Genomic DNA, 72089 nt, shown 5'->3' with positions numbered 1-72089 from the left:
GGCTACCCAAGCTTTTATGATGAAAAATTGTCTGGAGTGGTCCCCTGAATAATTCCTGAGAACTACCACCTCACAGACCCCCGGCTAATTTTTTTATGGGGGGGTTGAACCCCCCCCCCCAAATGGTTTTTTTGCAGTTTTATCCTCAGGGGTTGATTTCATGTCGAACGTAGCTTTAGTATTGTGTTCTACATCAAATTTCCGATCTAGTGATATATCAACTGTCCTTCTACCCCTAAGGGGGGTGGGCCTAGAACCATTCAAAAATGGGGGGTTTTCTAAAAAACACAAAAAATTATCAGCGCATATGAGGGTTGAAATGGCCCCCGAGAGCGTTCGGGCTGATACTAGCATGGAAGGTGGGTACTAGAGCTGAAAAAGGTACTCGCTGACAGCGGGTAACTACTGTACCCATATCATAAATTCTTGCTTCTGGCTAGTAGCGGGTAGCGGGTTGAAAGAATGTCGCACTGGTTCACAATATAACTAGTAGCACATTGAATGTGTAGCTGGTGTACTGGCATGACATCATCATTGTCATCAATCATGTCAAACGTCAATCACACATACGAACGACAGGTGTCAAAGCGTAACTCCTCCCACTTACGCATTATCAAATTTTGGGGTGCGTGCGCAGACCAAGTGCCAAAACATTTGGGTTGTACTTGCTATACACTACTAATACTATCTATATCCGAATCAACCCAATACAACCACTAGCGGGTTTAGCCGGTATTTTAACCAAATACTGGTTAGCGGGTAGCGTAACCGTTTTCAGCTTTAGTGGGTACCATCAAAAAACTACGGCGTGAGAAATTTCGGATCCACACCACCTACCTTTTTTGGGGGAACCCCCTTTTAGGAAATTTCAATAACACTTTTCACAGCCCATTTCAACCGATTTTGAAAATTTTCCAGTATGTTATGCATATCCTTAGTAGGTATCCCCACAAAAATTTTCAACCCTCTAGGCCTCTACCTTCATATTTACCACTCAAAACGGTGTAAAGATATGTCTTAGGGAGGGTTGGGGTAAAATGGGAATTTTGGGGAAAATAACCAAATATTAACGAGTAGGGTGTCGTTTTCTCATGATTCGATACCGCTGAGCACGAATATGTAGTCAGATTTTTTGCTACACTCATCTAGCCATCTCCAGAGCACTTAGCACCCTCAATTTTTAGTATTATTAAAAAGCATAAAATAAGTTGAAAAACGCTGCTTTGAGGGGTAAATATGAGGAGAGGGGGTTGAAAATTTTTGTGGGGATACCTACTAAGGATATACATAACATACTGAAAAATTTTCAAAATCTGTTGAAATGGGGCTGAGAAAAGTGTAATTGAAATTTCCCGAAAGGGGGTTCCCCCAAAAAAGGGAGGTGGTGTGGATCTGAAATTTCTCACGCGGTAGTTTTCGATAGTACCCACCTTCCATGCTAGTATCAACCTGAACGATCTCGGGGACCATTTCACCCCTCATACGCGCCGATAACTTTTTTGTGTTTTTTAGAAAACCCCTTATCTTTGAATGGTTCTAGGCCCACCCCCCTTAGGGGTAGAAGGACAGTTGATATATCACTAGATCGGAAATTTGACGTAGAACACAAAACTAAAGCTATTTTCGACGTAAAATCAACCCCTGAGGGTAAAACTGCAAAAAAAAAACATTTTGGGGGGGGGGTTGAACCCCCACAAAAAAATTAGCCGGGGGTCTGTGGGGTGGTAGTTCTCAGGAATTATTTAGGGGACCACCACTGACAATTTTTCATCATAAAAGCTTGGGTAGCCAAAAATGTTTTTTCTTTTTACACACTGGGAAAATACAGATTTTTCCAGTTCAGATAAAAGTAGCTAAGCGAAAAATATTCTTATGCTTCTGTTTCCTTTTGCGCACGTGTAACATCTCTGAGTACATTTTGTACAAAGATTCAAAAGAGACATTCTTCCTCTTCTTTGTCATTCAGTTTGTTACATTTGTAACTTATTTCTCAAATACTTGCTCCAAGTTTGGCCGAGTACGGCTCATATGAAAAATCTAAGAATTTATTCCTTAGGAAAGGAATAATTGCTCAGAACCTGACTAGCTCTGGGAACAGGCTCTTAGTCGATCTTTACCCATGTACATTATAAATTGAGAGTACAAGTACCAAATAAATACTTGAAAGAACAAGTAATGTATCTGAGTCACTGTTAGACCTATAAAATGTCAGATTTTATTGCTCTATTGGTAACGAATACCCGGCATTATTTGTAAACATTATTATTTCAGATCGAATGTTTCCGGTCCAGTTTGTGCAAGAAAAGACATTTTTTCGTCTACTCTTCCAAACTTGAGGACCAGATATAAGCACCAAATATTTAAGTAAGCAATTTTCATTTTAAAAATCTTTTCCATTTGGTGGATGTAAGGAGTGGATTTTGTGAATGTAAATCCAGCAAACGAGGTAAATTATGCAAGCATTTGACTAAGATTTTCAAATTTTTCAATGTTAAATTTGTGCTTTCGTGCTATCTAGGTCAAATTCTAGCTTTTTTCGTGCTGTTAGCCTATTTTTGGCTGAATTACTTTTTTTTTAATATTTTGGAAGTACTAAAATATTTTAAATTAGTCAAATCAAAACATCAAAATGTACATCATTTCTGGAATGAGGAGAATATTTTGGAGTGCAGTGGTGGCAATTCATAGAACATTATTGCGAATTTTAAAAAAACCTAAAAAGTTCGATAAGTTTTTCTCAATTTTTAATAATAGCCATAAAACCTCCACCGCTGGATTCAAAAACATTCTCCTTGTTCAGAAAAAGATGTTTCTCGACGTTTCGACTTCATTAATGTGAAATACTTACCTCAGAAAAAGAAATTTTCAAAATAAGATTTTACGCAAATATCAGCGATTAAATAATTTTCAACTGCCGAGTAGAACCCACAAAATGGTGTTCGTTGACGCATTTTCTCAACTTTCTTTTGAATATGGGCCATTTCCTCCAAAACAGGTGGAGCGAAAAAACAACAATTTTTTTTTAAATTCCCCCTGATTAGGGACCCATATCACCTTTCCAGGGTACACCTCTCTATCCTTTAAAGGTAGGTGTTCACAAAAAAAGTTTCAGCCAAATCAATGCAGATGAACTAGTGCCTCTCGGTCCCTCCATGTTCTCATCAATAAATCAACCATCACAATCACAAATTTAAAACATTTCCATGATCTTGACTACATTTCCATCCAAGTTGATTTCTTAAGGATAAACCTGATGCTGAAATTGGACCAAACGAATTTTGAGTATCAATAAGACGCACCCACACCAACTGTCATTGTTCAACATCGGCCAAACGAATATCTGACCGACTGGCCAATTCGAGTACCTAATTGGGAATTGCCCGCTTGGGAGCAATTTGCTATCTGTCAAGGTTTTGAAATTTTCTATAGGCTGGATGAAAATTTTTCTTAGGAGGGAGGTGATACATACGACATCGGATTGGCATATGCAATCAGAAATTTATATCTATGTATAACATACCTTTATTTGTTATAGACCTTGGAAAAATATGAGAAAAAATTTGGATAAGCAAAGCTTAGCCATTCGGGCGGCCAAAAAAGCCAAGCTTTAACGTCTTCCCCTCATCGCTTATAGCTAAGTGCGTAGGTACAAATACATTTTATGATACTCGTAACGTGAGCACGGCATGATCACACCAAGAGGCTTCGTGGAAAAAGGCTCCGATTTTTCGGGACAAAGTAAGGCAATTTTCATTTTAAATGATTTCATATTTGCGATTAAATTTCTACCATAATAGTGCTGTGTTCTTATTACTCTCTAACACCAGAATCAACAGCTCATCTTACACGTTCTTTCCAGAAAATGGAAAATGAAACGAAAAAAGATACAAACGAGAATAAATATGCTTACCTATGTACAAATTTTTAATGAACTTGACGCTAGGCACATTCATAACATCGCAATTCAACTGTGACGTATTAATTGCCAATGCAAACATTTCGCAATGTTGTAATGTCCCATCAAACATAATTTTATTGGTAGCTGGTAAAAGAAGATTCTATATTCCACCCTAGAAAAAAATTGGCATGTCCAGCTTTTATGATAATTGGAATAAAGGTTCGAATTTTCAAGACGGTGTTCTGATGAAAAGGGTGACATCTTAAACAACGTCATGGCCTTGATTGATTTCATACATACTTGGTTGGAAATTTGGTTCCAGGACCAAACGAGTGGGTTCGAAGTTTTCAGTAACCAAACCAATATTTGCCAGGCTGAAATTTCCCTTGAGTAAGTAAGCAATTTTTATTTAAAATGTTTTTCATATTCGCGATTAAATATGCGAATCCAGCAAGCGAGGTAAATTTTGCAAGCATTTGGCTCAGATTTTCGCATTTTTTCAATGATAAAACATTATTTCAGACTTGAGAATTGGTTTTTGGACCTACATCAATTTTTCAGGTTTGAAGGAAGTAGTTTCTTTAGAAAATTTAATGCAAAAAAAATGAGAGAGGTAGCCCGAGCAAATCGAAGGCTAAAACTTTTAAAAACTTGAAATTCAAGAAGAATGGATAATAAGAGGAAATTGGATAAAATTGAAAACGACAGTTTTGACGTTGACGTCAACGTTTTAGAAATTTTCTTGTTTTTTGAAGAAATCTTTGTACTACTGATCTGTGTTTTGGTGCTTTAGGCTATTTTCAGGTGAATTTATTTGTTTGTTTTTTTAATGTAAGTGGGTATAATTCTCAAAAAGTGGTAAATTTTGTATCCACAGCAAATTTCTCAATGGTTTTAGCAGGATTTTTTTTTTGGTCCATACAAGCATCACCCCCCTCACATTTCACACTTGATATTGAGCTGTTCAGCCCCCGCTTTCAATTGGGTGTACATTCGATTTTCTACCCCAAATGTCCTTCGACTTGCCTGTCTCACACCATGTTTTTGAAAATAAATGTCACAAAGTGTTATGAAAATATGCATTTTACCCAAAATATGCAAAATATGCGCTAACAAGTTGGGCTCATTTTACTCAGAATTGTGTGATTCACAAAAATCCATAGGATATTCGCGATCTTCTGCGATGAATGAAAATATGACAAATCATAAAAATCCGAGCTCTAGTCATGAGAGTTTATTTTGCTCAAAACAGACTTTTTAGAGATAACATAACTTTAAATTTTCAAATTTTACGGCGAGTTTGTATTTTATAAATTTTTTGAAAATTTGCAATCACAAATTTAAAACATGGCCTCGACAAAACGTGATGCTGAAATCGAACCAAATAACAAATAAAATTGCGGAGATGAACAAAAGACGACTTTAAAAATTGCTGCGATGAGGAGAATTCCGAAGAAGAAGTCACTAGCTGCAGTTGAAGTGGTCACCATTAGCGAGTAAGTAAGTAATTTTTATTTTAAACGTTTTCTTTATTCGCGATTAAGTTTCCATCATAATATTTTTCCAGCTGTTTTTACTCCTTCCAAACACCAGAATTCATCGAAATATTAGGTGGATGTAAGGAGTGGATTTTGTGAATGTGAATCCAGCAAAACGAGGTAAATTTTGCAAGCATTTGGCTCAAATTTTCGCATTTTTTTGTAGGTAAAATATAATTTGTGACTCAAGAATCGATTTTTGGACCTAAATTTTTCAGATTTGAAGGATGTAGCTTTCTAGTACAGAAGACGACTTTAAAAATTACTGCGAACAATTGACAAACGCTACACAAAAGACTAATAATATTATGAAAAGAAAGTATGAAATATCTTATGGCACTCTGCATTAATCGATGTAGAATGATAACTGGGTAAATTGCACAGTGATTCAGAAAATCGAAATTTACAGTTGAAAGTATTGTACCTATGCGGCAATGCCTTACAGACATCTTCCATTCCTCGTTATTGGAAGGTAGAAGGCTAGTTTCTCTTGAGAAAGTAAGCAAAATTGTATTTTAAATCTGAAAATTGAAATATGCAGCAGTGGGCTCTTAGTAGGGTCGTCCTTAAACACACGACACAAAAATTTGCTATTTCTTCTACTCCCAGTCTTCAAAGTGTTGACCTCTGGTGAGAAAGTAATTCCCTATTTTTCATTTTTTCCATTTTTGAAAAACTCGGCCTATGGTGGATCTCTCAATTTTAAAATTTTTTTAAAAATTCAACTTCTAATAGGTACTTTGAAAACGTCTCTTTTGAATAAAATGACCTCTCATGAGGATATTAATCCCCTCCCTAGAAAACCAAGTCGGCTCCCTAGAATAGCAATAAAATTAGAATTTCACATTAAATTTCAGCTATTTTATGGGGTCAGCTTGGTTTCAATAGAGGGGCCTAAAATCGTCATGAAAGTTTATTTTACTCAAAAGAGACTTTTTAGAGATAACAGAACTTGAAACTTTCAAATTTTACAGTGAATTTGTATTTTATAAAATTTTTGAGAATTCGCAATCACAAATTTAAAACATGACCTCGACTAAACGTGATGCTGAAATCAGACCAAATAACAAATAGGTATGTAAAATTGCGGAGATGAACAGAAGACGACTTTAAAAATTGCTGCGATGAGGAGAATTCCGAAGAAGAAGTCACTAGCTGCAGTTGAAGTTGTCGCCATTAGCGCAAGATACTGAGGCACTTGAATCGATCATAATTGTACCAGACGCGAATCTCCGTGAGGAAATAAAGCTTCGGCTAGAAGAGCTAAAAACGAACTTATGACGGAATCAAGCTAAAATGCGAATAGAGTCAACAAAATTGACCAACGCTGCACCTACACAAACAAAAGACTGATAATAAACCAGGCAAATCCAGTCCTCAAGCTAATCATCACAGAATTGTAACACAGGACAAACTTTCTACAAATCCTTCTTCCCAACATTATTCGCTGATTGCAAAAGGGTTTTTGCTTTTTGTTGTATGCTTTTTAGTTTGTTCTTTTTTCGTAAATTTGATTTACAGCCAAAAGCAAGAAATTTACAGAGTATGAGTAATGAATTTGCAAAAAAAACTGAATGAAAACTAAAAGAAAACTGTATGAACAACGCGTTTGGCGTAGGCTAGCTTTCAAGGTTTATCTTTCAAATCCCCCGAACTTCCTCAGCTTTCAGCTGGCATTTCCTTCAACTTTTAAGTTATTTATTACTCGTAATTAAAAAACTATGTTGAATGAATTGATGAAAAAAATCATTGGGTAAAATAAATAATAAATTAATAATTCGGTCAAGTGAAAATCTCATCACTCATCAGTCATCTGGCATTCTGGCAATGATAAAATAACTATCTTCCATTGCGTTATCGGAAAGAAAGCAAATATTCGATACCTATTAATTAGCGAAACAATAAAGAACATCACATTTCGTCAGTTCATTTATCATCATCAATATATATATATATAGGTTCACTACAACACACTTATGAACCCATGTGTGGGTTAATCTTGCATAAGAAGTGAACCAGTAGGTTTACAAGCCTGGCTCACTTTGTAAAGGGTAAAGTTACATAACAAGTGAGCCACGCGTTTCAAACCAGTTTTGTCAATGTTAGCTACACTCAGTAATTGTTTCTCAAAGATGTTAGCTTGATGTAGTACTAATGCGAGGCCTATAGAATAGGAAGCACTGGTCGGCATACACAAAGCCCTGTTAAAAATGGGTATGCATGATGATAAATTTGACTAATGATTTTTCTGAATTTTATTGCTCTATGGGAATACTGTTGATACCAAAAATTTTGATGCGGTTCAGACTTTTTTGCAATGAAACAATTTTCACAAAATGCAATTTAGTTCAAAAAATTTTTAAATTTGTTATAAGGGGGATTGGAATTATTGCTATATGGGAATAAGGTGGACATTCCCATATAAGGTGATTAAGTTAAGAATTATTCCTTAAGTGGGGAATAATTATATGGTCCAGACTAGCTCAAAATGCGGACACTAAGACACTGGGATAACTCCAACCCCTCTGTATACATCATACTAGAGAGTGTAAAACTAGAAATAAACCATACTCGTAAGGTGTACTGAATACATATGTTTAACCGTCGTAATACACAGTATTTATAAAGCAGAGTCTTTAGGCAATCACACAAATATGTGATCCCTAGGTTAAGCATAATTAAATTAGCACAAATACATTAAATGGGAAATATAACATATTCATGTTAATCACTGGGGTCAAAGCATTATTATTAAACCAACACAAATAGATTATATGTGAACATGTAAAATATTCATGCAGACTTACTGGGATTCGTTAATTGCAACGCATTGCAATTAACTAAAGTGATATGCAATATTTACTGACACTGTCACTGTCCAGCCATCTCTCCGTTGCACTCCTAATACTTGAGGTATTCGACGACAATTAAGAGTTGTTCGCGATATTTAATCAAAGTGATAATTCAGCATTGTTTAGCAGAGATATTTAAATTACGTTAATGCATTATTTGAATGAATTTCAGAGTTATTTATTTAGTTTTCACGAGTTATTTATGCGTTATTTTCAGGAATTCACGAGTTATTTATAGGTAGAGAGTTATTTAGATGGATTTACAATCAATACCGCGAATATCGAGAATAAAACCAATGGCACGAACCAATAATAGATATTTCAAATAGCTATTGTCATGGTTAAATTTCCACGCTAGAAGTGGTACAGACAGTAAAAAGAAAGACACAGGCAAGATTCCTGTGCGTTTATGCATCTGATATGCCAAAAGGATCGACACACCAATTGAAGGTGACTTAGCTCCAGAGAGCTCGAGATTCCGATGCTAAGTAAAGATCTTATTTTTCGTGATGTACCTGGTAGCTACCAGCGAGACATCGCATCTATAGAAACGCCCACTTTACCATACTTCTAGTATAAGGGTTGTTCTTTTAGAAGAAGGAGAAGAGATCGCATATTTCTCCTCATAGGGATGATTATCATCATTTCCCCTATCGCGATAAATATAAGAATAACTGCTAGGCAGTTGGGCCACACTTGTACCTTACAAATTTTTTTGACAAAATTTTCTCTAAAAAACTTTTATTCTTTTCCTTGATAGAGATAAATTATACATTTCAATGACTGTGCAATTAGAATTGCGATTAGTTAATTAGAACAAAAAATTGAAAATGATTTTCAAAATTTTGAAATTTTTAAAAATTGGCTCATAAGTCTGTCGCGATGACTATTTATATAAACCTATATGTAAGGAAAGGTGAATTTTCGGGAATGGTCATATCGTGATCCCCACCCCTCAAAACGTAAAAAAAAAACTCACTCCCCCGACCCAACTTCCACCAACGCAACAAGGACGGGTACTTAAAACATCAGACAACACTGTATTTGCCAAGGCTCAAGTTTCCGTTGAGTAAGCAATTTTTATTTCAAATGTTTTCCATACTTGCGATTAAATATGCGAATCCAGCAAACGAGGTAAATTTTGCAAGCATTCAGCTCATACGAGTATTTTCGCATTTTTTTCAATGATAAAACATTATTACCTATAGACTTGAGAATCGGTTTTTTGGACATAAATTTTTCAGATTTGAAGGAAGTAGTTTTTTTAGAAAATTTAATTTCAAAAAAAATGAGAGAAGCAGCCAGAGCAAATCGAAGGCTAAAGCTTTTAAAAACTTGAAATTCAAGAAGAATGCATAATAAGAGGAAATTGGATAAAAATTATTGAAAACGACAGTTTTGACGATGACCTCGACTTTTTAGAAATTTTCGTGTTTTCTGAAGAGATCTTTATACTACTGATCCGTATTTTGGTGCTTTAGGCTATTTTCTGGTGAATTTATTTGTTTGTTTGTTTTTTTAAATGTAAGTACTAAAATATTTTAAATTAGTCAAATCAAAACATCAAAATACATAATTTCTGGAATGAGTTCTAAGAGAATATTTTGGAATAGTAGTTGCAATCCTTAGGACATTTGCAAATTTAAAAAAATAAAAAAAAAAAACTTTGATAGGTTTTTTGATATTTTTTTTGATTTTTCAAAGTTTTTAATGATGGCCAAAAACTTTCCCACAATAGATTCAAAAATATTCCCCCAGTTTCGAAAATGAAATTTTTTGACGTTTCTACTTCATTAGTGTTGAATACCTCAGAAAAAGAAATTTTCAAAACACGACTTTACGCAAAAATCAGCGATTAGAAAATTTTCAAGTGCTGAGTTGACTCCCAAAAATAGCCTTGGTGAACGCAGTATCTCAAATACTCTCTTTTGAATACAGGTCATTTTCCCCAAAACAGATAGGTGCTGGCTGGAGCAAAAAAAAAGATTTTTTCGATAATGTTTCTTTCTGTGGGGACCAATATCACTCTTCCAGAGGCATCTCTAAAGCTACCCTTCAGATGTGGGCGTTCACAAAAAAAATTTAAGCCAAATCGAGGCAGATTAACCAGTGCCTCCCTGCCCCTTTATGTTCATATGAGATTTGATGAAGGATTTTACACATGAAAATAGTAACAATTCAATTCTGACCGAATATCTGCAAAATGGTGAGTTTCGACCATCTCAAGCAAACATATGAACAACATCGAGTAATTATTATTACGTACTTTAAATCTGAAAAGGGCCTGCTGTGGGTGCCAACAGGCCCCCAGAAACCGCAATTTTCACGATATTTGAGGGTTTGTGGCTCTTCAATAATGAAATTCAATCAAAACTGAAGTTCAACTTTTTCACAGGTAGAAATCCTATATTAAATTCCATAAGCACATAGAGGGACCGACAAGCATTGGTCAATCTGCACCGATTTGACTGATTTTTTTTTTGTGAACAACCTAAACTTGAAAAAAATGAGCTGGTGATACAGAATAAAAATTCAACTTTTTTTTTGCCATGTTAATATGGACAATCCTATTGCATATGCATACCCAAAATGCCTCATTTTACATTAGTCTTATGGGACGAACTTGAACGGAATTTTCCAGAGTTCAGGATGGATAGAATGGGCTGAAATTAGAAAATACATATGTTTTTCAAGACAATTACCTACAAGAATCTTACGCATGCATATTCGTCAATACATTGAATAGTATTTTGAAAAAGTGCAGTTCGAAGAAACGTTGGGTTTTTCATAAAAAGACCAACGTCCTTTCAGACTGTATTTTTTCGAAAACTATTCAACAATGCGTGCATAGGATTATTGCCTTTGTCTTGATCACATGAATTTCAAATTCGAGCTCATTCTATGCATCCGAGGAGGCAAAACGATATATACTAATATGTAGGTATATCTGATTAACTGAGTACACACATAGTTTACAATTATGTATAAGCAATTAAGTATGTACATATTAAGTGTTGTTGAAGAAGTAAGCAAGTTGTTTTTATTTAAATCTGAAAATGGCTCAAGACCCAAGTTGAAACGGGATGTTAGTTTAACTCAAATTTCATTTTGATTCCCAGAATTTTCAATTTTATTTTCAATTTTGTTTTTAAAATTCTCAATTTCATTCTCAGTTTTTTAATTTGGTTTCAACTTTTTAATTTGATTTTACGTTTCCGATGTTGATTTTTAGTTTTCAATTTTATTACCTATAGCCTACATATTTTTCTTTAGCAAAGTGTTTCGAGGACTTCTTCTGAAACCATTGAACAAACAATTTATGTCGAAGTCCAATTTATTTTTAAAAATTGAAAACAAAATCAAATAAGTAGTCTCAACTTTGTGCTTATTCGTTTTTTGGAAAGTTGATTCGGATAGATTTTGTGGCATTTTTTGAAAAAAACATAAGTTTCTAAAAATCTGCTGGAGACTCCAAAACGGATTGAAATTGCCTTGTGATCCACCTCAGAATAGTGTCAAAAATAGTCTCTGTTTGTTAAAATTTTATGGGAATTTCGAGCATTGAAAAATCTGCTGGAGGCTCCGGTAATATCCAAAAAGTCGCTGGAGGCTCTAAAACGACTTGAAATCTACTGGTAGTCGACTTCATAGCCTATTGAAATTAGTTCACAGAATAAATTTCAGCTTTTCAACTGCTTTTTATGAAATTTTAAGTTTCTAAAATCGGTTGGAAGCTCTAGAAATTTTCAAAAAGTCGCTGGAGACTCCAAAATGATTTTAACCAACCTGTAGTCGATTTGATAGCGTATTGAAATTGAAGTACACAGTGAATCTTGGATTTCCAACTCTGTTTGGTAAATTTTTATGGAAATTTCGAGCATTGAAATATCTAATGGATGCTCCAGTAATTTCCAAAAAGTCGCTGGAGGCTCCGAAATGACTTGAAATCCACTTGCAGTTGACTCCCTAGCGTAGTGAAATTAGTTCACAGAATGAATTTTAGCTTTCCAACTGCTTTTGATGAAATTTAGTGGAAATTTCAAGTTTCAAAAATCTACTGGAGGCTCCAAGAACTTTCAAAAAGTTGCTGGTGGCCACAAAATGACTCATACCCACCAGCAGTCGATTCAATAGCGTGTTAAAATCGGATTGCAGCGTGAATTTCCGCTTTCCAAATTCATTTGATGAAATTTTGTGGAAATTTGAAGTTTCAAAAATGTGCTGGAGGCTCCAGAACTGCTCAAAATGGATTGAAATCGTTTTCAGTCGATTTGACAGGTCGAAAATAGAGTATGTCCCAAATTTCAGCTTTCTTGGTCAATTTGGTGAAATTTTGATTTTTTTACCTCATTTTTGGGTTTTTAAAAATTCACCAAAAATCGAAAAACATATTTCAACTGAACTGGTCGTGCTTATAGGAAATTTGACGTAGAATAATTTCAGTTTAATCACTTTTTTCCCTCTGACCCTTCATTTCGGCGATATACCTATCCGAAAAACGTAGACTGACAAAGGTTAATGACCTCATGCGAGGGTAGCAGACAAGTTGGGGTGTGCAACTTTGGTCAAAATATTTTCGAGTCTATCGTGAATCCAGTTGATGTTTTAAATTGTCGATTTTCATTTTTTAAAACAATTTTCATAAAATTGACAACTTTCCCCCCTCCTTATTAAGGGTGAAATCGCCATTTTGGGAAAAGCTGAATTGGTCATGCTGATAGGAAATTTAGCGTAGAACAATTTTTGTTTGGACATTTCTCCTCTAGGACCCTTCATTTCGGCGATACAGCCGAAAAACCTGTATCGATAAAGGTTAACGACCTCTTGCGGGGGTAGCCGGCAAGTTTCGAGGTACTTTTGATAGGTTGTTTTAGAGACCTATCCGAACAAATAATGTGAAATTCAGCTTTCCCCCAATTTTTTCGAGGTTTGACTAAAAATTTTGCTAAAATGACTAAGCGAGGGATACGAGTAAAAAAATGTAGTTTGCAAATACCTATGTAACAATTTTGAAAAAATATAAAATGATTTTTACGCGCATTTCAATTTGAAAAAAGTTCATTCCTATGTGGATATTATTTATCAGTTTTCTAATCGATAATATTTCAATTAAGTTCTTATCAAAGTTGACTGTGCTTTAGCATTCTGGTGTAAGCATTGAATGGTAGGATTTTCTTACAATCCGAAATATTTACTTACAAATTAATCTTTTTGTGCAAGTTTTCCAAAAAAATTCGTGAATTTAATCACGATGAACAGTGAACAGCTGAACTCAAAGACATAAGTAGTGTAAAATGTTACGAGTTCATCTTTTAGTCTCCATTCTATGTTCATTTTTATGTTTGAATTTTTTAAAGAGGATTCCTTATATTTTAGTGAGTATTAATCAATTATAAATTAAGGGAAGTTTTGAGTTCTATCGAGTGCAATAAAAAATCAATCCTCTGAAAAACTCCTGAGAAAGCGTTTTCTCATCTAATCTTCGTGCGATATTTTTTCAATTTATCACAATAAATTTATATCTAATCTTATCAACTTACAGAGCGACTCAACAAACACACACGTCGGTCGATGGCGCGACAAACCATCAAAAGTGAATCCGGCAGAACAGCGAATATTTCTAGGACTAGAAATGACCGACTTCCTGGAGTTACGATACTACAACGACATAGTAATCGACAGAAGTCTACTGATTCTGGAATTTCTCGAAGAATACTCTCAAACGTTTCTCATCACCAGACCCAGACAATTCGGTAAATCGATAAACTTAGACATGCTGAGACGATTTTTCGAGCTCGAGCTGGACCCCAAAGGATTCCCATTCTCGCGCCAGAATAAAGTAAATTATCGGTTCTTTTGCGGCGGTTCTGTCATGAATTTGAAAAGAGAGAAGAAATCATTAGGCCCTATGAAGGTATGTTACCTGGAGAGTGTTATGATGGAGCAAGGATATTATCCGACCATTACCATCAATTTCCACAACGTATCAGGTTACGATTACGATCACGTTGTGAACACCTTATGGTACGAGGTGTTCAAGAGCCATTATTACTTGAGAGATTACTGCACGATGAATTTAACCGACGGAGTCGAGGATACCGATAAAGAACGCATATGGAGGTATTTTTACGACGAACAATTCCGCAAAGCTAATATCAAAATGAGTTTGTACTTCTTGACCAAAATATTATACCAGCGATTCAAACGAAAGGTGTTCGTATTCATCGACGAATACGATACCCCCCTACTCTTCACCCATCTAGATTTCAGGGAAAACAACAGGACTCAAGATTTACCCAGAGTTCACGAACTGATGCATGATTTGTTCGAGAATGCTTTCGTAAACAACCCTTTCCTACGCACTGCGGTGATCACTGGTACTCTTGTAGTCAGAAACGCATACATTTTCGACAACTTCACTAATTTTCACCATTATTCGATATTAGATGAGAGATTCGCCGGATATTTCGGTCTGACTCAAACAGAGATTCGGGAAATGCTGAATAAAATACCCCCCATTAAGACATCTCTAAAATTGATCCTCAGTTATTACGGTGCTTATAATTTCGCCGGTGTTGAGATATTCAATCCTTACTCGATCTTGAAATGTGTACATAAAGACAGAATTGGTCGTTACTGGATCAAAGAAGATCAACCGGTTGATATGAAACACGCTTTTTTGAACGATATCAAGCAATTGGCGGCTGGCGAAAGTATCGTCAGCAAGATTTACCAAGAAGTCGACTTCGATGATTTAGACAGGCCTGAGAATGTATTCAGTTTGTTGCTTTATACCGGATATTTAACTGTGGTGAAAAAAATCGCTCATATGACGTACGAGATTAAACCACCCAACGAAGAGGTTAAACAGATGTTTCAGATGGTCGAAAGGAAAATCCTCAAGAACGAGAAAATCAAACCTACTACCGGAGGTGCAATAACCTATGCGGTGAAAAGTTATACAGCGGGCATGTTTTGTGATCCACAGGGATAAGATTTGTTTTTGTATTTACCCATATTTATCGAGCTCAAAATTCTGCGACTTTTACGACTGCCAAAATCAAGGCCATTATTTTTGCCCTGCCAAATCGATTGGAAACTGTTTCAACCCGTTTTGAGCAGTTCTGGAGCCTCGAGCAGATTTTTCCAACTCAAAATTCCCACAAAATTTTATCAAATGGAGTTGGAAAGAAGGCGAAATTAATTCTGTAAACTAATTTCAATACGCTGTGAAGTCGACTACAGGTAAATTCCAAGTCGTTTTGGAGCCTCCATGGAGTTGGAAAACCGAAATTAATCCTGCAAACTAATTTCAATACGCTATGAACTCAATTGCAGGTGAATTTCAAGTCCTTTTTGGAGCCTCCGGCGATTTTTTGAAAATCACTGGAGCCTCCTGCAGATTTTTGAAACTCGAAATTCCCACAAAATTTCATCAAATGGAGTTGGAAAACCGAAATTTACTCTGCAAACTAATTTCAATACAATAATATGAAGTCGACTGCATGGTGGTTTCAAGTGGTTTTGAAGCTTCCGGATACTTTTTGGAAATTTCAATTCTCCTGAAAACGCCATGAAACCTTACAAAAAGTCACTGGGTGCTCTCCAAAATTACTTGAACCCACCTGAAGTCGTCTTCAGAGGGTGTTAAAATTGGATTGCATAGTTAATTCCAGCTTTCCATCTCCATTTCGATGAAATTTTATGGGAATTTTAGCAAAAGATCGGGCTTTTTGGCAACTTCTGACTAAAAAAATGAAACATTGGTCAATATAGGTACCTATTTTTGCAAAAAAAGTGGGCTTTTTGAAATTTTTTGCAAAAGCAAACATTTTTAGAAATTTTTTGCCAAGAAGACGATTTTTGGTAATTTTGATAGCAGGCGAGACTCTTTGCTGTTTTTGGCAGAAAGCAAGACAATTTTTTTTTTCAAGCTGTAGGTAATAAGGTCTAAATTGGGAAAAATCAACCGTTTGAAAATTTTCAAAAAAAGTAAATATGTAACTTCAGTAAGTAATCAAAATTTTGAAAAGAGTGGGCGAGTCCTGTATTTCAGGTACAATACATTACTAGAATTATGTTTGTTTACAGGAATTAAATAATAGGATGATTACTAACCAAAATATACCTACCTATTTATTGCATGAATTCTTTTCAATTTTAACTGAATACCTAATGCTCTATAAATATTTAACTTCCCAATGAGGATCTGACATTGAATGTGCTAAATAAATGATCGTAGAAATTTTTCAGACCGAATTAAAGTGGGTAAATGTATTTTTGACAATTACCTATTGCAAAAAAATAGGTACATACCTGAAAAAAATCCTCAAATTGAGCCTGAGGGAAAATGAAATTAAAATATGTACAAATCGAACATCAATGAATTTTTTCATTAAAAATAATCCAATCATGTCTTATAATCACAAAACCAGACTTGAGAATCGGTTGGTGAATTTTTTTTTTTTAATATTTTGTAAGTACCTACTAAAATAAATGTCTTAGTCTAATCAAAACATAAAAATACATCATTTTTGGAATGAAGAGATTATTTTGGAATATTAGTTACCATCTTTAGGCCATTTTGCGAATTTAAAAAAACCAAAAAATCAATACGTTTTTCGCGATTTTTTTCGATTTTTTGAAAATTTTAATAATGGCCAAAAAATTTCCCACAATAGATTCGAAAATATTCCCCTAGTTTCGAAAATGATATTTTTCGATGTTTCGACTTCATTAATGTGAGATATCTCGCGAAAAAAAAATAGGTATTTAAGAACACAACTTCATGCAAAAATTAGCTACTAGAAAACTTTCAACTGCTGAGTAGACCCCCCAAAATGGTCTTGGTCGACGCAGTATCGCCAGTATCTCAAATACTCTCTTTCGAATATGGGTCATTTTCCCCAAAACAGGTGGGTGCTGGCTGGAGTATAAAAACACTGATTTGTTCGAAAATGTCCCCTCTGTGGGGACCCATATCACTCTTCCAGGGGTGTCTCTGAAGCTCTGAAGCTACCAAATTATGTTTTTGCTCACCAGGTGCAATGCATCATGCCCGGTGGATGTCAAAAGTCATTTATTCGCTCAAAATCTTTTTATTTAGAGAAGAATTCAAATTAATAAGAGAAAATTTCCATTTTCATCGTGAAAATTCATGTTAAAGCATGGTTTTCATCTCCGGTATCCGTAATTGCACCCCGCACTGATTTAAATTTCATCACAGAATTGCACATGTTTAGAGATATTGATGAAGATATCAGCAAAGCAGCGCTGGAAAAATTTTCAAGACATTTTCTAATAAAAATTTGAACAATATTTCAAATACTTACTCTAAGTTTACGCATAAGTACAAAGTGTTGTTGAAGAAGTAAGCAAGTTGTTTTATTTAAATCTGAAAAAGGCTCAGCCAGAGCACTATTTAAACATAAGTAATGTTAGTTTAACACCGCTTGCGGGGATTTTAGTAAGTATTTATTGTTAATGAAATATAAATTTCACGCCGATTCCACCATTGCCAAAGGAAGAGGAATTCGAATTGATTCTATGTATATTCAACCATAAAAAAACTGTACACCCAGCTTTCATGATCATTTACGAAATGCAACACCTATGCTATTTCTGGAACGTACCAAATTGATGAAAATAATCTTAATAATTGGAGAACGAAGAAGAAGGTAATTGGCAAAATTCATTTGTCTGGCGTTGTTGGCTCCATGATGCAAAAAATCAAACACCTCAAGATATAGGTACCTACGACGAAATCTGTACACGAATTTTCAAGTGCTCCTTTATCATTACTTGTATATGTGTGTACCAAAGCAGGAGATGCCGCAATAATGCATATAACTATACTTCAGCAATGGGAGAAAACTATCAGCAATGGATAAACTACCTAAATTGCCAATGGGATAATAATATCAAAAAGAAGCATTGTTCAGCTTTTTGACTATACTTGCAACATCATGCCAATTATTTAGAAATAAAGGTCATAGAATTTTTAAAGACAATGTTTCAAAAAGGGTGAAATCTTATACGACATCATGGCCTTGACTGATTTTATTTATGTACTCGTATGTACTTCGATGGAAGTTTGGTTCCAGGGCCAAACGAAATGATTCCAAGGACTACTAAATAGAGAATAGTTTTGAGTAAGTAAGTAAGTAATTTTCATATTGAATGTTTTCTATATTTGCAATTAAATTTCTATCATAATACTGTTATGTTCTTAATTCCTCTCAGACACCAGAATTCTTTGAAATATTCGGTGAATGTAAGGAGTATATTTTGTGAATGTTAATTTGGAAAACAAGGTAAATTTTGCATGGTTTTGCCACTGAAATTTGGTAGACATAAATTGAAAATTCCTTTCTTCGTCTTACTGGGTGATAACAATAACATATTGCTGTTAGGTACTAACTATGGTAAGTCGATAGAAAAACTAGGTGTAGTGTTGTACTTACCAGCAGGTAAGGCTAGTTGTAGACCCAGACGGTCGAAGATAACTGAAGAGTTAAAATTTTTAACTAAGCAGGAATATGAACAAAAAAAGTGTATAAATAGAGCAGTAATAGACAAGAAAGTGTAAATTTCTTTCGCTAAAATAGGTCGCCAAAAGATGACGGAACGTCTGGATGTGTTTGAAACAAACCTTAAGAGGTATTCGAATGATGCGGTAGGGGAGCGAAGAATTACGCAAGAAGAATTGGACAAAGCTTTAGATGAGCTTTTGCAATTCAAAGACACATTTAGTTGATGTCAGGGGAAGTTTAAAGTGGTAAAAGTAAAATTGAAATTTATCGATCCTAACAAATACCAAAATTGAAAATTTAGAGGTCAGAATTACATCCCCCCCAAACTACCAGTTGGCAAAAATAAGAAGGGCGCTAGTAGAAATGCCAGAACATGAGATAGCAGAAGAATCAGACACATTGAAACCAATCCTTGAGATAATAAGGCTCATGTTTCCCTTGAGTAAGCAATTTTTGTTTTAAATGTTATCCATAATCACGATTAAATTTCTATCATAAATCATAATTTTGCTGTGTTCTTACTCCTCTCAAACAACAGAATTCTTTAAAATATTTGGTGGATGTAAGGAGCGGATTTTGTGAATGTGAATCCAGCAAACTAGGTAAATTTTGCAAGCATTTGGCTGAGATTTTCAAAATTTTCAATGGTAAAACATTATTTCAGACTTGAGAGAATCGGTTTTTTGGACCTAAGTACATTTTTCAGATTTTAAGGACGTCGTTTTCTAGAAAATTTAATTCAAAAAAAAAAAAAGAGCGAAGTTAAATACCTACAAATAATTGAAAACCATGACAGTTGTGACGACGATGCCAATTTTTTAGAAATTTTCCTGTTTCCTGGAGAAATCTATATACAAAGCTGTAAGTTATTTGTGTGGTTTGGACTATTTTTGGGTGAATTTTTTTTCTGAGAATTATGTAAAATATTTCAAATTAGTCAAATCAAAGCATCAAAATACATCATTTCTCGAGTGAGGAGAATATTTTGGAATAGAAGTTGCAATCCTTAGAACATTTACAAATTTAAAAAACCCAAAAAGATTCAATAAGTTTTTCGCTATTTTTGTTGATTTTTCGAAATTTGTAATAATGGTTTTAAAAAAGTCACTATTGGATCCAAAAATATTTCCTTAGTTTCAAAAATGTTATTTTCTGATGTTTCGACTTCATTAATACATATGAGATATCTCCCGAAAATTTTTTTTAAAAACACAACTTCACACAAAAATAAGCGATTATAAAATTTTCAACTGCCAAGTAGAACCCAAAAAATGGTCTTGGTCGATGCATTTTCTCAAATACTTACTTTCTTTTGAATGGACCATTTCCCCAAAACAAGCGGATGCTGTCAGATTTTTTCAAAAATGCCCCCTCTGTGGGAACCCACATCACTCTCCCAGAGGAGTCTCTGGAGCAACCCTTCAGTGGTAGGCGTTCACAAAAAAAATTCCAGCTAAATTGGTGCACATTAAATAATCACTAATCAGTGCCTCTTAGTCCCTCTCCTTTATGTTCTTATAGGATTTAAGAAAGGATTTCACAAATGAAATTAGCGAAAATGCTATTCTGATATTGTATGCACTATTAAATGGATATGTGATTGGCTGAGTGCACAGATAAAGTCTTTCTATAGGATGAAATCGGGTAACCTGTACCCTATGTGATGCTAAATAAAGTGCAGCTCATTCAAATCTTTGATAAAGATCCGAACAAGAACAGTTCCAGAAATGTTGTTGAGGAAGTAAGCAAGTTGTTTTTATTTAAGAAGAAGTAAGCAAGTTGTTTTTATTTAAATAGGAAAATGACTCAAGGCCTAAAATTGTAACGTTATGTTAGTTTAACTCAATCGCAGGGATTTTTGTAAGTTGGTATTTGTTGTTCATGAAATAAAAATTACACACAGATTCCAGCTTTGCCAAAGGAAGAGGGAATTTGAATTGGGAATTCACGCAGAAGCGTTTTTTTATATCCCGGTAGAAGTTTTCCAGTCATAAGATCTGTAAATACGCCGCAGTACCTAATACAATTAGAGGCGCAGGCGAAACTTCGTATCATACCAGAGCATATTTTCGCCTCACGATGGACCAAATTCTTACGATATTATGTTTGAAAAAAGATACGAGTCGGAAATAGAAGTACATACATAGGTACACTAAAAATGTTTAATTCTATTCCAGTGTTGTTGTTGTTTTTTATTCTTAGAGGGAAATTCAGGGTGCTTATTTGCAGAGAAACCCACCTCAACCTTTGACAGCTGTAGCACGCGAACTTCAAGATGTGGATAATGCTTTCCGTAGTCCACTATATTCAACTTGTATCCTGATCCTAATCAAAATAATGAAGAGTAATATACCAATCGTACCTTTGGAAAGAGAAAAAAATCCTGAAAATTTGATTCGCAAAAAATCAGAGTTTATTTATAATCAAGTTTCGAAGCACAAAATTTTAATCCAATTTTGCAAAATACTGAAAACGGCTGAAAATGAATAGAAAAAAATCAGCTTTATAACCTCAAAAATAGTCTAAATAATTATGATATTTTTTTTTTTAAGCAAAAAAAATAGGAAATTAAATTCTCCAAAAATCACGAAGAAAGTTTAATTTTCTAAACCCCAGCCATTTTGAAGTATAAAAGTTTGAAAAACACAACTTTTGGATACACTGCATTAGAAACTATCCCATTTTCAACTTTCCGTTGCAGCGCCATGCAGTGTAGTTGCCGTGACACAGTTAATTACCAATGTAAAGCGAAATCTCGGACCAACAAACCATCCCTGGACCTAAAAAAAAAGGTAGGTCGTTTTTTTCAGATTTTGGATATGTTGAAAAAACAATAATTTCAAGCCTATTGAGCCCAAAAGCCTGCTCGATATACCTAATTTGGTCAAGGCCTAGGCAGGATGCGTATTATTTTTTGCAAGTAATTTTCCCTGACTATTTCAGGTTTTCCTGACCAATATTCTATACTTACCCCATACTTTAATCAAAGAAGAAGTTTCGGAGGGGAGTGGGGGTAATTTTTTCATAACTTTCTCTTCGAACCACTCCTTCAAATGCAAAAAACATCTGAAGTTTGATTATGGACCTAGTTGAAATTTTGTAAATTTTAAAAAATAAATTCTTGTGTAACTTTTCAAAATGAGCGAAAAACGTTATTTTGTGAAATTGTCCAACTTTGAAAATGAAGGAACCAGAAACAATAGTTTATAGAAATTTTTGGACATCCTTGAAAATTGATTTGCTTGTAAAGCCTTCAAAATTTCAGAGATAGAACAGGTTCTCTCACAAAACAGCCGGTGTTTCTCGAAAACATGTACCAGAAATCATGGTCGAAAATGGGGTCCAATATGGGGTCCAATGAAAACGAAGAGGCTGTATAAACCACTGGTGTCAACCGCCACTGAATCCAGCCGACAGTACATTTCACACCTCTAATGGAAAAATTATGTTGCGATTGGAAAGGTACCTCTTTTGATCATTTCAACAGACACGATATGTTATCTTATCTCATACTGGCCTTGAGACATCTGTGGGAATTTGCCATTTACCTTTCAATTTTGAATAAATTACCCCTTCCGACCGGCCTTTAAATTGATTGAACTTTTTTTCAAGAGTCGCTTACGACTATGACTTTGATGATGATGATGATGAATCTTGATGAGGAAATTGTTTGGCCTATGCAGTCAACAGTATTTTAGACTGTGAAGTAATAACAACGAATGTTATTTTCATTTCAGGTGCAATTTTTATTTGACTAATTACATTTGGCATTTTAATATATCAACTAATTAATGTCAAAAAATCATACAACGGAATTGACAATTAACTCGGTAGGTGAACCACCATATGGTGATGTGTTTCGCGGGCAGGGCTGATTGCAAGAGAGTTTCAGCATTTGCTTATTGCCCATTGGATGCATTAATGGCTTCATTGCGCAATGAGTTCAATTTTTTTTTTCAAACAAAAACTCATTTGTGGCATGATTAGTAGAAAAAATTTAGATTCAATGATGAATCAAGATCATTCTGTTGAAAAATGATTCATGATCACACTCTTGCTGATTAAATAATATATTTGTAGCTCTAAAATTTTCTTGTGAGCATATTTCTTTATCAATCGTTATTGTGGGTTGGGGGCTCCTACCCAAAATTTAGTTGGTGAAAAAATGATAGCAGATTCGCTAATAAAATCTACCAGCGTATATTTTTACATTGGCCAGTCAATGGATTTGTTTTTGGAAAGGTAGCATTCTTAGCTGGCAAAAATTTATTTGTCGAATCCGAGCGAGCTTAATCTGATCCTGATGAACCAGATGCTACCAATTCATTCTGATTCAAAAAATGATACCTTACTGCTGAAAATGAAAATATGCCGACTAGTAGCTCATCAAAGATTGGTTGATGATTCTAAAACTTAAAGTTATACATTTTTTTAAAAAAAGTTCAATTTAAACTATTTATTTGCCTTTTTTATGTATTAATAAACCTCACGTGGGCGATAAAATTCCTGCGTGTATACCGTTTGAGCTGGACCGATCTTCTGATTGCTTGAAAGCTATACATTAAAGATTGTTCGTACAAGTTATTTTGGATGAAAGTTGAAAGTATTAATTGAATAATTTTATCAAAATGGAACGTGTCGCGGTTATTGAGCCTGAATTTTTAATACGTATCCAACGTGGGACAGTAAGAATACTGGGAAATTTCACAATTGGAAGTCTCGTTTGACTAATACATACGAGTGATCTCTCCGTTTAGGTTCCAGAACCCGTAAAGGTGAAAACCCAGTAAATGAACTAGCTGAAACTGAGGCTGAGGAAGCTAGTGTTTATGGAGAGACACAATTTCCGAATGAACCAGCGGAACTTCATACGATCATAATATTATGCTAATCGCTAATTGCAAAATAGTTTTTGCATTTACTTTCACGGCTTCACCATATTGGTTGACAAATCTTGAAATTTTGCGAAGTCATCCAGTTTTTTAAAAAAGCTCAATTTAGATGAATTGCGTATCAAGAGAACATCAGTTGAGCGTGAGCCGGAAGATCTAGTAAAGCAGAAAGATTGCACTGATGTCTGTAGAGACAAACCTGTTGTATGTACGTATATGTACTGAACTTCCCAAAATTTTAAATCTTTTGGGTCTCTGCCTTCATGACGTTTGTAATAAAGTTTTCAACCGTTTGTTTGCAGGTGAAAGTTTGAATCTCGTATTGGAGATTTTGTAATCCTGAATTGGCCACTTAAAGTTCAGGCGTTGGTGAAAAACGTTTCATTGCACCAATTTTCAGAATTGAAAGTGAGAAAATCTGTGGAAGCTTTCCAGCATTTCAGAATGCGAAAAATCACTACGATATCTATGGTCACATATTCAGCAAATTCAAATGATATTACCAAAACCCGAAAATTTATTCACGCTCAAAGTTTTTTTTTGCAAACGTGTATTTTAGGGTGGTCCTTAAATACATGACAAAAAAAGAATCGTGATTTTATTCTGCTCATAGCCATCAACGTAGTGACCTCTGGTAAGAAGTTTATTTTTTATTTTTTTATTATTTTGAAAAACTCAGTCTGCGGCAGGCCTCTCAATTTTCAAAACTTTTCAAAAATCCAGCTTCAAAACAGAATTTTTAAAATTCAAAAATTTTCAAGTTCTAACACGTTTAAAATGTCTCTTTTGAGTGAAATGAACTCTCATGAAGATTAACCCACCCCTAGAAAACCAAGTCGGTCCCCTAGAACATTAAATTTCAGCTATTTTAGAGAGTCAGCTTGGTTTTCAATGAAGGGGGCTTAAATCGTCATGAGAGTTTATTTTACTCAAAAAAGACTTTTTAGAAATAACCTTAACAAAACTTGAAATTTCAAAATTTTTAAAAATGACAGATTGAGGGACCCACCGCAGCTCGAGTTTTTTGAAAATGGAAAACTAAATAGGGAATCATTTTCTCATCAGAGGTCACTGCTTCGGCGGTTGGGAGGGAAGAAAATCTCAATTTCGAAAATAAGGACCACCCTAGTATTTTGAAAAATGAAAACCATACGTAACTTGTAAAATTTAATCATAGGTATTTTAAATCAAACGAACTCATCGTCAAGAACCCAGGCTGCAAACATATCTATTTGTACCACCAGGGTTGCATCATCAAATTAGTCGTCCACCATACAAAGGAAGGAGAAACTATTAAAGCGAGAGTGCCATGGCAACACGAAGTAATTTAGAGCTATTAAATATCGAATTGCATTTCAAATTTAAAAAATTATTCGAATACTTTGTTTTAGTTTTACTCGGTGAGTAATATTTATTGTTGTTTAGCAGTGAATTTGGATGGTACAATTTTGGAAACCGATCACCCATGGTGCGATTTAGGAAGCCAGTCTCCTAAATCATACCGATTTTAGAGCTTTGCTAGATTGTTGATGGAAAATTTATTTTTGAAGTTGGAAGCATGATTCTTGAACCATTAAATGCGCAAGATTTCAGGCTATAATCAACAATTTAAAAAAATTAAAATTAAACAAACTGACAAGTGGTACGATTTAGGCAACATAACCATCTCCAGGGTGTCGACTATTTTTGGCAAGACATTTCCACTGACTTTTCCAGGATTTCCAGATCAGTTTTCCATACCATTTTTTCCAATTTTAGCCATTCGTTTAATTGAACAATACCTAAGTTCCAGAGGAGGGAGTAAGTACTTTTTTTCAAAAGTTTCTCTTCAAACTGAATAATTCTTCGGATATAAAAAACAGCTCAATTTTGATTATCAACTATACTATTTAAAAAAAATGTGAACACGCAAGCAGTGGCTTCGCACTCCAAATTCTCTAGCGGGGGGAGGGGGGATTTGGTACAGAAATGCCGAATGAAAATTCAAATAGGCCGCGTCGAGAACTGACGAGGACTCGAGGTAGATATCATGTTGGGCCCCATTTCTAAATCAGACATTATTTTTAGGTTTCTGAGAGGGGAGGTGGTGCCGCGGTGTCGAATGAAAATTTGTGGATTGATGTGGTAGAAAAACATCAATTTCGCCAATTCATACAATATTCATAGATATGACTTACAAATTTTTTTTGGTCAGGATTTTTGGAGGCCTAAAATGTGAAGTAAAGCTCAAAAATTTTCAATATTTCTCAAAAAACCCGAATTTTCATTTCTTGAAAATTACTTTCATGAGTTTTAATTATATTTGTTCGCTCAACAATAAATGATTACAACTCTTGATTAAATTACCTATTTACAGGAGCATTTACTGAGGTTTTAAATTCTGTTGAGAATAAAGTTGCAATACGGTTTTAAATCCAATTTTTCATATTTGAAACAAATTTTTCAAAATACAGGGTGCCCAGAAATATTGAGTACCCCTAAAAAAGTTTTCTACGTACTAAATACTTTGGTTGGTCACAGTGAATGATAATAACGATAGCACATGATTGGTTGTTGGACTGGAGAGATAACATTCCACCAATCACATGCATCTATTTCACGTTGCCAATCTATATTTTTAATGAAAAACTTTTTTAGGGGTACTTGATATTTCTGGGCACCCTGTATTATTGAGAAGCTAATCTTACATAACATTTCGTTGTAAATGAGTCATGTTTTCAAAAATCAGAGACTTTTTCAAGAACAATAAATACATAATACGAATGTCCAATACTTACGGGAAAACCAGTTTTTTCAAATAAACGATTAGGTAAGCATAAGAATTTTTAATTTTTTGGCAACTTCTATATTATTTCTTTTAAAAAAGAATGTAACTACACAATGACGAAATTTAAACACCTGTGAGTAAGTATTTTTCACCAGGATAGCTCCTTTGGGCGGATTGTGAAAAATGTTGAATTTTGACCAAATTTATCGGCGACTTTCATTTTGAGTTGAAAACAATCAGAAAAACGTTTTAGTTAAGGAAGTGCCCCTGAAAGGGAGATGTGAGTCTTCAAAGAAACGGAATTTTAATTTAAAAAGTCGTTGTTTTTCGGCTCTAGTCCTCTACCCAACCCGTTTTGGAAAAAATATCCCAGTTCCAAGAGATAATACATATTCGAAATTCTGAATCGATCTGGTCCATTATCATCAAAATCTAAAATCACTTTTAAATTTCTTCTGAGCGGTTGAAAATTTGCAAATTGCTTGAATTTTAGGATAAATTCGTGTTTTTAATGCATTCATAAAGAGTGCCAAAACATCAAAAACAGATGATCAATTTCTGAAAATGAAGAAATAATTTTTTTTCTAATAGAGTGGAGCAAATGTTTCGATCATCAAGTAAATGTAGGTTCCTATCAATATTTTTTTCTGGTCAGAAAATTGGCTTCACTGCGTTTCAAAATATTTCCCAAGTTTCAGGAGTAATGCTTTTTAATGTTTTGGAATAATTAATGCAAAATATTTGCGATTTTCAAAATACAAAATTTACCCAAAAATAGATTTGAAAATTTTCATTGGTCAGCAGAACCCTAAAAGTGCTTTTGGATTTTGATGGCTATGGCCAAGATGGACGCAAGATCTTGAATACCTACTTATCTTTAAGAACTTGGCCATTTTGTCCATAACAGGTTAGGTAAGGGTTAGAACGAAACAATCGCGAGTTTTTTTGAAAATGTCTTCTCTTTGAGAACCCATATTTCTCCTGTAGGGGCCACCTCTAAGTTGAAAATTTTTCAGAGTGACTTTCAACTCAAAATGAAAGGTTTCCCTGAAGTTGGTAAAAATCAGCTGACTTTTTTTATTCAAGATCCACTTCAAGCGTACCCATTAGATATCATTTTCTTGTACCTAGGTCTGAGTTTTTAACATTTTTTCCTCAGACTATAATTTCAAAAAACAGAAATTAATTGACTAATTATTTTAATGTTTCTAAGCTTTTTGAATCATTGACTTATTTCTTTCGATTTTTTTTTTTTTTAAATATACTTTGAAATTATAGACAATTTTAACACCTCCAATGGAAGAAGTAATGGTTACCTTTTACAAATTCTGTTTCGAATTCAAAACGATGTAAGTATAGTTTACCTACGTTCGCTTTTCGACAGTTATTCTGCTATTGATGTGAAATAAATGGAAAACACTGGAACTATGTAGGTAGTTGAAGAAAAACAATTTGTTATGCTTTGTATAATCTTATTTATTTATCTACGTGTAGTTTAATTTCATTATAGGAACGAATCTGTATCATATCGATTTATTAAACTTTTCCCTTTCGATGTTACTTTTTTCCTAAACATATTCGTCAGGTAGTTAATGAGATGGTCAAGGTTACTCAAAGTGTGGTTGGATGATTAGATCGTTCTGTATGTGTGTTTTTTGTTGGTGAATTTTATTATTTATGTGTTTCGTAGAATGGGATTTGGAATTGGAATATCGAAAGTGAGTACTACATTTTCTCTGCATGAAAAGGAGCATTGGGAAATACCTACGCTGTTTTGGAGCCTCCAGCGACTTTTTGAAAATTACTAAACAGAGTATAAAATCCAAAATTCACGCTCCACTCCAACTTCAGCACGCCATTAAGTCGACTGCTGGTTGGTTCCAGTCATTTTGGAGCCTCCAGCGAGTTTTTGAAAATTACTGGAGCCTCCAGCAGATTTTTGAAACGTGAAATTGCAACAAAATTTAAACTTTCTCGTTCCATTCAAAACGAGTAAAATGTTGTGAAAATTTCGTGTTTCAAAAATCTCCTGGAGGCTCCAGGAATTTTCAGAAAGTTGCTAGAAGCTCCAAAATGACTTGAAGAAGATTGAAGTGCAGATTTTATTTCGGCTTTCGTTTCCGACTCCACTTGAAGAAATTCTGTGGGAATTTCAAGTTTCAAAAATCTGCTGGAGCCTTCAGTAATTTTCAAAAAGTCGCTGGAGGCTCCAAAACGACTTGAAATCCAATTCCAGTTGACTTCGTGAGGTATTTAAACTGGCTCGCAGAATAAATTTCGTATTTCCAGCTATATTTTCAGGTTCCGAAAATATGCTGGAAGCTCCAAGAATTTTCAAAAAAGACACTGGAGGTTCCAAAATGACTTAAACTCACCAGCAGTAGACTGAAATTAGTTTGTAGAATGAATTTTGGTTTTTCAACTGCATTTGATGAAATTTATAGAAGGAATATCACGTTTCAAAAATCTGCTGGAGGCTCCAGAACTGTTCAAAACTGTTTGAAATCGTTTGAAATCGATTTGTCAGATCGAAATCTCAAACTCGGCTTTCTAGGTCAATTTGGTGAAATTTTGATTTTTTCCCTCACTTTTGGCTTAAATTCGATTTTTAAAAATTCAGCTATAAAATCAAAAAATGCACTTCTGACCTACTACAATCCAAGCATACCCAGGTATTTTTTTTCAGGTGAAAGATTTAGAATTGACACAATTTTAGGAATACATAGGTGTAGTGTGCAAAATCGGCAAATTCTCGCCAACGCGAACGCGTTCAAGATGAATCCATGACACTGATGCGTGGTTTATCGAAATTAAGTCATGTATAGCGATGATGAATCAGTTTATGTTTTATTGGCGTGACGATCTTCTTTGTCTTTAATACACGAAGAAAAACGAATTTAATTTATTTATACGATCATCACTTTCATTATTCTATAAATAAAGTAATAAATAGCCGGAGCGATTTTCACATTATCTTAGTTCGTACGATGAAGATTAGTAGTGACGAAGGAGTATGAAAATTAGTGCATCGATTTCATCCACTGCGGCTAGTGTTGTGAGTTTTCGCGTCAAATATGTACATTTGTTCGTCGACTATTTTGTATTTTTCGGCAGCGGTGGTTTTTGTACAAGTGTGCGGTGAAAATAGCAATAACGGTACCAATAATGCTACGTCAAATGGTTCCGGAAATGTTACCTTCGAGGAATCCAAGTTTGCTAAATTTTTCAAAAAAACTCCCAGTCAAGTAAGTGAATCCTAGTTTGCTAAATTTTTCAAAAAAAAACCTCCTCGTCAAATGCTATAAATTTTTCAACAAAAAAAACTCCCAGTTAAGTAAGTGATTTTTTTTTGTTCGATGTGATTCATAAGCGAAGTTATCCCATATCAAGTCGGCATGTGAGGTGAAAAAGTGCAAATCTCGAAATTTCATCAATTATTGATAGATAATTTTGAGACTTTTTCCTCCATAAGGAGCAACCCCAGGTGTTCTTACGTCTTCAATTTGAACGAGTCTGAGGTTTTTGAATATAAAAATGTGATCTCAACTTCCCCATAATCTGAAAAATTTCAGCTATCCAAATTGATATTTGGCGAATGTTTGAAAATATAAAATTGAAATTGACTATTTTCATAGTGATTTATACGTACTTTTTCAAAGTATTTCTACAGTAAAAATTATGAAAAATTCACCACAAGACCAGGTGGCAATACCAACTTCCTCGAACTGAATTTCACCATTTTTAGTCATTCTGAAACCTCCAGCAAAATTTTCGATTTTTTCATAATTTTTGAATACCTATCTCCAGAATAAGGAGCTAAAATTAATTTAGATGGCTAAAAATCGAGTTGCGGCTGATCCTTGATTTAATTTTTAGCTGCTGAAATCAATTTCCCCACCTAGAAAAAAATTAAAAAATTCGAAAGAAATTGAAAATCGCGCTAAAGACTCCACGATGACAGAAAATAGTGAAATTCGATACGGAATACTTTTTATTAGTTTCAAGGAACTGATTTTCATCATTTCTGTTGAGAAAATACGTACTTATTTAAGAGGATTATTTTTCGAAAACGATCAACTTCAGATACTTATCTGTAAATTTGCCAAAAATCAATTTCAACAGCTGAAATTTTTCAGGTGGAAATTATAAACCATGATTTTCAAGTATCTTGCTCCCATTCAAATCGAAAAAGAACGTTTCGAGGGGTTCTATTGTTGAAAAAAATTGCACACATTTTTTCCCTAAAATGGCTCTCGTATTTTGAACTTCTTTTCGCTTTGTTGTTGTCAGATTTTATAAGAAAATGATTCACTATTTTTTTTTTTTTTACTTTTTTTCAAGTAAAAAAAATTACACTCGAGGCCCCCTCTCCCCCGTTAAAAAAATTAATAAAGCATTTTTTTAAAAAAATAGGTAGTTTATCCAAAAATATCTCAATTTTTCGCCAGAATTCCTCTGAATAATTCTCTTTCTAAGGAACCCTCTTTCGTTGGTCCTACTGGGTCTATTTGTATGGTGCCTATATCAAAGTTGGGAAAAATAAAATAAATAAGGAATAAATTAAATCGCTATAAATTTTTGAAAATTTACCATACTTATGCGAGAATTTTAAAAAACAATCTCCTTTTTCAAGAAAAAGCTATTCTTGGTTCCTCAAAATATTCTGGCCTACTTCAAACATCAGAAAAAGTGAAGAAAAAAATCAAAAATTGTACGTAAAGATTTTTTGAAAAATCTATACATAGAACGTATAATTATTTGTTTTTTCAATTTTGAGAGGCTCCAATGAAGAGAGTTGACATTGTTTGGGGAACCGAGGAAGATTTTCTTTCTCAAAAAGGGTTATTTAGAAGAATTCTGGCAATGCCAATTTTCAGAAAAATTTTCACTGATTTACTTTATTCATTTCATTATTACTTGCACGACATTTTTTAAACTGTACAAAAGTAGAGCGAAAGATCCGGCAAAAATTTATCACCTGCCAAAATTTCAAGTGCTCAAGTGCTTTTTTCGATTTTTGGTGAATTTTTGAAAATCAAATTCATGCCAAAAATGAGGGAAAAAATCAAAATTTTATAAAAATTGACCTAGAAAGCTTAAATTTGTAATATACCCTATTTTCGACCTGCCAAATCGATTGGAAACTGTTTCAAGCCGTTTTCAGCAGTTCTGGAGCTTCCAGCAGATTTTTGAAACTCGAAATTCCCACAAAATTTCATCAATGGAGTTGGAAAGCCGAAATTCATTCTGAAAACTAATTTCAATACGCTACGAAGTCAACTGCAGGTGGATTTTAAGTCGTTTTGGAGCCTCCAGCGACTTTTTGAAAGTTACTGGAGCCTCCAGTAGATTATTAAAACTTAAAATTTCCCAAAATTTTATAAGCTCAATTCTCTTTTTAAAATTTATTATAGCAACGTTGAGGGCCGGAGGCAACTAGCCAATAAGAGACGTTCTTGAAAATGAGAGTTCTTCATAAAAATTCGGTCACAGAGAATGAAATTTTTTTAAAAAATGCTACCACCTCATTTTTCATTCAGCTCTTTGATTTCACTTGACTCTAAGGGGAGGCTCGACCGCTCCATACAAATGGATCAAAATAGCTAGGAAGATTTTTTAAAAAGAGATTATAATACCTACCTATTTAGAAGAATTCTGATACAAAAATTGAAAAAAATAGGATAAAATGAATTTTGTTTCTTTTTTTTTTCATTTTTTCAACTTGAAATTCTGACACGATTCAATTCTCAGTTAGAGGGCTAAATATTTCAGGGATTTTCATTTATTCAAACCAACAAAAGTGTAGGAAAGGTGGGTGAAAGTTTGAAAAAAATGGGGACAAAATACAAAAATATGAATGTGAGCCACTCTATTGTCCACTGCTCACTTGGACGATGCGGAGAAATTGTCGCAATCATGCAATAAATCAAATTATGTATTTTCAAAAATGCTGCAGAATGAAAATATTACATTATTTATTTGATCTGACCCCTCACTTCCCCCACAGACCTTCTATATCAGGATTAAAATTTGAAAATGAAATTTTTTTGGACTTTTACTACTTTGGGGAGGTTTTGGGAGCAATGGGTGAGGTCAATTCGAAAAACTAAGGCTATATTCGTGTTCAGCAATATCGAAAACATACCATTTCATGTGTCACACGAATGAAACCATATTTTTTTAGGTTACCCCCCCCCCCCTTGGGGAGATTCTGGGGGCCGTGGATAGGTCCAATTAAAAATCTGACGTCATATTCGTATTCAGCGTCACCAAAAACATACTATACTCGTATCATGTGTCGCACGAACAATAACCACTTTTTTGAACTTTTACCCCATTTGGGGAGGTGCTGGGGGCCGTGGATGGGGTCCAATCGAAAATCTGACGTCATATTCGTGTTCAGCGTCACCAAAAACATACAATTTGATATATCACATGCCCAGATTTTTTTCGAAAGTTTTGCCCAAAATTGGTGGTGGGGTGATTCCCCTCCATTAGGAGATCCCATCTCGAAACTTAAATATTTCGGAAAAACATCAAAAGGTTCATCTGTGGGCATTTTTTCAGAATTTTAAATGGTAGCTTTCACTTACAGCGCCATTTTGAAATTTGAACATTCTGTTTAAAAGTTCAACTTTCAAATTTTGAAAATTTCAAAATGCTTAAAAAGTTCAAAATTGAATGCCCTTTCGAACTGTGAAATCAGTTTTGATCAAAGTGTCATAGCTTTGGAGGAATGCGGTGCTGAAGTTGAGTACCTCGAGACAATGTGAAAATAATGGAAGCCCCCCCTCCACTCACCCCCTGAGGGAGCTGGGACCAAACTGATTGTGGGTTTCTTACTTACAGGGTGAGTAGATATTGTAAAAAAAATTCAAGCGAAATCGAAAGACATGACTCAAAAACGTCGGTCGAATTGACATAAAATGACCCAGAATTGACCTGGAATGACACCCTCCCCCTCCCCTCCATATCAGTGTTTAGTCAGCTAGGAACTTCCATAGTGATCGTTCTGTAATTTTGTTGCAGGTAATAAATGAAAAATGTTCCAGTCAGTATTCGCTAACGTGTTTAAAAATCGATATCAGTAAATTATTAGATAAATTAGAATCGGCCAAAAGCTTTCAAATATTTCCCGGCGTATCGTTGATCACTTCGGAAAACAGTCGCTCAGTCAACAACAGCGTGGATTTTCCAACCGATGCGGCGGTTTCTTGGGTTCGATATGGTAACAGTAGCAGCGAGTTAAATTCGTACTTGAAACAAAAAGTTGGCAAATACTTAGGATCTTTAACGGTTCGAGTGAATTTGCTGGACAATCCTATCGTGGATAATTTGAAACAGCTTACATATAACGCCTTTGGATATGTATTTCATCCAGTCGAAGAAACAGGTATACCTACCTACATATAAAATTTGGAACACTTTTCATAATCAATACCTGAATTTAATCCATAAATAAAATTTCAGGAAGGAGTAAAAAACACGGTAAACACGATCATCACGCTGCCATGTGGTCCGCAGCTATGCTAGCAGCTCTTGGATTATCCGGTCTGGCAGCCCTGGCTGGAAAAGCATTCCTAACCGGAGCTCTGGCTCTGATATTATCAATCGCTTGTTTACTCAAAAGCTGTCACAGAGGTCATAAAGCCTCCCATTATGAAATAATCACTAAACCTGCTCATTTGCACTCTGACGTTGAACATATCGGTTTAACCGCCGGATTAAGCTCGCCTTCTTATACAAGTTATGCCAGACAGCTAATTCAGGATCGGATTATTCCTGCCATATTGGACACAGAAACGTCCGACGAGAGGGAAATGGAAACTAAGGTTATTCCGGTACATGCCTATCAATTGTCAGCTAATATTCCTCAACATCAATTAGTTGGTCATCGGTGATGATCATATTGTGCCTTAGTTATCTATCTTTCGTTTCGTTTTATTATTTATTTTCGTGTTGCAGGTTCCTTTTATTTGTTTATTTATTTAAGTAATTTATTTTATTTATTTTGCGTATAATAAATGTACGTTGTTTTCTTTTCTTTTCTTTTCGATGCTTAATTCGCTTGTTTAATTGCATTTTTTTTTTGTTTTTTTTTTAAATAATCATTTTAAAATACATGAAACATAGGTACCTACGTAATAATTATTTCAGATCACCCCGATGAGAACAGAGAGGCTGTATAAACCACTGATGTCAGCCTTGACTCAGCCATTGTATTAAATAAAAGAAATGATTAAACGGCGAGCATATAGATTCAATTAAAATAAATTAATAAACGAAGGTCTGATTGCAAGAGAGTTTTTGCATTCGCTCATTGCCTATTGGACGCTTCAACTCAACTACTTTAATGCACAATTATAGTTCATTGCGTAATACCTATGTTCAAATTATTTTTGTTTTCAAACGAGAACTCCTTCGTGGCATAATTAATAAAATAACCACACGCAACAACATCAATTTAAAAATGAATTCTTCACTTCTTGATACATAGAAAAATATCCGATTTACATGAAATTGAAAAATTATTTCAATTTAGAAGAAAAATCAATACCAACTGAATCAAATTACTATCTGGTTGAAAACACTCATATATGTGAAGAATGAAACCTAGAAGTTCAACGTAGAAGCACCCAACAAAAAGGTTTTTCAAATAAACAATTAGGTACCTAAGCATAAAAATTTTTAATTTTCTGGTAACTCTACATTTTGAAAAAAAAAGAAAGTAACTGCACAATGAAGAAGTTTTAAAACCTGTATTTCTCACTAGGCGTATCTTCCTTTGGGTAGATCGCAAAAAAGAAATGTTGGAAGAATTTTCACAAAATTTATCGGCGACTTTCATTTTGAGTTGAAAATCACTCAGAAAAACTTTCAGTTATGGAGGTGCCTCTGAAGAGGGATAAACGGAATTTCCAAAAAAAAAATGGTCGTTTGCCCGCTCTAGCCCCTACCTAACCTGTTTTAGAAAAAATAGCCCTGTTCCAAAAGTCAGCATCTGAAACAATTACAAGTTTTTCGAAAATGCGTTCTCTTAGGGGACTCATATTTCCCCTCTAGGAGCACTTCCAAGCTTAACATTTTTCTGAGTGACTTTCAACTCAAAATGAAGGTTTCCACTGAAGTTGGTGAAAATCCTCTGACTTTCTTTTTCGCGATACACTTCAAATGAGACTTCTTGAATACCGACTGCCAATTTAGGATTCATTCTGAAATATGAGCAGTGAAGATATTTTGTTTTAGGACAATGCTGTCGACTTCTTATACGTACCTAATCGGTTTTACCCATGTTTTATTGTTATTTCAGATCACCCTGATGTGAACGAAGAGGCTTATAAACCACTGGTGTCAGCCTCCACCGAATTCCTTAAATGAAAGAAATAAATACGTAAATAAACGAAATCTTTGAAATCTCCTCCCCGGGCCTCGAGGTCTGTGGATTCCCTGCGAAAGATTCCCTACAGTGAGATCATCCATTATAACGATAAGAGAGTGAAGAGGGGGCTGATAACAAGAGAGTTTCTGCATTCGCTTATTAAATTCAATCATCACTTCTTGATACAGTAAAAATTGCTTAATGTTATAACGTTTGTGCCAGCCCATTTTAATAACATTAAGCGACTTATAACACAAACCGATTGAACAAAAAAGTGATTTTTCCAAAAATTTTTATATAATATGGTCAATTTTTTACTAAATATGTAGTCATTGTACTAAAATTTCGCAAAAATTGCGAGAAAAAGTATTGAAAATAGGTTGAAACTTCAAAAAGTTATGAAAAAAGTATCAAAAAATGATGTCAAATCAGAAAAAAGTCTGAAATTTCAAAAAAATGAGGCAAAAACAGGGTGAAAAAGTGTTAAAAACATTTTAAAATTGCATAAAAATGCGAAAAACGCTTAAAAATCACTTAAAAGTTATAACATATCCGATGCTCTAATTACAATAACCGATGGAATTTCAATGTAATGAGATATAAAAGATCGGGACCGGATGATTTTAATAACATAAAGCGATTTATAACATTAACCGTTATAATAATAAGCGATTTTTACTGTACATAGAAAAATATCCGATTTGTATGTAATTGAAAATTTATTTCAAATTAGGAAGAAAAATCAATATGAAGAGAACCAAATTGCTATCACGTTTAAAACACTTGGCTATCTTAACCCTTTCGCGCCGGCTGGGACAGAATACGAGTATGTCCCAGCAACTTTTAACAAATCTGCTGGGAACTTCTGGGACACATTTTTCCCGCGCACTGGGTCCCATCAGTAGAGTAGAATGTCAGGAATCGAATGAGACCACTCCCAATTTTTTTGCTCTTGTTATAGCAACACTGTGAATTATTTTTTCCGCAAAAACGTGTTTTTTAGCAAAAATGTGTTTTTTTAGCAAAAATGTGAAATCTGAGCAACCAGTTGGTAGTAATTAAAAATGTATTGCAAACATAGGGAGTGATTGTGCCCGGCAACGAATTTATATTTGAAACTAGATAGAATAAGCTACATTTTGGTGCAAAAAAAAATAATTTTTATTTATTTTTGAGGGAGCAAATTCAAAAACAAAAACATAAATAAGTTTTATTCAATAATTTTTTGATATTTTTGAGCTGTTTTGGGTGTTATTTTTTCAAGAAATCGAAAAAAGGACTTTTTCAGTCTGTCAGAAATGTTTTTCTGCATATTATGTCCAAATTTCATCGAATTTGATGCATTACTCACAGAGAAATCCTCTGTCAAAAGAAATTGATGTCTCAATTTTGGTAAAATTTCATAAAAATGTCAATTTTTTGAAATTTTAAGATTTTATTAGCAAAAGTGTGTTTTTTTGAAAATTTTTCACATGAATTTTTGCATACTGAAATGATATTATTGGTATTGTCCCACTTGTCCCAGCAATTTTCGCAAATTTTAAGCACTGCTGGGACATATCGCACCTCGGGAGTAATAAGGTCACATCTCAAAAAAGTGAAATTTTACAGGAGAGTGATGTTCTTTTTTTTTAAAACTTGATTCATTATTTTTATCAACTTATAATTAATTGTGAGGAATGAATAGCACCTCATTTTAAAGATCTGGTATCCTACCTTGATTTAGCATAAGAACACTTTGAAAAATAAAATCTTAAAGAGGAAATATTTCAATGTTTGGAAAACATTTTGAGTTAGAACCTTTCATTAAAGTTGATGTGGAGGCGAAAGGAAGCGTCCAAAAAAAATTTCATTTGAACAAAGTTGTAGAGAATTAAATTTCCAATCGACATAATGTCGTTAGTTTTTTTCTAGAGTGCTTAGTTTTTGAGTTTTTCTCAAAAAACTAAAATTTCATGATATGTGCAAATTCATTTTTCTGAAAAGTGATCAATTTAAAAAAATTTTTCCATTTGGTACAAACCAATAAAAAATGCACTCCTTGTGACTATTTCTAACTGACAAACATTCAAAACAATCAAAACTATTTGTTAACACTTTGTATGTACAAAATTTGCTCAAAAAAGGTGGAGTTTTTTGAGATGTGACCTTATAACTCCAAACAACTTGCAATGTTGTTGAGATTTTGAGTTAGGCCATTTGCGTTTTTTACAAGATCTAGATAATGTATCCAACTCTAAGTGTAATTTTTGGTTGAGGGGGGTCATACAAACCCCAAAAATGCAAAAACATCAAAATCAATATTTTTTGAGATGTGACCTTATTACTCCCAAGGTGCGATATGCTGTCCCGGGACAAATTTTCAAAGTCCACGGCTGGGACATACGTGTTCCCACCTCAATATCTTGAGTGTGAGTTGAAGAAAAAATCTGTAACAAACTTATGTTGCTTAGAGATGCCCAAGGAACTATTTAATGTAAAAAAATTGGATGTGGGATGCAAAACCAATATTCAGCGCGAAAGGCCGTTTTAAAAATATTCTTTGTGAAAAAAAAAACGTAAAATTCTAGTCTTTTTCTGAAAAAAACTAGAACTGTTTGCAATTTTTTGTAAAAAGCTCTTGCAAATTTGTACTTTGGGAGGCATAAAAACCATGTTCTTTTTGCGAGGAGTTCATTTTTTGAATTTAAACTTGATTTTTATGGAAATGACGAAATTCACCCTCGGAGGGTTACTTCTGGACGAAATACAGTGATTCGCGCAAATTTTTAAAATTTCCTCACAAACGAGAAACTTTGGATTTTTGGAGCAAATTCAAAATTCTGGAGAAATTTAAAAATCGCGCTGGAGGCTCCAGAATGGCTGGAAATGGTGAAAGTTGGATTTGGTTTGAGCATTTATACTGATCAAGCACGTACGTTTTTTTTAAAAAACATAAATTATTAGATACAAGAAACAGTCATTTTTTAATTTTCAAACGTTCTCCAAATATCGATAATTATGTTGGGCAGCTGAAAATTTGGTTTTGGGGGTTTTAGACCATGCTCCTATCAAAAATCGCAGGCCCGTTCAAATCGTTGACGGACACCTCAAGAGGTTACCTTGTTACACCATACTAGTTTCCAACGGCGGGGGGGGGGGATATTCTTATCAAAAAATTTTCATCGAACTGAATATATCATAAAAATCAGGGTTGCCACTTTTTTTCGTACAAAAAATTAGCTCAAAAAGTTTCAAAACGTAGTTTTCACATCGTTCCGACTCTCAAAAATGCTGAAAAAATATGTTATGGACAACTTTCTATGCTGAACAACATATTAAAAAGTTAGGATGGCATTATTTCGCAAAGTCGATTTATTAAAATGTAAAGTTTGCGAAAAAATGCGATTTTTTTATTTAAAACATGAAAAAAAGTTTTTATTGATGAAGTTGGACCCATTTGACCCCTACTTTAACGTATCTGTTAAAAAAGTTGAAAACCCCCTTTCATTCGATGAAATAAACTCATCAGTCATCACAAAAAAAAAAAATTAAACGAATTTTAATTTTTTTGCTATGAGTGTAATTTTTATCAACTTTTTCATGAAATACGTCAGAAGGAGCTGTCAAAATAAGACGACTGAATACATTAAAATTTTTTGATGTTTGAAATTGGAAATTGAATTTTTTTGAATTTTGATTTTTTTATGATTCGTTCATTTCATCGAATGAAAGGGGTTTTTCAACTTTTCAAACAGATACGTAAAAATGGTGGTCAAAATGGCCGGTCAACTTCACCAATCAAAACTTTTTTTCATGTTTTAAATCAATAAATCGTATTTTTTCGCAAACTTCAAATTTTTTAAATCGACTTTACGACATAAAATGCCACCCCAATTTTTTAATATGTTGTTCAGCATGAAAAGTTGTCCGTAATATATTTTTTTCAGAATTTTTGAGAGTCGGAACGATATGAAAACTACGTTTTGAAACTTTTCAAGCAAATTTTTCGTACGAATAAAAATGGCAACATTGATCTTTATGATATCACCAGAAAGCCTTTTAAAACCCTCAACTATTGGAAAAAGTTCCATTTTGGTAGGTATCACGGTTATCGAGTAATTCACTGCTGAAATGGATGATATTTCAAGTTCACTGAAAACATTAATACCCCCTACCAGTTTTTGAAAAAGGGCTATAGGGCTGCGATTTGCACCATTGGTCATACCAGACCTTCGGAAGGACTTTCCACAGGAAAAATTTCCAAAAAAAAAATCGCTGACACCCCCCCCCCCCCTCCTTCTTTACACTTCTTGGTCGGAATGACCCAATTGGTATGATGGTTTTTTTGAAGGAAGTTGCTTCTAAAAAAGAAAAGAGAACAGCCTAGAGCGAAAGCTTCTGAAAATTTGTATTTCGAAAGGCATAAAAACGAGGTTTTTCAAATCATGTAAGGACGAGTGGTACATTTTTCAACTTTGAAAATTTCAGAATTTGAATAGGTAATGTTTTTTTTAAAAGGAATTTGATTTTGGAAATGAAAACAGAACAGGCCCAAGCGGACGCGAAAGCACTTGTAAATTTGTGCTTCGAGAGGCATGTTCATTTTTTGGATTTGAAACTTAATTTTTATTATCTAGAAATTTTCATCTTGCTCTCGAAAACAAAAAGAAAACAAGTCAGAAAAGCTTTTGAAATTTTGTTTTTCGAGCAGTGAAAAATGATGTTTTTCTTTCATCAACAGACCCTCATCCAAAATTGGCAACTGATCGTTATTTCAAAATTCCAGGAATTTTTCATGAAAATGATGAAATTTCCTGATTTTTCCAGACCGACCAAACTCCCTGGGTATTCCAGGAGAATGGACACCTTTCCAGAGGAAAAATCGCATCTCCGGCACTTTTCAAAAGTTAGAAAGTTCATCTTATTCTTGTTTTTCCAAAACCTACGTACACAATGTGGCTCGAGGATTTTTCACATTTTGATCAGGGAATATGCCAATTGGCCAACCAGGTACAATTTTAGTGGTTCCTTCGTCTAATTTGAAAACAATCTTAGTCAGATTCAGAATTTTCAAGTTAGCTATGATAGGAAATCACGACTACTCGATACCTACTCATCTTACAACCAGTTTCCCTCTTCGCGAAAACATGTTGCTAAAATTGGTCATTTCTGACGGGACATTAATCAATATCAAAACTTAGATCCAAAATTTCTCACCATCACTCCAAATTTCCAAAAACTGCCCACAACACACCGTGCTGTTCGAACCAACGTGCATTTTCACGTCTGCACCTACAACAGCCATTTACTTCATCTCTATTCTATTTACTCACTCCTATATACACGACGAATCGCATGCGCTAAAAGGGAAATGGCGTTGAATTCGGGAAATGTGCGAGACGCCGCGCCGCACATACGCACTGGGTCGGTGAAAGTAAAGTCCAGTTGAATCGACGAAGACGAAGACGAAGAGCAGGCAGAATAGGCAGCGCGGCGCTAACGGGACGTACCCGCCTGTCGAGTCATCATTTACTCTCGTAGGGGGACTCCGATGCCTCTATTTCGAATAGAGCGGGGTAGAGTATGACAAGCCCGATCGTACTGACCTAATTTTCCACACACAGCTCGTATATACCAAAAGCCAGTTAAAACTGAATACATTCGACGGATAGTACATTGCGTTTGTCGCGACCAGTATGGGAACTAGTGCGTTGCGCGACGTGCCGTTTGTGCTGGTTGTTTTCAGTAGTCGTACTCGTATTACTCGTCGTCGTACCAATAATACTACAAATAATACGTGCGTTATTAATAATATTTGTAATAAAAATATAGCTGCTGCTGCTGCTGCTGGTGTTAATGCTGATTCTGTGCTGATGTCGTATAATACAAGTAATTACAACGCCTTTGCTACACCATTACGACGATTGGCGGCCACCAATATTACACAGCTCCAATAGGCTTCGCGTACATACACATGAACGCCGATATTTTCATCTTATTGTGGGTAAGTTTGCCTCTCAATGAGCATATTTCTCTTATCACCCCATCGATCCCAAAGGGAACCTTTGGCTGCATCTCTAGACCACAAATCTAGGTGTCTAGTTGCCTACTTAGTTGGTTATTTTGAGTCCAAATTTCAGCTCTGCTCGTACCAATGAAGCTAAACGTTCTCATGGAGTCATTAATCGAGCACATTGAACTCCAAATACTAATAGGTACCTAGACTTGCCCACCTATCGTTAAACTTGCTTAGTTGCTTATCTTTTTGGTGCCCATGGACGAAGAAAGAGTCTCGTTCATCAAACAGACATCTCGAAATCCATCAACCAAAACCACTTGTTGAATGCTTACGAAATCAGTCGACGAATTTTCACTACAAATATGCTAGGTACAGATAAGCAACTGGACACTGGTAGAATACAAATAAGCTGACAGATAGGTAGGTAGGTACCTCAACCTACAACATTGAAACAGTTCGGTTCAATAAATAAATAATCAAAAATCATAACTTCAAATGGGGAAAATAATTTCAAACTCGTCTACTAATTTCTGATCAATCCCCACCTACTCTCGAGGTGATCACCAGAGCCACCAAAAAGGGTACCTACGATGCCAAAAATACACTAAAACCCATTGGAATAATTCTACCATAAATTATATTTAATTATCTAATAAAGAATTCTGGAATTTTCTCTCTCATGACGAACCTAAAGACCCTATTAACCATTGTTGCTGAAAAATTACGCCGGTTAATTACCGAAAAAGTCATTTAATCAAGATTATTTGCACATTATGTGTGCTATACACGTTCTCTAATCTAGACCAGAAGTAAACATATTTTTAAAACAGGTTAACACAGATGAGTAATTATAAATTCGATATTGTTTGTTACACTATACACAACACTAGGTATACTTTATCGCGGACAATGCGTGCGAAAAATTTAGACTAAGTTCCGTTAATTACTAATTGCTGTCTGGGCAAATGTTGAATTCGTTTCCGTACCATGCTGGCTAGGTTTATTTAATTTCGTTGAAATTTGAATATAATATCCATTTTAAATAGGTGTGTGTGTAGTTGGTTTTATGATTCATTTCCATGATGAGGAAGTGTGAGAAAATAAACGATCCGATGAATTATTTTCTTTTTGCACAAATGATAGATTTTTTTATGAGGGACTTTTGAGAAGATCCAAGAATCAGAATAAAATCGAATAATATAGTCGAAAAAATGGTGGGTGACGAAATGGGCATGACCACTGACCAGCTGTTGTAATATTCCAAGTCCATGCTAAGGTCTCTACAGTAGGTACACTTTCGTTTTGAACGAAAATCTTCAGACTAACACAGTGTATACGATACCGTTATTTTTCCAAAGATCGTTGACCTACGCACAGATTATCAGTTGTACCATTATATAATTTGAATAAATTTCAGATAGAAATTTAAGAACATACTATACAAAAAACTACCTACTCGATGGTCGAATCTCTTTTTTATTTTCGCACGAGCCACCGCAACAAGTGTGAAAATAATTCGCGAAATATAACTGTCCGTTGTACATACATAAAAAAAGTCTAATTGTATTTCGAATTGAAGTTCAGTTCCTCGCACAACTATACAGTCCAAATAATGATTATGATTTCGCAACATATGTACACATAGACAGACGTACGAGTAATATTCCAGCAAACCCTAAGAGATGAGATGACTTTACACCTTTTTGATAATAAATCACGCTATGATGGGTTCTTTTTTTTTTTAGCCAACTCTCTCAAGTCTGTTAACCGTATATATTCGGATGAAGGTTTAATGCACCGGTGTATAGGTAATGTAAATTTGTACATATTTCGTCTCGAGTGGGTAAGTAATGTCTATATTTGAAGGGAGGAAGAAGGAAGGAAAGAAAAATAGCCGCGACTTGACAAAATACATAAATATAAGTACGCTTACGATACTAATACTTTGTCTCACTCTTACGTGTATTACTTATCACGTTGTTCCTTTGTTAATGAACGTGAAGCCGGTTTAAGGTTCAAGGTCGGTAATTGACCAGCTGACTGACTAACGACAGCTTAGAGAATTAACTTGAACCATATTGTATTGTATACCTATGTGTAGGTATAAGTACATATTATTCTCCATAGGTATTGGTTATTTCACAAAAAAAATTAGAACGTTTGCTGATCATCATTACTGGATAGCATTTTTTTGTACGAGATTGGAAGTTGGTACTTTCTTGCTCGAGGGCCTGAATATGTTTTCAAAACGGGCTAAAAAATTGAATTTATTGTGTTTTGATTTTTGTTTGGTAACTTTTGCAAGCAGGTGATTTTTTGCGGGGTTAGTTGAGTTTTTAATTTTTGAGTGTTGTTATAGTTACGTAATAAATTCAAAAATTAATTACATGGTAATTATCATGGTTTGGATACTTGTTCTCCTAAAAATCTAATAAATATGAGCTTGAATATTCCAAAAATGCTCTAGAACGTAAAAATATTCTCAAACGATACACCAAGGTGTTGTTTTACAGTAAAAATCATATTTCAAACCATTTTAATAACACTGTGAAGTGATAAGAATTGAGAATTCGTACACAAAAATGTAAAACAGCTAGACTACTATATTTTATTATGTTTTCACCCTGATTTTCTTAAGAAAAAATTTGTGGTAAACAATGAAAAATTGGACAAATACAGCACAAAAATTTCGAGGTAGGTCTTGTCTTGAAGATGAATCATTTTTTAAAAAAAAACTTTAGGATCATTCCACGTCAATGAAGTGGATGGGGGGGGATCGACGATTTTTTTTGAAATTTGTTTCGTGGAAAGACCCCGAAGAAATGGTCAATGACACAAATTGCAGCCCTCTAGCCCCTTTTTTAAAGGCTGCTGGGAGGAGAGGAATCAAAGTTTTCCATGAACTTAGAATATCATCCATTATACTCACCACAAAAAAATTAAAATTTGAAAAAATTCAAGAAATAACGATTTTTAATTTTTTTGCTATGAGTGTGATTTTTATCAACTTTCTCATGAAATACGTCAGAAAGGGGTCAAAATAAGACAATTGACTAAATTTTAACTTTTTTTGATGTTTGGAATTGAAAATTGAATTTTTTCGAATTTTGATTTTTTTGTGACGAGTTCATTTCATTGAGTGAAAGGGTTTTTTCAACTTTTTCAACTGATACGTGAAAATAGGGGTCAAATGGGTCAACTTCACCTATCAAAACTTTTTTTCATGTTTTAAATCAAAAAATCGAATTTTTTCGCAAATTTAAAATTTTTTAAAATCAATTTTACGAAATAATACTATCCAAATTTTTTAATATGTTGTTCAACATGAAACTATGTTCATAATACATACATACATTTTTTTCAGAATTTTTGAGAGTCGGAACGATATGAAAACTACGTTTTGAAACTTTTAGAGCTAATTTTTTGTACGATAAAAAGTGGCAACACTGACTTTTAGGATATAACCAAAAAGTCTTTCAAAACCCCTAACTATTGGGAAAAGTTCCATTTTTGTAGGTATCGCGATTAATCGAGGAATCCACTGCTGAAATGGGTGATATTTCAATTTCACTGAAAACTTTGACACCCCCTAGCTGCCTTTAAAAAAGGGCTAGAGGGCTGCGATTTGCGCCATTGGTCATCCTTCCAAGAGGTCTTTCTACCGGAAAATTTTCAAAAAAATCGCCGACCCCCCTCACCTGCACTTTTTGGTCGAATTGACGTGGAATGACCCTCTAAAAAGAAGACTGAATTTTTGATATTTCAAATCTTGGAGATATCTACGTAGGTGGCCAAAACTGTGGCGAAGGGGGGGCTGAGGGACAGATTTTCTTGAAAATGGGATTATCTAGAAACATCTAGAAGTATTTTTCTCTGAGATGAAAAATGTTCAAATAATTTCTACCTATAGACATCAATTTTTCATCTTTTTCGATATTTTTCAACTTTGGGGTCTTCATACAAGAGGACCAACGTCATTTGGAGGACCAAAGGAGGGGTTTCCTTGAAAATGAGGAGTACCTAATCTGTCTGAAATGAAACACTTTCAAAAATGTTTACAGATATCCATTTTTCGGTTTTTAATGCTGATTTTTTTCTCAACTTTGAGACCGGGCTTTATGAGTATAAAAGGCAGCCTATATCATTTGCAAGACGTAGAGAAGGTTTCTTTTGAAAATGTGCTCATTTAGAAAGTTCCGTCCATTGAAAAATTTTCAAAAATTTCTCCAGACATCAATTTTACATCTTTTTTTTATTTTCCCCAAATTTGAGGGAGGGGGGGGGTGGTTCCACTCACGAGAGCTAGCATCATTAGGAGATCCAACGATGGTTTTTTTCTTGAAAAGGGGGTTACGTAAAACAATTTCAGTGTGAAAATGACGTACTCGTATTTTCAAAAAATTTTCCTGATTTTGGTTTATTATAATTTTTTTTTGATTTTTTTCAAAATTGAGGGGCTCCTTACCTGGAGTCTAACCTTGTTTGAAGGACCGGGGAAAGTTTTTTCTCGAAAAGAGGATTAGTTAGAAAAATTCTGGCAGCACAAAATTATGAATCGTATTTTCCGAAATTTTTTCATCTACAGGAATCACATTAGTAAGTAATTTGTTTCCAGGAAAATCGTGAAAATGAAGGCTCAATAAAAGGATGTTTTGAAAAAAGTACTATTAAGCTCCAAACTAAAAATCAAAGCCTGCCAAAACCGCAGATTTTGCTTTCCAACATACTAAGGACTCGCGAAAAAAATTTCAAATCGAACAAAACAAGATCTGAAGAGCATGTAAAAATTCAATACCAGCCAAATTTACAACTGGTAATGTGCATTTCTCGACTTTTGGTGAATTTTAAAAAATCGAATTCAGGCCAAAAATGAAAAAAAAATCCAAATTGATATGGAATTGAGTTGAAATTGAGATATATCTCATTTTGACCTGCCAAATCGATAGAAAACTTGTTTCGATTAGTTCTAAAACTTCCAGCCGATTTTTGAAACTTCAAATGGAGTGAGGAAGTCAAACTTCACTTAGCACTCTAATTTCAAAACGCTATGAAGTCGTCTGCAGGTCAATTTCAAATTATTTTGGAGCTTCCGGCAAATTTCCAATTCATCTCGAATTCTCGTAAACCGACTTAAAAACACCTGGAGTCAACTACATAGCGTGATGAAATAGAAGGGCAGAACGAATTTCAGTTTTCCAACTCCAGTTGGTGAAGTTACAAGGAAATTCCAAGCATTGGCATTTCCAAAAAGTCACTGGAGGCTCCAAAACGACTTGAAATTCACCTGCAGTCGATTTCATAGCGTATTGAAAATCAGATTGAGGAGTAAATTTCGATTTTCCAACTCCATTTTGGTAAAGTTTTATGAAAATTTCAAGCACTGAAAATCTGCTGGAGGCTCCAGTAACTTTCAAAAAGCCACTGGAGGCTCCAAAACGACTTGAAATCCACCTGCGGTCGACCTAATAGCGTGTTGAAAGTACTTTGCAGAGTGAAATTCGACATTCCAAATTCATTTGGTAAAATTTCATGGAATTTCAAGCTTTAAAAATCTTCTGCAGGGTCTATTAATTTTTAAAAACTCACTGGAGGAGTCAAAGTGATTTGAAATCGACCTACAGTCGACTTCATAACGTATTGAAATCAGAGTGCCGAGTAAATTTCGTCTTTCCAACTTCATTTGATGAATTTTTGTGGAAATTTCAAGTTTCAAAAATCTGCTAGAGGTTCTTAGAACTACTCTAAACGATTCGAAAGAGTTTTTTAATCGATTTGCCAGGTCGAATATAAGGTATATCCCAAATTTCAACTTTCTACGTCAATTTGGTAAAATTTAGATTATTTTCTCATTTTTGGCCTGAATTTGATTTTTTAAAATTCACTAAAAATCGAGAAATACACTTCAGTACTTGAAATTTTGTCTTGTGATGTATTTTTGCATGCTTTCTTGATCTAGCTTCGTCCGGTTTAAAAATTTTGTCCGAGTTCTATGTTGAAAAGCAAAATCACAGATTTTGGCTGATCTTTCAATCAAAATATCCGCCATTTTGTTAGTAAGGTCAACATTTTTCTATGACAAGTTTGCTTTAAAATGTTCCTCAAGTATGCCCCCTTCAGAAAAAGTTGTATTAGAGGATCGGTTGAGGAGGGGGAGGGGTTGCAATTGCTCCATATAGCATATGCCCAACTAATGCTGTGAATTACCCAAGGATTTGAAAAATTGTATTAGACGAACTACCCATCTAGTACCCTATCCATTCAGCGAGAAAGCGAACAAAACCATTATAGTTATTCGCTGATTGCAAGATAGTTTTAGCATTTTTGCTTTCACCATATTATGGTTGATGGTTGCATTGGTTGATTAGTTCGTTTTTGAATATCAACTCTGAGCTGATTTTTCATTTCTTGATCTTTTTTATAATTTATAGAGTTGAATGTACCTACCTACTATGTACCTTTATTAAAAATGAAGTCGAATTTTCTAGTAAATTGGAACATTCAACTGAATAAAATCATTCGTACCTAGATGAATAAAAAAAAAAACATTTAAAATCAAATTACGAATCAGTCTGGAATTCGATTTCGATGAGCAAGTAATTGCTGATTGTCTTCATCGTGTCAAACTCGTAAATAGTAAAGTAATGGACGAATGAATGTGGATTGGCTGAATGAAACGAGCTTAAAATTTTAAAAATTTTTACCAATATACTAAGTGGTAAATTTAGTACACATGTACTCATCATTCACTCCGATTGATTTTCATGATTCAGTATAGTACATAGTAAAACACAAATAATTACCATAAATAGGTACCCAATCCGAAAGCCACCATTCATGAGCCGAATAATGAGCAGCTAGTTTTTATACAAATACGAGCAAAAACCCGACTTGGCAATTGCCCACGACACGAATAAAGAGATTTCGCCAAAATGAAAAAAAATGACAACTCATTCATCGGGTAGGAAGTTTTAAAAAATGAACACGAAGTTCACATTATTATACCAGTACTTATACCTACTAGAAACCGTTCTAAGAAAAAAAGTTCAAACATTTCAAAACAATTAAACCCTATTCCTACACGTTTGCTTTTCATAGTCAGAGGTATACGGTACATAGGTAATCTATTTAAACAATATTGAATCTACCGAGAGTCAATAAGAAGACCTACACAACTTGACACAAATTCTATGTATTATGACACGAATGACGCTTTCCAGTTAGCTAGTTTACTTCCACCAATGCTTTAAATGGTTAGAGCCGTTGGTGTTGTTAGTTGTTGTTATCTCTCGTATGAGTCATCGCATTGGTACAATTATACCAATGCGGTTCGCGAGTTGAAAATTTAATTTGAGAAATTCAATATTTGTTTGTGTACGATTCGGGTGGGGTGGCTTATTTTTGGAATCGAAAAGCGTTCGACTGAAGATATCGATTTCAATTGATCGAAAATCTTTTCGAAGAATCATAATTTTGACTTCGAAATAAAATGAATTTCAAATTAAGTGTGGGCCATGACAATTATATGGTTGATAAATCATCGTAATTCAACAATGTAAATAAAATTTGCTTCTCAAAAGGAAATAAAACCTGAAAAATATTACGAAAATCGAAAAAAAAAATCAGAAAGATGTCTTCAATATTGTTTGCAAGGAGTTGAAAAAAATTTCAATTCAAATTATAATCGGAAATGAGAATCAGATTTCGCGAATTTATTCATCTGGAATGTTGCGTTGATAATGTGTGAGCACCACTACTGCCCACCTCGAGTTAGGGGAGGTGTTGGCATATTTGCATAACCAGTCCGCCGTAAAAATGAACGAGACTTTCTCAATGAAAAACTGATTTTTTTTAGTAAAACACGTATCTATTCGTAATAACGAACTTGAATTTTTGTCGATTTTTTTAGTCACTATGTACCTAATTGTTTATTGTATGTTTTCATTTTTCAGTTACCTTTTGGCTTAATACATGTAGTTCGCAGTTACGATGGATATACCACATGTTCGAAACCATTCAGAAATTCCAGAAGTTGGTCAGACTTACCATGCGATTTCAAAAATGAAAATTGGTGCGTCCTTCCTGGAAGTGCGTATCCTTGGTGAGTTGAGCATGTATTGTGTACTCGAATATAAAATATTAGGTATGAATTTTAGTATTATTAAAGTATTATTAATCACTTCGATTCTTTAAAACATAAGTAGGTAATTTTTTCAATTTTTAAATTTTTGATGAAGAACGCGAGTTCGGTGAAATTAGGCATCCTAATTACATTTTGAAAAAAAAATAGACTTGAAGGACTATTTTTCACTGGAAAAGGACCTTAAAATTGCCGATTTCAAATACGAACAATATGGTGAACTTTAATTACTCGTATAGGCATAATGAGGTGGAAAATTTTTTTCGTTCTTCTCCCTCTCCCACGCCCTAAGGTTGTTACTTCGAGTGAGAAAATCACATCATGACATTTTCAGCCTCCTCGGTGAAAAATAGATTGTGCCGATGAGCCCCCCCCTCACCATTTCCCTGGTTTCAACAACTCAGTCATGACCCTACTTGGGTAAAATAAACTTACCTCGTATGCCAATTTTAGCCTCCCATCTCCATCCATAACTAACCTATGAATTAAAGGGGAAACCTCTTATTCGTACCCACTTGTGAAAAAATTATTGTTGATGTCCTAAAGTTGTCGGATTTCATGAAAAAAATGTCTTCAACCATGTTAGTACTCGTATGTATAAGTAAAAATAGGTCGTGCCAGGAAGTCCCCCCCCTCACACCCTTGATTCTCAAAATACATTTTAGAAAACCCGTAAAATTGAAGTTTTTACGTTTTTTCATCTTTCATTCTAAGATTTGGTCCATTTTCAACAGAAAAACTGTTAGGTAAATGTTTTTAACCTCTCTACCTACATGATGAAAAAATGGAACTTGTCTACGTTCTCAAAGATAGAAACCGATGCTGTTAATCCGGAATACCTATGTTTTTTTTTCAATTAGCTATTCACTGATTGAAAGAGAGTTTTTGCACTCACTGTTTGCCTATTGGATGCTTTAACGACTTCAATGCACAATGGTTAATTGCGTAATGCATTCAAATCAATTTTGTTTTCGAACAAGAACTCCTTCGTGGTATTCAACATCGATTCAAAAATTCATTCATCACGTTTTGATACTTGGAAAAATATCCGATTTACATTAAATTGAACATTATTTTGAATTAGAAAAAAAAAATCAACATACATATGTACTATTGGGTTGAAAATACTTTGGCTATGTTTTGAAACTTCTTAAAAAATTAAGTATGTAATTTTTCCATTCAAATACAATAATTAAACAAAACAAAAAGAAAACAGCCAATGATATTCCAATCACAGATTCTGATTGGCTATAATAAAGTTGAAAATTGTTGAATTGAAAACTTCATGAAAAAATGAAAAACAACCCAATGTTTTTTTGCACATCGCGCAAAATTTGTTCAATTTTGTTGTTTTTTTTCTACTTCGGGGGTCTCTATGTACAATCCAATATGGTTGGGGGGGCAGAGGAAATGTTTCTCTTGAATAAAGAATTATCTAGAAGTATTCTGCTCACAGATGAAAAATTTTCAAATAATTTGTACACACAGACATCAACTTTTTCATCTTTTTCGTTACCAACATCATTTGAAAGACCAAGGGAGTTTTTTTTTTTTTTTTTTTTTGAAAATGTGATCATTTGAAAGTACTTTGCCTAAAAATGAAACATTTTCAAAAAATTTGCTCAATTTTTCATTTTTTTTTTTTGGCTAATTTTTTTGACTTTGAAGGATTTTGTAAGTAAGGAAACCAACATAATTTTGGAAAATCAGGGAAACGTTTTTCTTGAAAATGTGCTCATTGAGAAAGATTCTGCTCATTGAAAAATTTCCAAAAAATTTCTACGGACATCAATTCTTTATTTTTTTTTATTTTCTCCAATTTTTGGCGGCAATGGGGGCTCTATACAAGAGGGCCAAAATCATTGGGGGGGGGGGGTCCAACGACGGTTTCTTTCAAACAGAACGTTAAGTATAACAATTCGAAAGTGGATATGAGATAAGGTATTTTCAAAATTTTCTCCCTGATTTTCATTTAAAGTCATTTTTTTCTGATTTTTTCAACTTTGATGGGCTCCTCACAAAGGGAACAATATGGTTCAAAGGAGGGAAATTTTGCGTAAATTGGATAACTATTCTTTGTACCACATGGTCCAAAACGACTGTAGAACTGTTTTACAAGAATTCCAAATGTTGGATAATTCGGATCTGGTGTTCAGAACACCCAATTCATCATCAACCAAATCATTACTTCGAGTACAAATGAAATGAGGAGTAATGAGATCTTTGAGATCATCAAGACACATACGAGAGGGGGCTTGAGCTCAATACATTTTCAATTTCTTGTAACGTTTATTTTAAATCTTCAGAAACTGGTGCTTTGAAACATTTTTTCACCTATAAAATTAAACGTTCGTGAGCATCTCCCATCCAGGGAGCAATCTTCAGGAATAAACTTCCATTCGATATTATGACTTCTTCTCATAGTAGCAGCACTAGAAAAAAAAATAACAAGATAGCGAAGTAACTAGTACAAAATACGGTACAGGTATGATTACAAGATAGTTTTTGCATTTGCTTTCACCAAATTGGTTTTAATCGTTTTTGTTCAATTACACAAAAAGTTGAGCGATCACATAGAGGTTTATTAGGAGTGAAAAATAATCTGTATTTCATACACTACAATCTTAGACTTCAATCGAAGCTCTCCCTTAAACGAGTCGATATATATGAAAGTTCAAGTTCAGTGTATAGGTGAGTACTCACTCACACTCGATCTTTAAACCGGAATAGAATGAAATTTTCAACGAGTAAAAGGTTGTCTTAGAATAGAAAAGTGATTTAGTACATTCCATCCCCTATACAATTTGAACTTTTGTTCGACTCTGTAGCTTCACCTGCTGATCACAAATTCAAAAAGTTGTAAAATCTCGGACTTCTAACATTCGTAACTTTTGGCCAGTAAAAGCTACAGAGTTGAGCAAAAGCTCAAATTGTACAGTACGAATTGCAGAGCATTTTTCCATCCTCAAACACTCATGTGCTCACTAAAAATTTCATTCTATTTGAATTTAAAAGCCAAGTAGGTACTCAGGCTAACCGAGCTTTGAACTTTTATATCAATCGACCCATGAAAGGGAAAGTTTCTATTAAAGTCTGTGATTGTGGGGCACGAAATTTAGATCATTTTTCACCCATTAAACACTTGTGTGCTAGCTCAATTTATCGAGTTATTGAACAAAAACCATGAAAAAATATACTTCTCCCATAAAAAACGCCATGCAAATTTCAGTCTACCGGAAAAGTGGCAACGTCGAAATCGAACCAATATTTTATTTTTATTTTAAATTATTTGATGTATTCGCGAAATTCGCGACAGATCAGTAGAGGGGGGGTTTGGAGATGGAAAATTCAAACTGTAAAATAAGGTATGGTACACACTATTCGACAGGTTGGGCAACCAACTCAGGGTACCCCTATCAAAAATGGAAAACATCGCTATAATTTTTCAACGTTTCTACAATTTTCTCTTATTTTTATTTCAACAGGAGCCTCCAGCAAAAGTTCACTTTTCTCCAGCATTTTGAGAAGTCTGGTTGAAAAGTGTATTTTTTACCTAGGTATTAAAACTGTCTCAAAAAAAATGTTCGAGATCGACTTTTTTTTGCAAAATAATACTCAATGAAGCCCCCCCCCCCTCTCGCCACCATCCAATTCTCACAGTTTTCGAGCTGATCTGAAGTTTCCATGAAAAAGTTGACTTTTCTTCAGCAATTTAAAATTCCTCCAGGCGTTGTAATCAACTTCGGAAGCTGGGAATTCAATTATACCTTAATTTTTCCAGCTTTCAAAACTGTCCATTTTGAAAAACAACATGAACCAGCAAAATCCTAAATAATTGAACATTGTACCAAGAAAATTCCCTTTTTCTCACCACGTGAAAACCATTGTTGGTTGCAAATTGTAAGTGGGTACCTACTTTTTCCATTTGCCAAAATTCTGAAAATTTTAAAAAGAAACAAAATCACATTTTTTTTCAAAATAGTGTCGGTATAGAGTTACACAGTTTTTCGAGCCCTTCGAGGGTTCTCCGAGCATTAAAGACTTTTTTGAAAGTAGGACCCGGAGAGAGACAGAACAAACTAGGTACTCCAGAGTACTAATTTGTACAAGTTTCTGGATTTTAGATATCCCAAAAGAGTTTTTATGGGTAAACCAATGCCTTATTCCATATGTAAGGTAGTAAATTAACTTACTCGTACGTATTTCTTGCAATAAAGCTGCTAATCACGAAGGGCTTGAAAGAATGCTACCAATTTGGAAAGATTTTTTTTTTATTTTTCAACCATTCATTACAAAATTAGTAACGTATTAATACGCTTCTCAAATACCTATTTGCAAAATTCTGTCAAAAATGGGAGAATCAATTTCGATACCTAGTTCGACATTTGATTATGAAATTTAGGTGACATGCTCTTTCACAGAACTATAAACAGTGGTTTAAAAGTCAATAACGCCTTCTAACAGATCGTAAAAGTTTCTCGATCAGAATTTCAGCTGTAAGTAAGTATTCTTCAATTTGTTTTCTTCTACTGTGCTATAGGTTACCCTAGGTGCATTATAACCATCATTTTTTAGTGTGCGTAGCACACTATTGGTTTCGCTTTGAGAAATTGAAATTTCAATTACAATGAATGTTCTCTTAAGCTATCCAACCGCTTTTCGTACCTATTGGACACCATTTGAGAATCATTAAGGCGGAGGGTATAGATTTATTTTCATTCAATTCGGATGGGTAATTGCTGAGTAATTGCAATTTTAGTTCATTATTTTAATGCATTAAATCCTAAAAAAGGGAAAAGGGGACTTGTAGAACACCTGCCGCTCATTGTACCCTGCTATACCCCCAGTCTATTCCATCACCAGTTGTGTTTCATTGTACCCTGTTACACCCCCGGTCTGTTAGCTGTAAATTCCAAGTGGGAGTGGTTTGGTGGGGCGTTTACCAAACAAATATATTATTTTAATGCCCTAACCCTCGTAGTGAATTCGTGGCTGAGTGGTTAGGGCATGTAGGTAGGAATAGGAAATTTAGGGACCCAGGTTCGAATCCCCGTGAGGTAAGTAGGTAGGTGACAGATTTTTCGTAGGAAAATTGGATAGGTAAATGCTTTGGAGTTACCTATGTAGTACATGATAATGGGGCAAAAATAATGCTGAAATTGAGTTATGAATTATGATATCATTTGATAACTAAAAATTAATTTCATTAATTTTTTGTCTACCTATAGTCATAAGTATAGTAAGAATTACCTTGACATGAATAATTTTCAACTTTTTACTTATAATTTAAAAATTACTTCAAAATGAGCAATTAAACTAATTTTTGTACAATTGAAACATGTAATTTTTATTATCATGATTTAGTAAAAATTATTAAAACAAAATGATTTTTACTATTGGTACCTATAGCAAAATTTATTAAAATGATAATTTTTACTATACGATTACAGTAATTGTGCTAAATACCAGTATTTAATTAAATTTTTTTGCAAAAATTACCCATATTTTTTTCGTGTAATTTAGAGACAATGCAAATTCTTAACATATTTTATAAGATTCAATTCTTAATTTAGAATAAAAAGCAAGTTCTGAAAATTGGTTTGAAAATTTATAAATTTGAAGACAATGGAAATTCTAAAAAAAATAATATGAAAATATGTATTTAGAGACGCTGAGAATTCCAAAAATTGATTAAAAGTTCTGTAAGTTGAAGATAATGTGAACTTGAAAATTATATGAAATAAGTATTGTAATATTTATGAAGAAGATGAGAATTCTGAAAAATTGGAGGCAATGTAAATTCCAAAAATTGAGTAAACGTTTTACAATTTGTGGACAATATGAACTTGAAAATTGAATTTGAAATTTTTTAATTTATAGACAATAAGAATTCTGAAAAATTATTCAAAATTTGACTATTTAGAGGCAATGTGAATTCTAAAAATTGATTGCAAATTTCCTAACTCAGCAGCAATGCAAAATTCTGAAAATTTATTGAAAACTTTATGAAATTGTAGCGATGGGGAATTCGGGAAATTGATTTGAAATTTTGTAAATTTTAAAACAATGCAAACTATGAAAAACAACTAGAAATTTCTTAATTTAGAAGCAATACACGCTTATAAATTATTCTGAAATACCTATTGTAATTTGGAAACTATGAAAACACTGAAAAACAATTATTATTTTGAAGCAGTGAGAGTTTCAAAAATTCTCATTACTGTGACATGGTTGATTCACTTATGCACCACCTAGATGTAATAACGGTTATAGCTGTAGAAAAGGCAGCTAGCTACGCACACTTTGCAGCTAAGCTTTGCTTAGCTGTCTAGTTTTACATTGGAGCCATTTCCCAAATAAAAGACGGAATGAACATTCCACTTCAAAAATTCAAAATATTGTTTTTCTTCCTCCTATCACAAAAAAATCACAAAGAAAGATTAGAATACATATAGGTGGAGAAAATTCCAAAATCTACGATTTTTACGAGAAATGAATTTCCATCTTACAATATGTAACTTCCACAGATTGTTTTCATTTCCTGCCTGTCATAATTCAATAACTCTGTCGTCGAGTAATCTAATAACTAATACACTGGAAGTGTATTTACCGGTTTGACGTGATATTGGCCTAATTAACTTCACACAAATGTTATAGATAGATAATTTCTCTATTCGAGTCTCGAACATGTGTTGAGGCTGGTTTTTCATTCGTTAAAAAAAAAAAAATACAAAAGTTCTCGTCTCGTATACAGGTATAAATTTACGTAACACGTTAATATCAAATATCAATGCTTGAAAAGTACTTTCCGCAGACTTATTTCTTCTTTGGGTGGTCAGATGAGCAAGTAGAGTAGGTACCTACCATCAAGATGGCACCATAAAAAACATACGAACATGCGTAATAAATCATTAAAATCAAAGTGAGATATACGTACAATTGTGTGTACTTTACGTTACGAGACACACCGGTCAAAAAATAAGAAAAAAAAAGTCACCACGTAACAAATTACTTATCAAGGTCGAAGAATTTGACGCGCTTTCACCATAATCATCGTCTACTCTACACATATCATCATTTACAGTTGTCCAGTAAAATTATCGGTTTACATGAAACAATATAATGTATTATAGCTCGATTTCTTCACTATTTTTTTTTTTTTTAAATAATTTTCCTTCGAGAGAAATTTTTTCGAACAATTTTTCCTCATCGTTGAATTACCTACGACGATGACAAGACCCAATAGTAAAATCGAAGCAACACGTATGTTGCATTGTACGAGTACATATAAACGTGTGGATAAAAATTTTTAATTTTCCTAAAATTATGTACACGTCTGCGTCGAAGAGGACTACGTGCTCTTTAGATAAAATGTGAATAATATAACAAGAATTCATCAGTGAAAGTAGTCTTTAGAATTGAACAATGGCTGCAGCAAAGAAAAACAAGAAGAAAGAGACCGAACGACCGTTAGTGAAAGTGTCATGTCAAACTACCTATCATATAACAGCTAACGTTAAACAACATTCCATAATAATCAGATGATGCTTAACTACCTACCAATGTTCTTCTCTTTTAGTTTTAATTTAATTATTTATACTCGCCCAGAACTAAGCTACGTAGTAATACAGTCAAGGTCAATATTACGAGATCTGAATTCATTTCTGGATTTTGAAAAAAAATTGGGGGGGGGATCTGCGATTGAAAAAAAAACAAATGAAAAAATTGTAAAAAGAGAAAATACCTTCACAAGATCTATTGTTTACATAATTTATTTCTCAGCCAATTATTCGTTTAATTTTGCAGGCACGCTGTACGCAGATTTGTTTTCGAGAATCATGGTTTAATGAAACGTATGTACGGAGAACAAAGGCACTTCTCTGTATTACGAGCGGAGATCGAAACCAACGATGTAGATTACGGCAGCGACAACTGGCACGGTTATAGCGAGCCGGCGTTTAAAAAATACGACAAATCGACACCGACGATTCTGAGACAAACGTTTACATCTGCATCATCATCATCACCATCATCATCTAGTACCACCTCTTCGACGACCACATCGACTTCGACGGTAACCACTACGACGAGCTCGACCACAACGAAATCCACTGCTGCGCTAGATAACACGACGATTACAGACCTACCTTATAGTACAGAAGATGAAGACGTTACAAGTACAGAGAACGCTTTTGAAACCACTGTATCAGAAGAGTTACCATTATCTCCATCCACATCGACTAGTGCCTCGAGTCTAGAGTCGAGTAAAACTTTGCAGCCGCAGATTTTCCAAGGGACTACTACGGAGTTGCCTACGTTCAGGTTGAAAGGAGTGTAAGTATGAGATCGCCTCAGATGCAGATTCACTGTCCATATTATGAGCTGCAAATGGTCTTAATTTTGACATGGAATTAATATTCGTTTGTGTATTTACAGGAATGCGTGCCCAGTCAAGGAAGAAGTAGTGGCTCCATTTTGGGCCAATAATACCAGAGGAGAGATGCTAGCTTTATTGAATTTATATCCATTTGAACAATACGTTCATTGGGAAAGATGCACGTAAGCAAATACACCCTCAATAGTGATCTACCCCCCCCCCTCCTCGAGAATACAATATCATTAGGAAATTTCGTGCAAATTGAAGATTGAAAGCGATTTCATGATTGAAACGTAATCTAGGATGTATTTAAAAAACAATGAGCTGATATGCCATTTTTTTGAGGCTCTCCCTTCCTGAAAATGGTGTGCTATTTCTGTACGTATGGCCTCTATCGAAAAATTTTCAAAACAAAAAATGTACCTCTGAGTCTTGCCAATATTTTAGTTTCTATGAAAAATTTCGATCCGAGCCCTCCCTCCCCTCCAATTTTGAAAATTAGGTCCGCTAAAGCCTCCAAATTTATTTTTTTTGTGGGTTTCATCAAAACTGTAGTACAACAAATAGAACCTCATTAGAGGGAATAAAAGTTGTTCAAAATCAAAAAATAAATAAGCTAGAAGTTCATCCTTCCCCTTTTCTTTTTTGGAGGGTTCACCACCTTGTCCAAAAAAATCTTCCATAGAGAATCTCTTCAGCAAAACCGTCCACTAATAACAAGTAAAATATTTTCAGCCATTATCAAAATTTTGATTGGAGCTCTCCATCTCAGCCATTCTTACAAAGGGTTGAATAAAATTCAAAAATGAAGGTTTTTCGACATATTCAGGGAGCCCGCATAAGGATCTATTGCACCCCCCGTCGATCCTCCGGGACAATTGTCTTCCTAAAGAGGAAGAGGAAGTCATAAGGAGCATTTCTAGCCCTTGTCCTCAAAAAAAAAGTGGCCTTACCTACAAAATGGCGGCCATTTGGATTGGCAGGTCAGCCTAAATCGCAGATTTTGCACGATATTTTTAAACCGTACAAAGGCAGATCGAAAGATCAGGCAAAAATTTATCACCTGCCAAAATTTCAAGTGCTAAAGTGCCTTTTTCGATTTTTGGTGAATTTTTAAAAATCAAATTTAGTCTAAAAATGAGGGGAAAAATGAAAATTTTACCAAATTGACCAAGAAAGCTGAAATTTAGGATATACCCTATTTTCGACATGCCAAATTGATTGGGAACTGTTTCAAACCATTTCGAGCAGTTCATGGAGCCTCCAGCAGATTTTTGAAACTCGAAATTCCTGCAAAATTTCATCAAATGGAGATGGAAAGCTGGAATTCATTTTGCGAACTAATTTCAATTCGCTCCAAAGTCAACTGCAGATGGATTTCAAGTCGTTTTGGAACCTCCAGAGTCCATTGAAAATTACTGGAGGTTCCAATAGATTTTTTGAGCTTGAAATTTCCCCGAAATTTCATCAAATGGAGATGGAAAGCCGAAATTCATTCTGCAAACTACTTTCAATTCGCTACGAAGTCGACTGCTGATGGATTTCAAGTCGTTTTGGAACCTCCAGTGACTTTATAAAAGTTGCATGGCGTTTTTTGAAAAATTAAAATTTCCAAAAAGTAGCTGGAAGCTTCAAAACCATTTTTAAACCACCAGTCAGTCGACTTCATATTGTATTGAAACTAGTTTTTGCAAAGTAAATTTCAGCTTGCTCTCTATTTCATGAAATGATGTGGGAATTTTAAGTTTCAAAAATGTGGTGGAGACTCCAGTAATTTTCAAAAATACGCTGGAACTCCAAAATGACTTGAACCCACCTGAAGTCGTCTTTAGAGGGTGTTGAAATTCGAGTGCAGAGTAAATTTGTGCTTTCCATTTCCGTTTGATGAAATTTTTAGGAAATTTTTAGGAAATTTTAAAGTTTCAAAAATCTACTGGAGGCTCCAGTAATTTTCAAAAAGTTGCTGGAGGCTTTAAAAGACATTAGTTGCAGAGTAAATTTCGGCTTTCCAATCCATTTGATGAAATTTTGTGGGAATTTCGAGCTTCAAAAATCTGCTGGAGGCTCCAGAACTACTCAAAACGGTTTGAAACAGTTTCCAATCGATTTAGCATGTCGAAAATAGGGTATATTCCAAATTTCGGCTTTCTTGGCCCATTTGAAGACATTTTGATTTTTTCCCTCATTTTTTTTCAGTCCCATCCTTTGAAAACCAAGCTGACCCACCCCTAAGACAACTGAAATTTAATGTAAAATACGAATTTCAGCTTTTCTGGGGGAGCGACTTGGTTTTCTAGGAAGTGGGTTAATATCCTCATGAGAGTTCATTTTACTCAGAAAAGACATTTTAAAAGTGTTGGAACTTAATATTTTTAAATCTTGAAAATTTTTCTTTGAATTTGAATTTTTTCAAGTTTTTAAAAATTAAGAGGCCCACCTCAGCCCGAATTTTTCAAAAATGGAAAAAATAAAAAATAGGGAATTATTTTCTCACCAGAGGTCACCACAGTGAGGGTTGGGACTAGAAGAAATCGCGATTTTTTTTGTCATGTAGGTACTCGTATTCAAGGATTACCCTAATGTACCTGATCGCCCAAAAAACGTCACCAGATTTTCACCAAATTAAATGAGAACACATCTGTTTTCATCCTCATCCTCTAGTTACATTTCGCAGTACATGAAAAATGTAGGTACCTACTTCATGAATTTCTAAAAATGGAAATCGTAGGACTCTCAAAATTTTCACCGTTTCTCGATGACCTTGAAAAGTTTTACAAAAAATAATATTTTTTATAATGGACCTTGGAACGACTTTCAAACTAACTTTCCAAAACAATACTGTTTTTTTTTTCAAATAAAAATCCCCACCGTCAATCTTTTTATTTTTGACCTAAAATTTTTCTGATTTGAAAATTATGTCACTCCTATGTGCAGAAAAATCATTCTTCATTTTTTCTCAAAATTTTGGATTTTGGCTTCAAATTTTTTTGACACAGTCATTATTATTCAAAATTTTCTGATTTTTATGTTGGTATTGCCTAATTCAAAGAATAGATTTACTGATCCGAAGTATGTAGCCTTGGCATGTCCCAAATTCGAAAAGTAAGTAATTTTTGTAAATTTCAATTTTGAACAAGAGAAAAAAATCGACCCCAGCGAAGCGAAGGAGAAAGTTCTTGAAAATTCATCATACATTTTTTTTTACTACTTTCATTATTTACTTTCACTACCCGTTAAATACACTGACTTACCATCAAAAACACTTCGTGACCGCCCCAAAAAAGAAGTCAACAGATCTTGACCAAATTCAGAAGGGACCTTCATTCCGAGTTGGAAATTACTCAGAGAACAATTTCAGCTCTGGAGATGCCTTAGAAGAGAAATGGACCCTTCAAGGAAAAAACATTTTTTTTAAATCGTGTTTTTTCACTCCTGTCGCTACTCTAACTGTTTTGGGACTTTTAAGGTTCTACTGAGATTTTGAAAATTTGCAACTCGATTATTTTTGGATAAATTCGTGTTTTGAAAATTTCGTTCTTTTCCAATATTTCGCATTTATTGAGCCAAAACATCAAAACATAACATTTCTGAAACTGGAGAAATATTTTGAAACGCAATAGTGTCATTTTTTTAGTCTTTAAGTGAAAGTTTCAAAAAAAAATTCGTAATTTTTTGGCTATTTTTTTGAAATTTTTGAAATTGGAAATAATAATTTAAAAATAAGTAAGTACCACTCCGTCCCAAAATATTTCTCCAGTTTCAAAAATTATAGCTTTCGATGTTTTGGATGATCATTGCGAAATATTATGGAAGAAAAATTTTCAAAACACGGATAAACAGGTTGGGTAGCGATATAAGAGTGAAAAAACGCGATTCTTTGAAAATACCTCCTCTTTGAGAATCAATTTCTCCTTTCCGAGGGTGCCTACGGAGCCAAAATATTATCTGAGTGAGTTTCAATTCAAAGTGAAGGTTTCTGCTAAATCTCGTCAAAAATCTACTGACTGGTGGGAGGGCAAACTACCCTAACCTACATTGCTCTTCTCTTGATACTTAAATCAAATTACTATAGATACTTTTAATCAGAAAATAGAAGCAAATGGCACCAAAAGATGGGGAAAAATTGAAAAAATTTCGAATGCAATTCTCAATAGATAAAGAAAACGGATTTCTTGTCTCGTGTCGAATTCTTTAAATGGGATTTTGCGTATTTCTTCATCATTTTATCATGTTATTAAAGCTTTAAGAAAAGACGAATATACAGCGAAAAAATGCAGAAAGGCAATTTTCCAAAAAAGTGACTTTAAATTTTGCAAATTACCCCAGGCAAAGGTAAATGCAAAATTGAAAAATTGTAGAGTGGACTCCTTTTGATATGCTGTGAAAATACTCCAAAATCAGTACCTTGAAACTTTTATACAAATTGGTTGGTTACTTCGTCAACGTGAACTTATAATGAATAAAATAATCAGGTGTTTGGAATTTTAATGCTATTTTGGGAACCCTTGCTATACTAATGAAATTTTAAGGAAAAGCATCGACGATTATTTCCCTTCCAATTTGATTCTATTTTCAAAGTAACGAGTGAATGTTTGGTAAGAAGTTTCACTTTTTTATACATTCAGTTTTCTCATTTTCTGTGAGGGTAGTTATACTTAAAAAAATTAATTCAACTTAAAAACAAGAACGAAGTGATTTGTTTGGGGGCATTAAATATTTCCTTTGAGGATTCCACAGTTTAATTGAGAAAACAGATCGTAAAAAATTCTCAAGCGATGAAATTTTATAGCAAACTTTTATCAACTTGACTTTTCCATCTTTGCCTCTACCTTTAGATGCTTGGGAAATCTCACAACTGGTTAGAAAAAATTCTCAATTTTCAAAGTGAGTGATGACTCAAGTTCATTATCGTTATTTTTTTTTCAAGTTGAATCGATTCATCATTTTACTTTTTCAATTCAAATTCTCCCATCCTATGAAAATAGAAGAAACTTAGTATACCCATGCAAGAGAGGATAGAGTAAGTGATTGCTTTTCTCAAGTGGTTAAAAATCTGGAATAAGACACAAAAAAACTGGCTCTTTTTTGCTATCTCAGATGTAGGTACAACTTTTGTTTCGAACATTTTTCGGTAGGACTATTTTCTGGAAAGGAGGGTGGACCTTCCGGAAGCGAGATTCTCAAAAAAATGGCATGCCAGTTTATTACATCCTAGATTACGATTCAAAAATCGCTTTCAACCTTCAAATCGTACACTTGGAACTTCTTTTTTATTCCTTTTGCGACAAAATATAGTTACTACGATCTCAATCATTAAGTTTCTAAGCGGTTGATTCATAAATAATTTCAGGTTCGAGCATAAACAAATGTATTGCAGACAAGGCTGCAGATGCGAACAACAATACAGACTACATCGTCTGCTGGCGTATGACCCTACCAACGATTGCAGAGGTATATTTTCCGATTGGTTTAAATTTCCGTCATGCTGCGTTTGCAAATGTTACGATATCGTTGGTTCGATCGTTGCTTCGAGAAGTCCTAGAGTAAGTGAAGAAAAAGTAAACTTTCCGCCTTATTTTCCAGGCGGCTGGAATGATTAGAATTAGATAATGTTGTTCTTTCATTATAATGATAATATTGTACTAGTGATAAATTATTTTCGCTTCGCTCGCTTTCTTCGTTTTTTTTTTGTCAATTTTTTGTGAGATGAAAATCTTTTTGTTTCAAAACAGAGAAAAATTTCAATTTTCGTTGAATAAAAGAAATCAAATTTCACGCTTAATATTATAACTTTCATAGCTTTATTTATGTATTTTTAATTTTATTGATGCTCAATTTTTAATTTTCTATTAATTTAGTGAGTTCCATTGTAATATGATCAAGTTTTACGTACTTATATGCATAACTGTTTTTTTCTCTCCTATAACCGTAAGCGTCATTAATTTTCTTTTTCTCTGCGATAAAAGCCATGTCGTTGTACTTATTGAAAGTGTATATATTTTTTTGTTACCTTAATTTTTTTTATTTAATTATAAGAGAAAAATTATTTATATTTATAAGATGGAAATTATTGGAATTTTGCCGGGTAGATTAAAAACGAGCCTGATGAAAAATCAACTGAAAGAATAATATAATTTGAAGAAAAAATATTAATTCTAAGTGATTTTTTATACATTTTTTTTTTATTAGCATCAGTTTGTTTTTCATTTCGAAAGTTGAGAAATAAATCGATTTGTTTTCAAATAAATTTTGTATTAATTTAGTCGATGCTTGAGATTTAGAATACGAATGTAAGTAAAAATTGAAGAAAAAAAACATTGCTTACTTCAATTTCGCAGATCTTTTTCAAAATCGATCGATGAAAAGTTATTCAAAATAATGAAATTGTTTTCTGAAATTTAAAATTCGTTTATTAGATAGCTATTGAAATTTTTTTACCCGTGCTTGAGAACTCTTATCCGAAATCCTTATAATCATTTAAAAAAAAAACTTTTATTATTTGAGGAATCCTTCACAACACGTCAAGACAAACCATTTCAACTTTCACACTTTCCTTGATCAGCCACTGGGGAGATACGAGTTCCTGAGACACATTCCAACGAATATTTCTTCCTAACATACGAGTAGCTGCCTACGTTGAAAGTTTATAAAGGGAAAAATTGCCAAAAAAGCATAAAAATATTGAAAAAAACTTGACTCGAACCATGTCAAGTAGAAAAAGGAACAGTAATGCGGATTGCTAGACCCTTCATCATTTCTCTCTTCTACATTACTAATGATTCCAAGATCTATAACATATCGGGTATTTATGCTCCATGAGAAAATAACCCATCAGCTATTCGCTGATTGCAAGATAGTTTTCGCATTTGCCTTCACCATTTATTTTATTGGTTGATGGTTGCACTGGTTGCCAAGTTAGCTTTCAAATACTATCAATTTGAAGTTGATTTTTCATTTCTTGATCTTTTTTATAATTTATAAAGTAGAACGTATATACTACTTTTATTAAAATGGAATCAAATAAATTTCTCGTAAATTAGAACACGTAACTGAATAAAATCAATCGCATGTGAATAACAAGACATTAAAAATTAAACTCCAAATCAGTCTCAAATTTGGTTTTGATGAACAGTAATTGCTGATTGCCTTAAATGTCGGAATTCTGTTTGTTGATTGGCTACAAATCGAAAATTCATAATTTATTGCCATTTAAAGTGCTAAAATTTCTAATCATCACGGACACAAACAATGAGAGGTAAAAGAATGTTCGATGATTCGAGTTTGATCCCAATACAATAGTTAGATTATAAAATATGCGATGACAAAAAGGCTTATTTGCCAAGGCAACACAATACAAAAGATCCAATCTGTCAGATTGGCACATTCAGGCATCATAATCAAGTTTTGAGGAATAAAGCAGGATCATTTTTCACCAAAAAAAGACCTTGAAATTTAATTTCAAATATGAACAAAGAACATAGGTAATATTTCAGACCTATCTTCCTGCATAGTAAAAACGTAAAACTTGCCCCCTCCCTCAAAAAATTAAAAAAAAATGTTTTCTTCAAAATTCAATTTTAGTCCTTTGATTTTGGTCCACCTTCATCTGCGAAAAGCACCATTCAATGTTTTCGATCCCCCACCCCCTTGACGATGAAAATGTAGAAAATGGTTCACTCCCCAAGTAGGTACTGAAAAATATTTGTACATATTAGTGAGTTATTTTGATTTTTTTTTTTAAAGAGAAGTCACTTACAAGAACTCAGAGAAATTGAATTGAAAAAAAAATACCTAGATAATATAGATTACTACTTTGTTTTATTTTTTGATTTTTTCAACTTAAGAGGTTTCTATGTACGAGTAAGTGGCCAACATTGTTGGAGGGACTGAAGGAAGGCTTTTCTTGAATAAAGAGTTATCAATAAGTTTAGTATTCTGCTCAGAAAAAGAAAAATTTTCAAATAATTTGTACCAACAGAAATTTTATTTTGCATATTTTTCAACTTTTGGGGCTTCATTCAAGGGCAGTAGGTGGCCAAAACTGTGGAGAGGGGGGCCTGAGGGACAGCTTTTCTTGAAAGTGGAATTATCTAGAAACATGTAGAAGAATTTTTCTCTGAGATGAATAATGTTCAAATAATTTGTACCTACCTATAGACATCAATTTTACATTTTTTCCTATTTTTTGAAACTTTGAAGGCCGAATACAAGAGAACCAACATCATTTGCAGGACCAAGGGAGGGTCTTTCTTGAAAATGTGGTGATTTAAATGTACGCTGCCTAGAAATGAAACTCTTTCAAGAAATGTGTACAGATATCCATTTTTCAATTTTTAATGCCGATTTTACTCAACTTTGAAAGGCTTTTTTTACATAAAAGGCAACCTACATCATTTGCAAGATCAAGAAAAGGTTTCTCCTAAAAATGTGCTCATTTAAATAGATTATGCCAAATGAAAAAACAAACATTTTTCCAGAGATGAATTTCACATCTTTTTTATTTTCTCCGATTTTTTTCTTTTTTTGGGGGGGGGGGGGAGGGCCTCACTCACGAGAGCTAACATCATTAGGGAGTCCAACGAAAGTTTTTTCTTGAAAAGGGGGTTATGTAAAACAATTTTAGTGTCAAAATGACATATTTTTTAAAAATTTCCTGATTTTGGTTTATTCTCATTTTTTTGATTTTTTTTTCCAAAATTGAGGGGCTCCTTACCAGGAGTTCAACCTTGTTTGAAGGGCAGGGGAAAGTTTTTTCTCGAAAAGAGTATTAGTTAGAAAAATTCGTAATTTTCAAGCATTTATTCACTTACGAAGGCATCACATTAGTAAGTAATTTTTTTCCAGGAAAATCGTGAAAATAAAGAATCAAAAAGGATGTTTTGAAAAAAAGTACTATCAAGCTCCAAACTAAAAATCAAAGCCTGCCAAAACCGCAGATTTTGCTTTCCAACATAGGACTCGCGAAAAAATGTTTAAATCGAACAAAGCAAGATCTGAAGAGCATGTAAAAATTGAATATACCAGCCAAATTTACAAGTGCTAATGTGCATTTTTCGACTTTTGGTGAATTTTAAAAAATCAAACCCAGACCAAAAATGAGGGGGGAAAATGCAAATTTCGCTTTGAAGCATAAAACATTTGTACTTTGATACCTCACTGTTTCATTCCCATTTTTTTCCTAAAAACGTTTCAATCGTCTCAATTTTTTGCGATGAATTTTAAAACTGGACTCTCATTGTAGGATAAAATTCGTGTGACCTTTAGAAATTCAACACTAAAGGGAGGAAAGTCGATGTTTTAGCCCCCAGAAGTTAAAATGATGCACGTTCCAAGGTGCCAACTTATTCAGAAGCTTGAAGGAATCCAAATTTTTGGTTCCAAAAAGTAAATTAGAAACAGCAGCTCGTTCTACTGCACTCATTTCTGCTTCCAATTTCCATTTGGTTTACCTTGGCACGTTTTTTAGCCAAATTTTTGTAAAAAATGATGGCTATTGCGGTAGGCTCAACTTTGGATAAAAAGGTCGGGGATGAAAAATTTTGATAGTTCTCGACGTTTTGAGCTCAAACTAGACGATTCCCGGTGTGTCAGTTTTTATATATATATTTATATATAGCCGCATACAGGTAAACTCGTAACGTTTTGTATAAACAGCAATCTCAAGACCCCTCTATAACTTCGTTGCTGTGCATGCGCTCGACGCGTCACCCCATAGGCCTGATAGTACTCGATGTTAGGCCGCGTTATATTCGTTAACGTGATTTTTGGGTGACCTGTGGAGAGGTATCTCATTGCCGAAACATCAATTTTTCAGAAAAGCTTTTTTTTAAAAGTCCCATACGTCTCTGTTTTTCGCAAATAGCTTTTCAACAAAGCATCCCACAGAAAAATAACCAGCTCTGAGCAGAAAGAAAATTTTATTCTCTACAATTTCCTTCATGGCATTTTTTTCCTAGGATGCATACTTTTCCAATAAAATCACTGTTTAGACTGAAAAACACGAAAATTCGGACCTGTATAATCAACTCTAAATTAAAATTGAGCAGTCAAAAATTTATTTTAGACGATTTTTGACCACGCGACGTGAAAGAGGAGACCTTCAACCACCAGAATCACCAAACAGAACTTAAAAAATGATTTTTGGCATTCTTGGCAATAAGCACCTTTTCCTGATGTTCTGGTACATATTAATTAGGCTATGTACTCATTTGAAAATTGAGTAAAATGTGAAAGTGTATAAACAGCAATCTCACGTCCCTGCTCAAACTTTGCCAGTAGACTCCCCACACCTTGTAGATTCATATGGCACCTCATCGAAAAGTCACGTCCTAAAAAGGTTACGAGTTTGTCAAAACGTTATGAGTTTGCTGTTTAATCAAGAAAAAGGTTACGAGTTTGCCCCCTAGAATATTTATATAAATATTTATTTATTTATTTATTTACCGTCATGCGGGGTCACTTTGATAGAAAAAAAAAAGTTTTCTGTTCTGTACGGCGTAGAAAGATGTTTTCGAAAAAACTGCACCTCTCAGTGTGTAAAGTACGTCAAAACGCACCAAATGACCTTTTTGTTTTTTTTTTTTGTTTTTTTTTGTACCTCAAAATTGCTCTCAAAGGCCGTATCAAAGTCACCCACAAGATGGGGTCACTTTGATAGGGGTACTTTTTTTTTCAAAAAATGATTTCTCATCACCTTTAGACCTACCATACGAAATTTCATCAATTTTGGTCCACAGGAAGTCATCACATTATTGAAAAAGCGATAAAAGCCGCTGTATTTCCTCAATTTTTTATAAAATTCAGTTTTTTAACAAAATTTTTAGATATTCAATAAAATACCTTTGCGACCTATCAAAATGGGATGAAATTTCACACTGAATCCGAAAATGGCACTGTTTTTCACTTTAGTCTCAAAACTTAAATTTTTAGCCTAAAAAATGAAAAATCAATAACATCCCCACTGAGAACAATGGGCCAAGGATCGAAGGCACCTCAACCTAGAAACTCGAAATTTTTGGAGATATTTCCCAAGTAGTGTAGCTTTATGATAGACTATCAGCCAATGTTCTATTACATATCTGAAAATACTATAACATCAACTTTTGTTGAGTGATGAAAAATCTTGAAAAATTACCACTTTTAAAAAACTCGATTAAAAGCAGGGACGAAAATAATTATTTACCAACTCAACACTGTTATCGTATCAATTTAACATCAGTGTAACCACTTCGCTCGAAAAAAAAAATGTAATTTGACGTTTTACTCGCTCTACAGATCAAAACGTGCAGAAAAATGAGCGCTATCAAAGTCACCCCGCGAAATCAAAGTCACCCCACCTGACGGTATATAGAAGTTTCACCGAAACTTGAATTTTTTACTTTTTAAATCAAGAGACGTTCTAATGAATGAAATGAGATAAAACTTGGACAATAGGGTTCTTTTGAGAGCTAGAGTTGACCCCTGCAGTGGGGAGGGTCAAAGTTCAAAATTACAGAAAGGTCATTTTTTTGGAGGGGCATAATATGGCCCCAAATGAACGAAAAAGGTCCAAAATCATACCATAGGTCTACACCTCCATTGTGATCAACATATCCAAATTTCAGCTTCCTAAGTCATCCCCACACCATTTTAAGTGAGAAAAACCACATTTTACCCCTATTTTTGACCCCCTCACCCCTAAAATTGACCTTAGGAGTCCAAATTTTCAGCATACAATGAGAGGGTGCCCCTTGAGTTCTTTTTGCAGGTTTCAACCTTCCAACCCCATTTGACCCCTCTCCAGGGTCAAAAAAGTGGATTTTTGCGTGTTTTTTGACGTTTAGTCAAGCCTACAGCCCCTCCAAATTGACCTAGAGGGTCCAAATTTTCACAGTACATTGGGAGGATGTACCCGAAGTGCCTTTTGCATGTTTCAACCTTCGAACCCCATTTGACCCCTCTCCAGGGTCAAAAAAGTGGATTTTTTCATCCATTTAACGTGTTTTTTTGAAAATTTCAACATTTAGTCAAGCCTACAGCCCCTCCAAATTGACCTAGAGGGTCCAAATTTTCACAGTGCATTGGGAGAATGTACCCGAAGTGCCTTTTGCATGTTTAAACCTTCCAACCTCATTTTTACAGAAAGGTCATTTTTTTGCAGGGGCATAATATGACCCCAAAAAGATGAAAAGAGTCCAAAATTATACCATTGGTCAGTACTCTCATTGTGATCGACATATCCAAATTTTAGTTTCCTAGGTCATCCCCACTCTGATTAAGGTGGGAAAAACCACATTTGACCCCTATTTTTGACCCTCTCACCCCTAAAATTGACCTTAGGAGTCCAAATTTTCAGCATACAATGAGAAGGTGCCTCTTGAGTGCTTTTTGCAGGTTTCAACCTTCCAACCCCATTTGACTCCTCTCCAGGGTCAAAAAAGTGGATTTTTGCGTGTTTTTTGACGTTTAGTCAAGCCTACAGCCCCTCCAAATTGACCTAGAGGGTCCAAATTTTCACAGTACATTGGGAGGATGTACCTGAAGTGCCTTTTGCAGGTTTCAACCTTCCAACCTCATTAGACCCCTCTCCAGGGTCAAAAAAGTGGATTTTTTCATCCATTTAACGTGTTTTTTTGAAAATTTCAACATTTAGTCAAGCCTACAGCCCCTCCAAATTGACCTAGAGGGTCCAAATTTTCACAGTGCATTGGGAGAATGTACCCGAAGTGCCTTTTGCATGTTTAAACCTTCCAACCTCATTTTTACAGAAAGGTCATTTTTTTGCAGGGGCATAATATGACCCCAAAAAGATGAAAAGAGTCCAAAATTATACCATTGGTCAGTACTCTCATTGTGATCGACATATCCAAATTTTAGTTTCCTAGGTCATCCCCACTCTGATTAAGGTGGGAAAAACCACATTTGACCCCTATTTTTGACCCTCTCACCCCTAAAATTGACCTTAGGAGTCCAAATTTTCAGCATACAATGAGAAGGTGCCTCTTGAGTGCTTTTTGCAGGTTTCAACCTTCCAACCCCATTTGACTCCTCTCCAGGGTCAAAAAAGTGGATTTTTGCGTGTTTTTTGACGTTTAGTCAAGCCTACAGCCCCTCCAAATTGACCTAGAGGGTCCAAATTTTCACAGTACATTGGGAGGATGTACCTGAAGTGCCTTTTGCAGGTTTCAACCTTCCAACCTCATTAGACCCCTCTCCAGGGTCAAAAAAGTGGAGTTTTTCATCAATTATACGGGTTTTTTGAAAATATTGACGTTTAGCCAAGCCTACAGCCCCTCCAAATTGACCTAGAGGGTCCAAATTTTCACAGTGCATTGGGAGAATGTACCGGAAGTGCCTTTTGCCAGTTCAAACCTTCCAACCTCATTTGATCTGTTTCAGGGTCAAGACAGGTTTGTTACCACATTTTTTGAAGGAGGAAGAAGAGAGTTGGGTGAAGCTCAGGGGGGCGCAGGGGACGAATATAAGAAGGAAACAGTGCAAGGAGAGAGTTGGGCAAAGCCCAAGGGGGGTTTAGGGGGGGACGAACACAGGCGAAGCACAGGAGCGAAGCGAGGGTGCGAGTAGTTCAACTGAAGCTTAGAACATGAAAAAAAAACATCTGCTGGAGGTAATTGGGCGAATCCCAAGGGGGGCAGGGGGGACTAGCTCAAGAGGGGCAACACAGGCGAAGCACAGGAGCGAAGCGAGGGTGCGAGTAGTTCAAGAGCCCTCAATATT

At 34.4% G+C, this 72089-nt stretch overlaps 3 protein-coding genes across 3 annotated transcripts; all 3 read left to right on the top strand.

The window, feature by feature from the left end:
• The first annotated feature begins 13402 nt into the window (after window positions 1–13402).
• Window positions 13403–16430, top strand: LOC135834853 (uncharacterized). The gene is made up of 2 exons (XM_065348827.1): window positions 13403–13663; window positions 13831–16430. The coding sequence occupies exons 1-2, from the start codon at window positions 13583–13585 to the stop codon at window positions 15280–15282; spliced, it is 1533 nt and encodes a 510-aa protein (XP_065204899.1). The 5' UTR covers window positions 13403–13582; the 3' UTR covers window positions 15283–16430.
• A 12933-nt stretch (window positions 16431–29363) lies between these two features.
• LOC135834852 (uncharacterized) lies at window positions 29364–34584 on the top strand. Its single transcript, XM_065348826.1, has 3 exons — window positions 29364–29724; window positions 33509–33872; window positions 33950–34584. The coding sequence occupies exons 1-3, from the start codon at window positions 29554–29556 to the stop codon at window positions 34378–34380; spliced, it is 966 nt and encodes a 321-aa protein (XP_065204898.1). The 5' UTR covers window positions 29364–29553; the 3' UTR covers window positions 34381–34584.
• Window positions 34585–41483: 6899 nt separating this feature from the next.
• spz4 (Spaetzle domain-containing protein 4) lies at window positions 41484–64638 on the top strand. Its single transcript, XM_065348825.1, has 5 exons — window positions 41484–41844; window positions 49809–49957; window positions 57803–58330; window positions 58433–58555; window positions 63724–64638. The coding sequence occupies exons 1-5, from the start codon at window positions 41815–41817 to the stop codon at window positions 63971–63973; spliced, it is 1080 nt and encodes a 359-aa protein (XP_065204897.1). The 5' UTR covers window positions 41484–41814; the 3' UTR covers window positions 63974–64638.
• Window positions 64639–72089: the final 7451 nt, after the last annotated feature.

The sequence above is a fragment of the Planococcus citri genome, chromosome 2 (genome assembly GCF_950023065.1).
Source record: "Planococcus citri chromosome 2, ihPlaCitr1.1, whole genome shotgun sequence".
Taxonomy (NCBI): domain Eukaryota; kingdom Metazoa; phylum Arthropoda; class Insecta; order Hemiptera; family Pseudococcidae; genus Planococcus; species Planococcus citri.
The sequence above is the reverse complement of the archived record's forward strand: the minus strand, read 5'-3'. Positions and strand labels throughout refer to the sequence as shown.

What these genes read in the sequence shown, in the direction of transcription:
- LOC135834853 (XM_065348827.1), top strand. Translation starts at nt 13,583, where the DNA reads ATGTTACGAGTTCATCTTTTAGTCTCCATTCTATGTTCATTTTTATGT. An exon ending in AGAGGATTCCTTATATTTTA is followed by an intron (nt 13,664 to 13,830) that starts GTGAGTATTAAT and finishes ATCAACTTACAG; the next exon opens with AGCGACTCAACAAACACACA.
- LOC135834852 (XM_065348826.1), top strand. Translation starts at nt 29,554, where the DNA reads ATGTACATTTGTTCGTCGACTATTTTGTATTTTTCGGCAGCGGTGGTT. An exon ending in TCAAAAAAACTCCCAGTCAA is followed by an intron (nt 29,725 to 33,508) that starts GTAAGTGAATCC and finishes ATTTTGTTGCAG; the next exon opens with GTAATAAATGAAAAATGTTC. An exon ending in TCATCCAGTCGAAGAAACAG is followed by an intron (nt 33,873 to 33,949) that starts GTATACCTACCT and finishes ATAAAATTTCAG; the next exon opens with GAAGGAGTAAAAAACACGGT.
- spz4 (XM_065348825.1), top strand. Translation starts at nt 41,815, where the DNA reads ATGAACGCCGATATTTTCATCTTATTGTGG. An exon ending in CCTGGAAGTGCGTATCCTTG is followed by an intron (nt 49,958 to 57,802) that starts GTGAGTTGAGCA and finishes TTAATTTTGCAG; the next exon opens with GCACGCTGTACGCAGATTTG. An exon ending in ACGTTCAGGTTGAAAGGAGT is followed by an intron (nt 58,331 to 58,432) that starts GTAAGTATGAGA and finishes GTGTATTTACAG; the next exon opens with GAATGCGTGCCCAGTCAAGG.